The sequence below is a fragment of the Telopea speciosissima genome, chromosome 7, assembly GCF_018873765.1.
Source record: "Telopea speciosissima isolate NSW1024214 ecotype Mountain lineage chromosome 7, Tspe_v1, whole genome shotgun sequence".
Taxonomy (NCBI): Eukaryota; Viridiplantae; Streptophyta; class Magnoliopsida; order Proteales; family Proteaceae; genus Telopea; species Telopea speciosissima.
In genome coordinates this window covers 12,308,030-12,359,106 of record NC_057922.1, presented here as the reverse complement: position 1 = coordinate 12,359,106, position 51,077 = coordinate 12,308,030, and the positions used below count along the sequence as shown (strand labels likewise).

General features: G+C 38.5%; 6 protein-coding genes and 1 long non-coding RNA gene across 7 annotated transcripts; 4 read left to right on the top strand and 3 right to left on the bottom strand.

Annotated features, from left to right (window-relative positions):
• Positions 1–7,951: 7,951 nt before the first annotated feature.
• LOC122668238 (B3 domain-containing protein REM8-like) lies at positions 7,952–13,888 on the bottom strand. Its single transcript, XM_043864828.1, has 10 exons — positions 13,814–13,888; positions 13,375–13,702; positions 13,145–13,275; positions 12,832–13,052; positions 12,575–12,674; positions 9,047–9,344; positions 8,808–8,899; positions 8,521–8,735; positions 8,319–8,427; positions 7,952–8,200 (listed from the first exon to the last, which is right to left on the bottom strand). The coding sequence occupies exons 1-10, from the start codon at positions 13,886–13,888 to the stop codon at positions 7,952–7,954; spliced, it is 1,818 nt and encodes a 605-aa protein (XP_043720763.1).
• A 2,827-nt stretch (positions 13,889–16,715) lies between these two features.
• On the bottom strand, positions 16,716–28,523 carry LOC122668237 (putative B3 domain-containing protein REM15). The gene is made up of 5 exons (XM_043864827.1): positions 28,163–28,523; positions 27,914–28,056; positions 18,246–18,457; positions 17,109–17,259; positions 16,716–16,980 (listed from the first exon to the last, which is right to left on the bottom strand). Exons 1-5 carry the CDS (start codon positions 28,200–28,202, stop codon positions 16,735–16,737), a joined length of 792 nt encoding a protein of 263 aa, XP_043720762.1. The 5' UTR covers positions 28,203–28,523; the 3' UTR covers positions 16,716–16,734.
• Positions 28,524–31,431: 2,908 nt separating this feature from the next.
• On the top strand, positions 31,432–32,463 carry LOC122666553. Its single transcript, XM_043862566.1, has one exon. It carries the CDS (start codon positions 31,481–31,483, stop codon positions 32,453–32,455), a length of 975 nt encoding a protein of 324 aa, XP_043718501.1. The 5' UTR covers positions 31,432–31,480; the 3' UTR covers positions 32,456–32,463.
• A 48-nt stretch (positions 32,464–32,511) lies between these two features.
• On the bottom strand, positions 32,512–33,768 carry LOC122666554. Its single transcript, XR_006333675.1, has 4 exons — positions 33,588–33,768; positions 33,365–33,474; positions 32,909–32,998; positions 32,512–32,790 (listed from the first exon to the last, which is right to left on the bottom strand). It is a non-coding gene; the product is annotated as an uncharacterized LOC122666554 (long non-coding RNA).
• Positions 33,769–37,349: 3,581 nt separating this feature from the next.
• Positions 37,350–39,428, top strand: LOC122666552 (pentatricopeptide repeat-containing protein At3g48250, chloroplastic-like). Its single transcript, XM_043862565.1, has one exon. The coding sequence runs from the start codon at positions 37,350–37,352 to the stop codon at positions 39,252–39,254; it is 1,905 nt and encodes a 634-aa protein (XP_043718500.1). The 3' UTR covers positions 39,255–39,428.
• A 4,358-nt stretch (positions 39,429–43,786) lies between these two features.
• On the top strand, positions 43,787–47,044 carry LOC122667133 (B3 domain-containing protein Os01g0723500-like). The gene is made up of 4 exons (XM_043863333.1): positions 43,787–43,884; positions 45,961–46,036; positions 46,140–46,673; positions 46,749–47,044. The coding sequence occupies exons 2-4, from the start codon at positions 45,962–45,964 to the stop codon at positions 47,016–47,018; spliced, it is 879 nt and encodes a 292-aa protein (XP_043719268.1). The 5' UTR covers positions 43,787–43,884; position 45,961; the 3' UTR covers positions 47,019–47,044.
• Positions 47,045–47,047: 3 nt separating this feature from the next.
• Positions 47,048–50,034, top strand: LOC122667135 (putative B3 domain-containing protein REM15). The gene is made up of 4 exons (XM_043863334.1): positions 47,048–47,214; positions 48,968–49,182; positions 49,536–49,656; positions 49,739–50,034. Exons 1-4 carry the CDS (start codon positions 47,149–47,151, stop codon positions 49,973–49,975), a joined length of 639 nt encoding a protein of 212 aa, XP_043719269.1. The 5' UTR covers positions 47,048–47,148; the 3' UTR covers positions 49,976–50,034.
• The last annotated feature ends 1,043 nt before the right edge of the window (positions 50,035–51,077 follow it).

Here is a 51,077-nt window from a genome sequence, read left to right as displayed (position 1 = left end):
ATTGAAACCAAGAAGAGAGAAAGAGAGAGGGAGTTGATTACAAGTTGATGAAATGAATCAGGTAAGATGGGTTTGAAGAAGGATTTCTTCCTCAGACTGCTCCGAGCAATTTCCATTTTGAGGCAAATACTATGGAGATGGCAACGTTGGAAACAAGCAAGGAGATCTTTGTAATGAGAATTTGAAAAGGTTGTCTCTCTCACTCTGTTTCTTTTTCTCTCTCTCTCTCTCTCTCCTCACAGGAAAAGAAGAATGAGAAGAGTCATCGAGATTCGCCGTCAATATATACCATGAAGAGGGGAGAAAGCAACTATTTTGCTTAAATACTAAAAAACACTTCCTTCTCTACGAATAACAGTAGCTTATTAATAAGGGTTATTTTCAAATGCCCCCCTGAAAATGGCCAAATTTATAGTTGTCCCCTTAAACTTTCATTAATTTCACGTATATCCCTGCTTTCCAAACTAAGTATCATTATAATCCCTCCTGCTAGACAAATCCGTTATGTTATAACAGATCCCAATTTTTTAACACTGATGGACCATTCTGCCCCTTATAGAATAGAATGACAAAAATACCCTTATTTGGAAAAAAAGAAAAAACCCTGCAACTCATCTTCCCCAAATCGATTTGAGGAAGATGAGTTGCAGGTATCTTTCAACCCATTTGCAATCATCCTTGCAAACCCCTTTGATTGAACCCATGTGCAATCATTCCCTAGAAACATGAGCTGAGATGAGTTTGGACATCCTAATTTGCAATATGCAGAGTTGGTGAAAACCAGGTCATGATGTTAATGGAGACCTTTTTTTTAAAAGATTTTATTTTCTGAGGGAGGAGGATGTTGCAAGCTACATATTCTAATTCAATTCTTTACTTGACAAAATTATCATAAGGGATGGAAGTCGTATACCTTCATAGCAAGAAAAACCTGATCTTGGCGCTGCAGCTCAGCAAAAACGACAAAGAGATCAATTTTAAGGAGGCGAGAGACATTTTTAAGTGCATAAATCAATTAAGCCAGATAGTGTTGGATTGTAATTGCTTCAGCTCCTTCTCGACATTCAGACCTTCCTTTCCCATTTCCTTCTTTCGTGTCCATATTGACAAACTAGGGCTTGAAGCTGAACCAGAGAAGTGATGGATGAAACCTTCACCCCAGTGTATTTGTGTCTGTTCTACAACTTTGGACTGCCACCATTGTTGCTGAAAAAGAATCAGAGTGCGACCTGTAACTCCACTCGCTCTTTGCTTCAGTGAAATTGTAACTAAGCGCAACATAGGTGACAGATCCTCTCAATCCATTAGGAGAAACCCAAAGACCCTATGCTGGTCCCAGGAATATGGAGACCATGGAACCCAACTCTATGTGAAGATGGGGACATTACATGGTTTCAAGGGATGATTGCAAATGGGTTCAATCAAAGGGGTTTGCAGGGATGATTGCAAATGGATTGAAAGATATCTACAACTCATCTTCTCCAAATCGATTTGGGGAAGATGAGTTGCAGGTTTTTTTTTTTTTCCTTTCAAATAAGGGCATTTTTGTCATTCTATCCTATCAAGGGGTAGAATGGTCCATCAATGTTAAAAAATTGGGATCCGTTATCTGTCTAACGGGAGAGACTATAGTGGTACTTAGTTTAGAAAGCAGGGTTGTACGTGGAATTAGTGAAAATTCAAAAAGGCAATTATAAGTTTGACCATTTTCAGGGTGATATTTGGAAATAACCCTATTAATAAAGGTGAAACAGTAGTGGTGGAACGGTAAAGAATGATCACTGTACGTTACGAGTTCCGAACCCTTTAGGTTTAGGATTAATGAGCCTTTGCATTGGAAGCAGAAGCACCATTAATTAATTTCTGAGTCCCAGCTTTAAAACCATTAACATGGAGGTCCTAGAGGAGAAGGAGAGTTCATGTTAGCCGCGAAACATAATTGGGCTCTCTTCCCGGCAAATCTATTTATTACTCTTTTTCCCTACTGTACTAATATTCCAGCTTGGGCAAAATCTATATTGTTAACCGGATCATAACAATGAGTTCTATCTGTTCGAATAACGTTTGAAACGGGTCCAGTGCTTTTATTAAACGTATGGTTTTAGTGACAAGTATTGTGTTGCTGTGAATATTTGTTACGTTCGGTTCTACCTTGGCTGGGTCTAGGATTTGTGGAGTTAGACCCTCCCTCAATCCAAGTGTAAATATGCAATAAAACTGGTAACGCATTTGTTTGGATGTGTACGGTTGGTGCTGCTCCACTTTATCTCGGTCTGGATTTAGAGTCCGGATCAGATCCTTGTGCAAAGGGGGAGCAATTACGTGACATGCGACAAAGCCAATACCACACCTACCGTCTCTTTTTGCCATTGTTTTTATTCTTTTTGGGAAAGAGAGTCACTGTATCGTGAACATAGGCCGCACCTACAATCAGACACATGGGTGCTTAAAATGATCACCGCATCCCTAGTTATGTCCATGAGTCCATCTTTTCAAGGGATGTGGCAGTTATTACATACGCCCTTGTGTCTAGGGCCGGCGTTCGCTATGCGAGCATGTGTGTTCTTTCTCCCATTTTTTAGGGTAAACGACACCTATGGTAGCTAATGTTTCATAAAATTGTAGCTAAAGGGTAAAATTGGGCATGAAGAAATGGGTTTTCTTCGGTATGATTCTTGTCACTACTATTTTTACAGACAACAGATATTGGAAGTGTTAGGCTTCTTGACTGGTTTTCGGAGTTCAATTTCTTCATTCCTTGCTTTTCTTTTGGTCTGATGATGCCGGGTGTGGCAATTATAACTGTTTGATGTATAGAGAATGATTTGATTTGCTACATATGAAATTTTATAACCCTAATTCAACCATATATCTATTACCTAACAAAATAATTCAACCATATATTTCTCATGAATGTCCATGCACTCTTTTGGTGGTATATACACCTTCTTCATAGCCTAGAAATTTTCTTGAATTCTTAACACTTTATTTTGTCATTTGTTAAATTCCAATTGTACTGAAACTCGACATGTGATAGGGGACTATCGAATGTATCTGTCGGCCTGGGAGTTGAGCGCAACACAATGGCCACTCAACCCTAGGCCAAAAACAAGCTCAATCCCACGGTAATAATAAAGAGTCATCTAGTTTACACAAATGAGCAAACCCTTTAAAAAGTGGAAAAAGAAATTTGTATACCTATTGTTGAAGAAAAAAAAAAGTTTGGAAACAAAGAATGTTAACTAATCGCATGGTTTCCTATGCACGCAAAAATACCGCTCAACCCTAGTCGAATTGAAAATCTCATCCAAACCAATGTGTGCATACTCTCATTGAACCCTGCACGTGAAAAACATCTAGTACCAAATACATCTCATGAGGATGAAATTCCGTGAACAAATTACCTTAGAGTCCCCTAATCACATTGTTAAGTTATGTATTACCCAATGGGCTTTTTTTTTAATTTTTTTATGAAAGTGTAATCACACAAACCACACACCAATCTCAAAAGGTTAACCGACTTTTAGGACTGCCAAATGGACTTCTTTAAGCCGAAGAACAAGACATTGAAAAATCCAAGACTATCAAGATGGAGCATGGACAACTAAAGAGTACATAGATATAGGGAGTGTAAATGATTGAATTTAGGTTTTACATTTGATATCATGATCAATCTAGATCGTTTTTTTTTTTTTTTTTTGATGAAAATGTAATCACACAAATCACACACCAATCTCAAAAGGTTAACCGACTTTTAAGACGGTGAAATAACGGATATACACAACACACACCATACTCACACACCCGATGTGGGACTAGATCAATCAAGATCGTTCCTCACTATTCCATGTGGCACAATTAGGTACATAAGCTAAAGATCCCATCCGCCGGTGGATATTTTCTCCCAGAAGCTTTAGAGTCCACCACTGTGACATCAAATATCACTTCCCCACCTTCATATCTGAAATCATCGGAGGATAAAGACAGAGAAAGAAGCGTAGTAACGTGATGAATCCAAACTCGATCCAAGGACAAGAGCATAAATTTCCAAGGAAACCCTTTCTAAGCAAGGGGAAAAAAAATTATGTTTTCTGCACATCAATCAAATACAAAATTAATGTCATCAGATTCAGAACTGAATATTTGCAAACTCAAAAGAATGCAACCCCAAATCAAATTTTTTTTCCATTTTCTAGTTTTTGGGTTTGCAGTCTTCAGAGCTCAAATTAAAGGATTCATTACTGACATGCTGTTATCCGAGCAAATGAGCCTGAAAATGCAGATTTGTTCTTTCTTCAGGTGATTTGCAAGTGCAAACTCACGCCAACCAGTTCCTAAATGCACTCGGCCATCGAGTTTTTGTCTTAATTTCACAGACCATGACCGAAGAGCTTGATCTTTGAGGATCACATCAAACCCGCTTTTTCCCATCAGACCATTTGATCTCGCAAAGCCCTTTGGAATACTCTGTCCACCATTGATCTTAAGAACACTCATTTCATGGTTTCACGCAAAAAAACACACACAGAGAGAGCTAGAGACAATGACACCACTCCCCATAATACACTTTGTTAGATTATATTTCCCCACAGGAGCCACAAAAAATGGATTTGTAAACTTGCAAGAGGTAACATATTCTTTGGCTGCCTTAATCGCCAATAGAAGTCCTATACATAATTAGAGAGGAAAGTGTAGTGTAAGCCCACATGCCAAAATATGAGAGAACGTGGTAAAGGGTACCCACACAGCCAGTGTGGAGGAATAAAATTTTTGGTAGCGTGAAATATTGCCACCCCTCCTACATCAGACGATCATATTTGCCCTTGCCAACCACTTGCTAACCTTAACAGTAACTTCGGGTTAAACCAGGGCTGCAGCAGAATGAACCACTATGAGTTCACCAATATGCTCGACCAGGATTCCAAAACTAGGAATCAGGTTCTTAATCGTGACCAAATTCTATTGTAACCCTAGTTTTGGGTTGTGGATCAACCACTCTATCTCGGCCAGAATCGTGATTGGCTTCGACCAATTCTGATTCGAATAGACTGATTTGGCCATTCTGAAAATATAGTACCATCAGCCCTGTGTGTGTGTGTGTGTGTGTGTTTTTTGTTTTTTCCTGGCTTGCTTGTGATGTGGGTATGTCATGCTTCCACCGTGTCTGGGTGCAGGGGCTGTGTGCCGCACACACCCAATGACCCAGGTAGCATTCTTCTTTTCATAAATAAATAAAAGGGAAAAGAACGTTGCCAAATCATGTATCCTCTGGGCCAGACATGGGAGTATGCAAAATTACCATCCTGTCCCTATGAAATCAAAATTCCCATCTATGTTGATGTTGTATGTGCGGTTTCAATAGCCCCTGTGCTGGTGCAGGGACCACGTATCCAGGTAACGATCTCTTGCGCATAAATAAATAAATAAACGGTGGGTTTTTAAATAAGAGAACATTTTTCGGAGGTGGGTTTTGTTATCTTGGGCTTGGGTCTCATTGTTTATGGGTAATGGGGCTTTGTTTGGGCTATCAAGTTACTACAATCCATATTCTGTTGGGCTTTAAGTATGTCATTTAGCGGCTGCACAGTATTGGGCTTTAGTTGAGTGCCATACCTTGTTAATTTATTTTTAAGACCATGACTGTTGATGGGTTTTAGTTATTGAACTTTGTTTAAAATGATGAATGTTTGGTATGGCCGTCTGGGCTTAGGTTTTATATTCATTTTTTTTTTTTGGTAGAAGGGGTTTTATATTCTACTGTTGTGGACCTTGTGGGTATTTCTGTTATGACTGAGATATGTTAGGTCTGCTATGTATGTTGAGCTTAAGCTTGGATTCTATTATTTAAATAGAATTTGTTTTAAACATTGCAGCCTTTTTTTTTTTTTTTTTTGCCTATTTTCGTTATATGTTTTAAGGCCTAATTATTGTTACATTCTTAAGCCTAGTTTAATTATGTTTTGGCTCATTATGTTCAATTTAGCCCAAGGCCCTTGCTCATATGTTGTTGACCCATAGATGACCCATAGAAATTGTGTATTTGCCCATGCTAAGATGTAAAGAGCTTACATTTACAAACATGCCATTGAAATTGTGCGTATGTGGGATTAGAAGTTCACTTCCACATGGTGCTAGTTTTACATTAATGCACAATAATCATGTTTTGCATGGTAATGGTTGTGGAGGATAGAATAAATTAACTTATTGTGAATGAGATGCATATTTTATGTATTAATTATGGGCTTTAATGTCTAATTTTTTGCCTTTAGGGCATTTGCATCTCATGTATTATATATTAAGGGCAAAAGAATGCTAACTGGTAGTGTAGGCCCTACACCAGCACAGTAACTAATGAAAATGCACATCGAGGCATTGATTTGGATGTGATTTTCAATTTCACTTGGGCCTGAACAGTTTTTTCATGCACAAGCGCATTGGTCTGTGTCTAGGTACAAGAACCACGCTAACCACATGACCAGTTAGTGTTCTTTTTTCCATATATTTAAGTTTATAGAGCCTAAAGGCCAAATTTTATGTCCAATGCATTTATGTTAAGATTGCATGATCATGCTTGATTACTATCATATATTAATGTTGGCCTGAGTTTCCCTTTGAGTGGTCCAACCTATCTTGTGGTGTGTTATTATCTCCACCACCTACTTCTCTGCTAATCCAGTGTTCCACACTTGTACAAACATATACAAATTGATTTCCATTTTGTTCGTGATCAAATAGCAAATCGTCAACTTAATATCTTACTCATATCCCCCCCAAAGTGAATTAGCTTCACCAAGCCATTGACGACTTCTAGTTTTCAATTCTTACGTTACAAGCTAAAAATTTGTGGTCACGACTTTCTATCTTAAGGGGGTGTATTAACCGATATAGAAGTGTACACAGATTTGGACTATTGGATCGGTTTCCTTAGTCCATAGCCTTATCACAAGTTATCTTTGAGTTGTAATAGGATTCCATATCACATGTGATATCAATCCATTAACAGTGTTTTGTATAGTTTGTTTAGGTTTATATGAGTTCCACATATTGTATTATATGTATAATCTCCCATTGGAGATCACAATAATCAATAGAGAACATTGAGAATTGAGAGAGAAAGAAAGACTGTTGTTTCCATGTGAAGTAGTCAATGTTTGCAGCTTCCGTTCTACTGCTGTCATTAACCAATGGGTTGTGTCTATTTCCATCCTAACTTTCAACATGATTGTGATCGCTCTAATAATATAGCCCACTAATTAATCCCCTTATCTTTGTAAAATTTCAACCCCAAACAGGAATCTTATGCATAGCAAAAATATTTGTAATTGACAAAAATATTGTGCTATGTGAGCCATATGGTTAAGATGGATCATCAAAACTCCACATCATGACCAACCAAGAAGGTTATTAACTAAGCAGTTCCAAGGGGCCATGTAGACCTACATGTTTCAAAGGTAGTACAGTGGCCTTGTAGAATGATTTATTTTGATACACTAAACTCCAATCATTCCATATCAGAGGGAAATTAAATTTTAAAACATTAAAAAAAAAAATTGTAATTATCAACCTTTTTTTTTGTTAATAAATTATTAGCCCACCTAATTATATTAAAATTTTCAAATCATTCTATATTTGGTTATAAAATTCACTTCATGACTTGAATTTGCATGGAAAAGTTTCTACGAGTATTATTAGTTTAAAGCATCACAAGTTTCATAAAATGGTTAATACAAAGTCCTTTAGATTTATAAGTAGTTTTAAGAACTGCCACTTACCCTCAATAATCAAAACATCACCAACCTTATGTTTGGCTGAAAATTGAAATAAGCCAACAAGGCTGTCCTGTCATTGCAAGAAGCTATAATTAGGCAGATCCTATTAACAAAACATATCCGATCGAGTTTAAACAAGCCAACATTAGTAGAACAGAAGCACCAAATCTACATTACCTAATTTAAAGCAATTTGAACTCCATCACCTGCATCTTCTCCCTCCAAATGACTTTAAAAATGCAGGTATCTCCTTCCTTCAAGTCATTTACAGAGAAAAACTCAACCAAATCACCTTTTATGAAGATGCGGTCTTCATTGCTCTTCTTGTGAATCAGTTTCATTTCCCAGGATCTTCCTTTTTTATCTCTCAGAGACGCATCGCTGTTTCTCCCAAAAAGATTATTCAATCTTGCGAATTTAATTGGAATATGCTGTAAAACCAATACCACAACTCATTGTCCCTCAACCATATACTTCTTAGATTGATCCCCAAAAAACAAAAAAAAAAAAAATTGGTTCATTAATTAATAAAGAACTGTAGCACCATACCAATTTAGAAAACTTAAAGTTGTATGGGTGGAGAGTAGACTTAAAACACCTTCTGTCAATGTTGGAGCGAAATATAGTAACATCAAACACCATTGCACTTCCTTTGTATCTGAACCAAGTAAGTAAAGAATTGTAAGTTATTTGCAAGAAAGAAAGAAAGAAAGAGAGAGACAGAGATCGAGAGAGTCCATTAATTACTAACAGAACCCCTGAGTTAATGAGCTTAAAAACGCAGGTGTCTCCTATTGCCAAGTGATGTGCAACAATGAAGTCTCCCCAACCTCGTCTCGCATAAACCCGACCACTTGTTTTATGGTTCAGTTTAACTGACCACGACCTTCCCTTTCCATGTTTCAGAATCATTTCAAAGATTTTCCCTTCAAGACCAGAAGATTTCACGTAGGCCCCAGGAATTTCCTGAACAAAACACTATACTCTCACATTTTCAAACCAAAACAAATAGAGAGAAAGAGAATAAGACACACTCACTATCATAGATTCCTTAAGGTTAGTTGCCGTCACTGAAACCTTAAAACTGTTCTCTACTCTGCATTTGGTAAAGGTATCGGTATTTGCTGTAGCTACCACATAAAACGAAACACCATACCAAGAAAAGCTTAATTAAAAAGTAATCAGACACTGAAACAGGGAAAGAAAATGTATTTAAAAAAAAAAAAAACACTTACTATTGATGTGTTTCTCATTCTCTCTGTTGTATTCTTTCTCACCTGTCTGATCTTCCATTTTATTATTATTAACATCAATAAAATGTTGATAATGTTTCTCACATGCTGTGTGGTCGAACACCAGAACATCGAAGACGAACCCACCTTCATGTCTGAACACTAAGAAATCCCCAACACGAAGATTAAGGTCTCGAACGAAATACTTCCAACCCTCATCAAAATTGAAACCCTTCATCTTCACACGCCAGAATTTGTGTTGGTGATGATGATTCCTCAATATGGCTACTCCTGTTTCACACTTCTCACCTTTTAGCTGACATAAAAACGCTTTTGGAATAGCCTGAGACCAAATATATTTACATGTTAACAATCTTAATTAGATCTATTGAAACCAAGAAGAGAAAGAGAGAGAGAGGGACTTGATTACAAGTTGATGAAATGAATCAGGTAAGATGGGTTTGAAGAAAGATTTCTTCCTCTGTCTACTCCGAGCAATTTCCATTTTGAGGCAAATACTATGGAGATGACAACTGTAGAAGCAAGACGATCTGTGTAATGCGAATTTTAAAAGGTAGTCTCTCTCTCTCTCACACACAGAAAACGAATGCGTAAGAGAATTTTTTGCTTTAATCCTAGAAAACACTTCCTTCTCTTCGAATTCCGACCCTTTTGGATTAAAGTAATGGGGCTTTGCATTGGAAGCCGAAGAACCATTAATATTTGAGCCCCACCTTTCAAACTATTAGCCGCTAACCATAATTGGGCTCTCTTCCCGGCAAATCTATTCTCTTTTTCACCCTTGTAATAATGTTTCAGCTTGGGCAAAATCTATATTTGTTAACCGGATCATATCTGTTCGAAATGACAAGCATTGTGGTACTGCTTTGTTTTACTCTGAATATTCGTTACGTACAATTTGGACCCTGGCACAACCCTAGTGTAAATATGCAATCAAAACTCATAATGCATTTGTTTGGTTGTTTACTAGGGCTGCAACAGGGTTGGGGTAGGGGAGGGGGGGTGTTGGGGGAGCAGGCCTTTTAAAACCTCAGCCCAAATTGGGCTTAGACCCGACCCGGCCCTAATTTAAGGTCAGAAAAATCCAACCTTGACCCTCCCTCAAGGTTGGGCTCGATTGACCTTGATTGGTCCTAGCCATGGGGAGGAATAGGGATGCATGGAATGGCCAAGCTGAAAAACGGAGATGTATGGGCTGGCCAAGTTGGGAAAGGGAGATGAATGGCCTGGTTAGGCTGGGAAAGAAAGATGCATGGGCTTGCAAGGTTGGAAAGAAGAAGAACAAAAAGACAAAAAAGAAGAAAGAAGAAAGAACAAAAAAAAAAAGAAAAAAAAAGAAAACAGGGTCTGGTTGGGCCAGGTCGGGCTCACCCCGAGGCCTCAACTCTGACCCGGCCTGGCCCTAATTCAGGGCTAGAAATTCCTGACCCTGACCAGCACTCAGGGCCAAGGTATTTCAACCCAGGCCCTGTTTGGGCTCATGGCGGGTTCGGGCCATCAGGGCCAAATTTGCACCCCTAATGTTTACGTTTGGTGCTACTCCACCTTAGCTCGGTCTGGATTTTGATCCGAGTATTGTGAGCCCACACCAGATCCTTGTACAAAGGGGAGCAATTATGACATACGACAAAGCCACTACCGCTTACCTTTTCTTTTTTGCCATTGTTTTTTTTTTTTTTAAAATCAAGAAAAGAGAATACCACCCAGTTGCGCATCGCAGGCCACTCTTAGCCTGAACACAAGGGCATGGGTAATAACCATTGCGTCCCGTGGTGTAGCTATGGCCTATGGTTTCTAATGTTCCACATATTATGCTTCTGATACCGAAATCAAGATAACACTAATCAGCTTAATCAATTTTATTTTAATTTCTAATTTTACCCTTTTATATCCTTACCTTCGGGCAAACCCAACCCACCCCACCCCCCCCCCCCCCCCAAATCAAGTCCCATTTTGATTGGGGAGAGACCGGACCCACGCCTACTTCTTCCTCTTCTTTTACTGAGGACACCTCCACCCTCTCCTACACCACAACCCCACCCCACCCCATCTGAAACCTTGCCCCCTTGCAATTCAACCCTGTCATGCAATACCACACCCTCCCCTGCAACCCAGCCCCACCCCATCCTCCCCTGCCCCCTTCCCCGTCCAACCCTTCAACATTCCTCTATCTTCATCCTGCCCCACCCCCTTAATTCCAACCCACAGCCCAGCCCAGCCCAGCCCACTTCCTGTTATTCAAATCCACATAATATGCAAACGTTAGGTAACTTAGCTGCAATCTATTCACCCAAAAAAAAACTTAGCTGCAATTTCGCAAAATCTGAATTACCTTAGGTGTCATTTACATTTAAAAAAAAAACAAAAATTGAAGTAGGACCCACTCAATTCAATATACAAGGACAACAATTCCATAGAAGGACTTGATCCGGGTTCATTTTTCAACCAAAAAATAACATAACAAAGGTTTAAGTTCTCCACGACACCAGCACAAAACCCAAATTGCACAATGGTGTCAGTTTCCCCACTCAAAACACTGTAACACCACTCCCCCAAACTGTCTTATACAACCCCTATTTACTGTATTTCCCGTCATAGTTTTGCCTGAAACTGCACACGTGTTTCGGAGGGAACCCTCCCCTATAACAAAACACAAAACATAACATTTTTTTTGTTACAAAAAATGTCTATTTTTTTTAGGGGGGGAGGAATTTTTATCCTATGCAGTTACTGCACGGTGCAGTACTGCATCATGTGGCGACTGTAGAGGTCATGTGCACCATATGGGACCTGCTATGCCACATGGTCTCTGCTACGCCACACAATGCAGTACTGCACCGTGCAACTACAGGAGAGGATAACGATTCGTGGGGGAGGGGGATAAAAAAGAACATAGCAATTCAATGCATTGGGAACTCAACAAGCTTCATCTTTCTTTCCCTCCTAAATGAGCTCGAAACTGAAGGCGTCTCCTAATTTGAGTCCATTTGGAGAAGAAATCTCTTTCCAACCACCTGGTATGAAAGTTTGGCTATTCTACTTGTGCTTCAGTTTTACCCGCCATGACTTCCCATTTTTGTCTTTTAGGATGGTCTCAAAAAGAAATTTGTATACCTATTGTTGAAGGAAAAAAAAAATGTTAACCAGTCGCATGGTTCCCTATGTGTGCAAAAAGACTGCTCAACCCCTAGTTGAATTGAAAATCTCATCCAAACCAATGTGTGCATACTCTCATTGAACCCTGCACCTGAAAAACATCTAGTACCAAATACGCCTCATGAGGCTGAAATTCTGTGAACAAATGACCCCAAAGTCCCCTGATCACATTGTTAAGTAATGTATTACCCAAATGGACTTTTTAAGTCGAAGAACAAGACATTGAAAAATCCGAGACTACAAAGAGGAAGCATGGACAACTAAAGGGTACATAGATATAGGGAGTGTAAATGATTGAATTTAAGTTTTACATTTGATATCATGATCAATCCAGATCGTTCCCCACTATTCCATATGGTACAATTAGGTAGTACATATGCTAAAGATCCCATCTGCCGGTGGATATTTTCTCCCAGAAGCTTTAGAATCCACCACTGTGACATCAAATACCACGTTCCCATCTTCATGTCTGAAATCATCAGAGGAAGTACGTTTTCTGCACATTAATCAAATACAAAATTAATGTCATCAGATTCAGAAATGAATATTTGCAAACTCTAAAAGAATGCAACCCCAAATCAATTTTTTTTTTCCATTTTCTACTTTTTGGGTTTGCAGTCTTCAGAGCTCAAATTTAAGGATTCATTACTGACATGTTGTTATCTGAGCAAATGAGCCTGAAAATGCAGATTTGTTCTTTCTTCAGGTGATTTGCAAGTGCAAACTCACGCCAACCAGTTCCTAAATGCACTCGACCATCGAGTTTTTGTCTTAATTTCACAGACCATGACCGAAGAGCTTGATCTTTGAGGATCACATCAAACCCGCTTTTTCCCATCAAACCATTTGATCTCGCAAAGCCCTTTGGAATACTCTGTCCACCATTAATCATAAAAACACTCATTTCATAGTTTCATGCAAAACCAGAGAGAGAGAGAGAGAGAGAGAGAGAATGACACTACTCACCATAATATACTTTGTTAGATTATATTTCCCCACCGGAGCCACAAAAAAGGGATTTGTAAACTTGCAAGAGGCAGCATATTCTTTGCCTGCCTTAATCGCTCCTGAACGAGTTCTTACTGAAACTTTAAAGTCTAAAAACCAGATCAAAATGGCATCAATGCAAACAAAGAGAAACCATAATAAGAATAAGAAGAAAAATAAAAATTAGAAGGGTTTTTCTTTGAAATTACTCTTGATTTTCTTCTCAACAATTTCCTCTTTGCCTCTATTTTCTACCTTCCCTTCCTCATTTTCAATTTTAGCATGAAATGGTGGGTACTCTTTCTCACAGGTACTGCGATCGAACACTAAAACATCAAACACCATGTGACCTTGATGTCTGAAGACCACGAAATCCCCAATAAGAAGATGACGATCTCGAGCAAAATCAGACCAACCCTCTTTAAAACAGAATCCATTAACCTTTACACGCCACGATTTGCCACTGTTTCTCAACACAGCTTCTCCTTCCTCACACTTCTCTTCTCTTAAGTATTTCAGAAACCCTCTGGGAATCGCCTGCAACAAATTTACTTAGAGTAACCACAAATCTTTTTTTTTTTGTTAATAAAGATTAATGGATTGAAAGAGAGAGAGAGAGAGAGAGAGAGATGGATGAAAAAGGCTTACAAGTTCATGAAAAGAACCAGGTAGGATGGGCTTGAAAAACTGTGGATTCCTGGGTTTGATTTTGGTAATCACCATCTTGAAGAAGAATTTCTCTCTGTTTTTTGATTTACTGTTTGTTCTTGTTGTGGGTGGAAAGTTTAAAGTTAAATTTCAAATTTAAAATTGCGGAGGTATTCTGCTCTAGCATCTTTCCCGAGGAAGCTCTCTCCAAGTGCGAAATGTGGCAATCCCATGCAGGGAAATGGAAGGCCCCACAGTCTTTCTTGGCTAATAAAAATGAAGTATTTCAGCCTTCAGGGGACATTTGCAATTGCCCAGTTCGCTAATCAAAATCTATTTAAGTAATCCCCTTACTGTTGCATTTGCTAAAAATAAAAGTAAAAATCTCTTTCATGTTGATGTCCCTACACGGCAGCCTGACAGAGATTCTCTGTCCATAAACAAAATTGAAAAAAGATATTTTTCACTGTGCAGGAAGGGTTCAGCCACTATTTAGGAATGGTTGACCATACCCCCCATTGTCGCACAAAACACTTTTCTACCCGTCGAAAACCGCATTCAAGTGATTCTCCTTCATAGTTGCTTATCTATTTTACAAATGGTTATCGAGCTTTTTTTGGTTGAGATAGATTTTTCTTTCAGCCAGCCCAATTGGTTTTTAAAAAACAAAAATTAAACATTAAGATTGTGTTTGTATGCATTATTGGAATGCATTTTAGATTGATTGTGCATTTTTGAGCAATAAAAATAACTAATTTTATCATTCAATAATACAAAATCAACCTAAAATGCATACTAAACGTTGTCTAGTTTGTATTTTTATGATCGTTTTCAATTAGACCGATGAGTTTGGGATGGAATTTGACACCCCTAAGCAACATGGTTTCAAATATTGGTATCCATATGGGTGGGGGCCAATATTGATATTTGGCCAAAGGTTCTTATTATCCACACAAAAAAAAAAAGAGGTTCTTATTAAAGGCAAATTTATCAAAAAAAAAATTATCAAAATTAAAGGCAAAACCATCTGATACAGATACTAACGGAAACCAATATTGAAAACCATGCTAAGCGGTAGCATTTTTTTTTTTGGTAAAAGGAGATTATATTGAATAGAAGAGCACAAGGCCTCATTTATACAAAGACTATGAAGCCAAGGAGCTAAGCGGTAGCATTAAAGGGGGGGGGGGGGGGGGGAGAAGGCCTAACCCAATCAAAATTTTGGCTCATTCCGATAAAATATCAGGATAACATGTAGGGAAGGAATATATAAGAAGTGACACTATTTGTTGGAATATTCAATTTTTTTTTTTAGGTAATGGTTGGCATATTAATTTCACGCCAAAGAAAATGTAGTATATGATGCGTGCACGAGAAAGGGAGGAGGGAAAATAGGAAAGAGATAAAAAAATAAAAAAAACGAAAGAAAAAATAGGAGTCAAGGAGTAATTGTTGTAGTTTTATGGACGAAGCTGAACGTCCATAATATATTTAAAGAAAAAAGTGCTATCAAGATTTGATTTCTAGCGAGAACAACCAGACACTTCTTTTCCCTAAAAAAGGGAAGCAGTTTTTTATATGGGAGTGTGGCCTACGCCAGCACTCCCATGTGTCTATCTCTCTCCTCCTTAAAACAAGAGGGCAGAGATGTCTTTTCACATGAAGAGGAGAGACTCATGGGAGTGCTGGTGTAGGCCACACTCCCAGACAGATAACTTTTTCCCAAAATTATATAGGCAATATTGTTTTCTTTGGGGGGAGAGCACCACCTTTTGCCGATGCATCCTCTCTGTCTTTGTCCTCTATAAATAGGATTGGGCATGTGGCATGATGTGTAACGCACATCGTACGATTGGGGAGGCCTCGATCCACACACTAGTACATCGGGATGTGTGTTGGCATGTGGATCAAAGCTCCCCAGCCAAACGATGTGCGCTGGAGAGAAGCCAGATCCCTATACATATGGATCATTTCATAGAGAGAGAGAGAGAGAGAGGGGGTCCGTGTCTCCGTTCTATTTTTTTTTCTTCAGAAAAACAAAATGCTGTCTTAACGCATGGCCCTTGCGCCCAGACATAACCCCCTTGAATTGACCATTCCACTCCTATGGTTCCCTCGTTGATGCAGGGCCACCTGACCGCGCAGCATTCTTCTGGCCATCTTTTCCTTTCTTTTCTATCTATTCCTATTTCTTGCCAATCAAACAATACCCCAAAGACACAACAACGAACCAACTCCTCACTCTGCTCAAATCTGCTTCAAACCAGGAAAGGGTTTTCGGCTTCACTTACCAGTCTACCATCCATCGGAGAAGCGACTGCTCTTGTGCCAGCCAAGTGTCGATCCTCAAAAAATGTTCTCCCAATTCTCGATTCCAATGCCATATTTTTCTGCTCCAGTGGTGCCAATCCCTCTGATAGTGCTGCGTACTAGATTGATTTCCAGAACTTCAATGGAGATTCTGCCATTTTTGGCTGGGGTTAACGTATACAAATCTAATTCAATCCCACTAGGCCTTTGAAGCTGAAAAGATCTGTCACGGGGAGAGTGGCCAGGTATCGATTTTTTTCCTCTTACAATTCAAGCATATTTGAAATATTATTGTTAAAACATGGAAAACTTGTTTCAGATTTAAGAAAAAAAATTCAGATCGTGATTTGGTTTCTAGGTTAATTTGGCTTTTGGGGATGAATTCGTTGGTGCTTTGGTTGCAGAGACGGGTTCTTGTTAAAGTATAACAAATTTGTTTCAGCTTTGAGAAACAAATGATGACATTCTGGGTTCATTTCAAATTTTGTTTCAGACAATCACATTCTATTGTTAATAAGATTATCAAATTCCATCAAATTTGTTTCAGCACTTTTGTGAACCCTTTTCTTTCTAGGATTCAATGAGATTGGGTAGTCTTTTCATGGCCAGATTCAAAGCAAGGAGAACTCCATGACCTTCCGCTTTCCTTTGCGAGTGAGCTCAAAAGTGCAGGTATCACCTTCCTTCAAGCCATTTGAAGTACAGATCTGAATCCAATCACTTAAAATGTAGACTTGGTCATCGCTCTTCCTATGGTTCAGTTCCACTTTCCATGACCTTCCCTTTCCATCTGTGAGAGTTGTCTTGCATTTTTTTCCCATAAGACCGTTCAATCTTGAAAAATTCATTGGGACATACTGTAAAAGTGAAACAACATAGTAAATTCGAGGATGATAAACAATACAGTACAAGATAATGCTCAGGTGTTAACTCAAATAATCTTTGAAGAATATAGCATCATAGTGAGAGGATTGAAAGCACTCACCAAACAATGGTTTCTAAAGTTGAATAGAGTGAGAGTCTTCTCAAATGAAGGGTTACTGAGCTCAATCTGGTAATCCTTTTTCACTAGAGCCCCTCTATTCTTGGAGCTTAAAACAGTAAAATCCAGCACAAGTGCACCTGATCTATTACTTCTGTAAACCATCGAAAGAGAATGTCAGTATGCCATGAAACTTGTCAAGTTTAATTATGGGTTTGCAAAGGGTATATGGTTGGAAAACTGTAAATATCTTTAAAAATTCTGTCTTCTAATGGGGGTCAACTACAACAATGATAATAACAACAAATTCAGTCTTATCCCAACTTAGTGGGGTCGATTACATGGATCCGAGCAAAAATAAAATAAGAAAAAAAGGGAATCAAATGGTAATAGAATGTAAGAAAGTAAAGGAAAAGAAGTTTAGTATCATTGGTGTGGAGTTTTATTTTAACCTTGTAATTCAACAAATAAAATGAGGAGAATGTGGTATAAGGTCTTGAGAGGAAGAGAATAAAGAGGTAAAGAAGAGACTTAGGCTATAGAAAGGATCACCCTGTTCCTCCCATCCCACCCCTCTCCCTTTATAACATATAGAGTGGCTGGTGAATATTGTGTATTCACCAATTGACATGTAATAGATAACATAGACATGGATGGGTGAGTGTGTCTATGTTATGGATGATCTCACTCTCAATTCACAACACAAATATGTAATAGAACTAGAGTAAGGTTCTAAGTTAGGTATTTTTTTCATAAGGAAGAGTTTTTTTGTCCAACAGCGTGACTCCTGCACAAGCACAAGGGCCAATGGGAATATGCCCAAAAGCATCAAGAGGGGTGGAATTTTTTCCTTTCGTAGGAGGTGGAGCGATCATTTCACCTCATCTTGTGTCTGGTAGAGGAACCACACTACCAACACTTAGTTTTTTTCCCTTTTTCATAATATTGGTACACCCAATTTTTAACATGTGGTATGGGTTAAAAGTTGGTGAACACCACAAAGCTTATTACCCATGCTGAAAGTTGTCAGCAAAATCTTCCCCCCCTTCCCCCTTTTTTAAAGCTTTCAACAATAAAATCCTAGAACTGTAATAAAAGAACAAGGCAAGGAAACAAGATGAAAAGGATTTCAGAACTGACAATTTTCCCGAGTTACTTTGCTTGAAAACACAAATGTCTTCTTCCTTCAAGCTATTTGTAGAAACGAACTCTGACCATCCGTTTCCCAGTCTGTTCTTGCTAGTTATGTTCACTGGCCAAGACCTTCCCTTTTGATCTCTGATGATCACTTTGAAGAATTTTCCGGTTATACCATTAGATCTCAAAAAGTACCTGGGAATGCTCGGGTGCCTCTGTAACACACAATCCTTTGTTTCAATATTTTAAAAAAGAAAGAGAGAGAGAGAGAGAGAAAAAAGAAGGTTCATCACCCTGTGAGGATTCGTGACTTCGAATTGCTTTCCTAAGTCCTCAAAAGAAGGTGGTTGTCTGTTGGAACTACTCATGGCTGCTTTTCTTTGGTTAGAATGAGTCATGGAACGGCTTATGACTCGGCCACTTAGAGGAACAGAACTCACTGAATCTTCAAAACACATGAAACCAATAGAAAACCATTTGTTAATAAGTAAAAAAGTGGTGAAGAAACAAAATACACACACTGTGGAAAGACCATCGAAATTACAAGATTACCTTCGATTTCTTTCTCCTTGACTCTGTTATCATCTTCCATATTAATAAGAAGAGCTGGGTAATTTTTCTTCTCACATGTAGAATGACCAAATACGATAACATCGAAAACTAATCCACCTTCATGCCTAAAAACTACAAATTCTCCAAGACATAGTTTATGGTCTTTAACAAAATCACTCCAACCCTCTTTAAAACAAAACCCCTTCAGCTTCACAGGCCATGATTTGTCTTTGCAGTGATGATTCTTCAGTATGATTTCTTGTCCATCTTTGCAATTCTCACCAGCTAGATGCTTAAGAAACGCTTTAGGGATTGCCTATAAAAGCCATTAGACGTGTTAATAATTTTATTTTTGCAATTCTCACCACCTAGATGCCAAGGTTGGTGTAACCATGGTTTTAGTTAATGGTATCGGATAAGTATCGGTCAGTATTGATCGGGTCGGGTATCGGTCAAATTGGCCAAAAAATTGTTCGTTTTTTAATTTTTGACCGATATCAATAATATGTATCAGATATCGTATAGATATAAATCATGGCCCCGATTTCAATACGATTAGTCAATTCGATACCAATACCTAAAATCAGGTGTAACCAACGGTTGAGTGTCAAGTAAGGGTGTCAATATAGATACTGTTTTTGTATCGAATTATCTAGAACTATACCAAATAAATTCGATATGGTATTGATGGATCCAGATCCTCTACTTCCAAATCCTTGGCAGCCATTGCTGCCACGCTCCCATGGTGTGCCACATCTCTATATGCACATCGAACGGTTCTTTGGAGAAAATTTCAAATTTTAAAATTCTTACTTAATTATTTCCACAACAAACCCCAACTAGTCCGGTTGATCAAACCAAAATTCCAAAATCCGTTTGGTTTGGTTTGATCAATCGAACCAGTTGGGGTTTATTGTGGAGATAAATAAATAAGGATTTTAAATTTAGAAATTATCTCTAAAGAACCATTAGATGTGCATATATATAGACGATGGCTGCCAAGGATTTAGAAGTAGAGGATCTGGATCAGGTATGGATATGAGATATTTGTACCGAATCAATATTCAATACGATATCGATATTGGTATCGGTATGGACAATGCTGAAAATACTCCATACAGTACCCATACCATATCAAATCAACTTGATATGGTATTGGTATGAGATATATTTATCGAATCGATATTCGATACGATATCGCTATGGGGTATATGAACAGTGTACCATAGAATACCGTAAACCGTATGATTGACATCCTTAGACTAGTGTCAAAAGAGAGAGAGAGAGAGATACTCACGAGCTGTTGATATGAATCGGGTAGGAAGGGCTTGAAGAAGTGGGGCTTGTTACCCTGCCCGCGATCCTCGATCGCCATTCTCTGATCCTGTCTCTCTTCCTTCCAAAGAAGTCTGTTCAGTGCAAGTGTTCCGAGTCTTGCGACTATTAAAATAAACGGATGATACTCAGGAAGTGGGATCCACCGACCCAGCAAATAATAGGCCTGCAGATCGGAGCGGGAGAGTGAGAATTGTGGAGATCACAGAGAGAAAGAAAAAAGAAAGACCATGAACTGAAGTTTCCTTTTTCATGAAAAAAAAATAAAAAATTGAATTCCATAAAAACAAGAAGGAAAGAAGCACGGACAAGAGCTTAAGTGAATACTTAGTGAATATAGCACAAATCCTCTCACGCTTGATAGGGATTAGGGACCCCTTTTCGCTCTCTTACACAATCAGAGCTACAAAGAAGACAAGGTCTGGTGGACCATCTCTTCGGTATTTATCCCCAATCAGGCTCATACACTTCCCTACCAAAACAGGGCGGTTGCCCTTTCTCAATCAACAACTATACCTGTCCAAACAAGGAGTCTCTCTCGCCTACCACCTTTCTCAATCAATAACTATGCCCTATCCAAGCAAGGTCTCTCTAGCCGCCGGTAGTTTTGATTCAAATTTTTTTTTGTTTTTTGGTAGTAGTTTTGATTCAATTATACTTTCAGAATATGTAAGAAGTTTATAAAAATAAAAGGAAGCAAGTGGTTTTATGTACGACGGATCGGTCTAGTCGGATTTGGGTTGGGTCTAATCGGTCCCCCTAACATTAGGATCCCACATCATGATCGATCTATTTAAGTAATCGGTCCTCATAAGTTACGTATGGTCTCATTTATACACGGTCGATCAAGTACCGATCTTTAATCAGGCTATCACCAATTAGGCTAAACGAACCTTAATCGGGCTATTGAGTCATTTATTTCTAAACGGACTATTAAATAAATGCTTTGATTATCAAAAGGTTAGTATTACCAAGATAATAGTCCAGGTATAGAGTTTAATGTTGTACGAATTGAACGCTTGACTAAACAAAAAGGATTCGCTGATGATAATGGCTTAGATTGATTCATCTAATTCATCTACAACAATAGCAATTTAGCATCAGTCGGGCTTAATCGGGCTTTTAGGTGAACAATTTCGGTCAAGCGGCCATCAGGTTGAACCCTCGCACTGGGAACAACCGAATACTATACGCTTTGAGCTTCAGTCTGACATGTTTAATAAGTAGGGGTGCAAGTTTGACCCTGGTGGCCTAAGCTCGCCTAGACCTGCCTTGAGTCCAAACAGGGTCTGGTCTGAGATACCCTGGCCCTGCAAGAGGGTCAGGGTTGAGAATTTCTAGCCCTATGTCAGGGCCGGGTCGGACCAGGGTTGAGGCCTTAGGCTGAGCCCAACTCTTCTTTCTCTCTCTCTCTCTTTTGTTTTCTTCTTCTTCTTCTTTCTTCTTTATCCCAGCCTGGCCCAACCCCTACATCACCCTTTCCCCCTGCCTCAACCCCTACATCTCCCTTCTCCCTCCTCATGGTCAGGGCCAATTAGGGTTAGCTTGGCCCAACCTTAAGGCCGGGTCAAGGTTGGATTTTTTTGGCCCTGAGTCAAGGCCTGAGCCAACTAAAGGGACTCAAGTTTGGGTTGGGTTTTAAAAAGCCCGGCCCAACCCGACCCTGTTGCAGCTAGGGGTGTCAACTGGTTTGGTTCTGGGCTATCGATCTGGTTCTCTAGCAGTTCTGGCTCTAAAGTGTCAAGACCAGATCCGGACCAATAAGCTCACCGGTTCCAAATCTGAGATCCAGGACCATTAACTAATGGGTGGTCCGGTTCCAGTTCCTAATCAGGTCCAAACATGCCCTTGTTGAGTAGCCAAATGTAAAGCATTTTTCCCATTGGAATGAGAAATCTCAAGCAACCTAGAATCTTTCAAAAGCTATTCAGTAACTATTGGTGTGTATCCTCTATGTTCAACAGATATGAGAGGGTTAGAATACTAGAATTTGAGGGGCCAAGTGTCTTGCTTAATCTCGGGTAATGGTCTAATAGCAACTGGACAATAATTGTATAATAAAAGTTACTTTAACTGTATGTTTAAATAGCAAGGATCATCTTTTAACATTTTAAAACAGAAAAAATGGTGCATGACAAGTTCAAGTGTATGCAGTTCTTCCGGTTCCAACAATTCCTTAATGGTTCTGAGGACCAGACCCGATCCGGACCAGTAACCTATCACTAAGATCAGATCTGGACCAATAAGCTATTGGGTGGATTGGGTCTGGTTCCTAGCGAGACGATTTCGGTCCGGTTACCGGTTCCAGTCCAAAATCGACACCCTTAGTTGCAGCCTTATTAATAAAATTGTTTTGAGTTGGTCTGGAGTTTTCTCAATCGGGCTCGGTCGGGCTATAACCTGTGTGGACCTAGAAGTAACATCCTTATGGTCGTGTATGTCGTGCCTTAAACCGCTGGACGGGTCCCCCCAATCCAACAGTTAGTTGTGGTTTCAGCGTAAACTCTTCATTGTCATACGGAGTTACGAACAGAGTAGAGTTGCAACCGTTGGCCATTATGGGAGATTGATGAGCATTATCAATAACCTTGTGATGAGGACTATTAGTAGGCATTTGAGTAGGCTTTAAAATCCATAAGCGACAAAAGATAAGGAGAAAATATAATTGCATGAAACTAAACTCCTTCATTTTCTAGTTGAGTTGCATGAAATGAGAATAATTGATGTGTAACTGTTTTACAAGTAAATGGAATTAATAGCCATTAAATTGATGGATTGTTACTCGAAATAGTCGGTTGAGGTTCATCTTCTCCGACCACGATAATTTTTATTGATCGTCCTTGCTGCCTCACCAGCCGACTTTGAATTTTTCCCATTATGTGTCTTCTTCCTGTTCTGGTTTACCACCTTAATTTTTTTTTATTAATTCCTATTTGATTCCTTTCTAACCAAAGTTTCCATTCTTAGTCATTTGGATGAATTTAACAGGTAAAGAATTGGATAAATGGAAAAATATCCCGACGACATCAGAGTGGGCATTCTTTCTCACACCCTTTTACATAATGAGCTGTGGGAATGCATTATGAATACTCTCTCAGAAAAATGCGGCTCTCACCTTCCTATTAATGCGGTTTTCCATTTTGAACCCCCAGCAAAAAGCCAATTGTAAAATTTGGTGTCTGTCACAACTATATTGCCCAACATGTTCTAGTTTTCATATTGATTTTTTTTTATTTATTTCTATTCAATTCCTATTTGATTCCTTTCCTACATAATTTCCCTTTTTAATCATTTGGATTGACTGAGTGGTTAAGAGTTGGATAAATGGAAGACAAAAAAACCTTCCCTTTTTAATCATTTGGATTGAATTTGAGTGGTTAAGAGTTGGATAAATGGGAAAAAAAAAAACCTCAATAGATTCCCACCTAGCAAAATTCTCTCATCTTTTCGTGATATTTGAGAACCATTTTCTTCCAAAAAAAAAAGGGTTTGGCACATATGGAGCTTAGTGGTGAAGCACTTGGAGTATTCTAAATATCTTAAGGTAAGGCTTTGTGAAGCTTTTTGTAGGATTCAATGAGATTGGATAGTCTTTTCATGGCCGGATTCAAAGCAAGGAGAACACCATGACCTTCCTTTTTACTTTGCGTGTGAGCTCAAAAGTGTAGGTATCACCTTTCTTCAATCCATTTGAAGCACAGATCTGAGTCCAATCACTTCAAATGTAGACTTGGCCATTGCTCTTCTTATGGTTCAGTTCTACTCTCCATGACATTCCATTTCTATCTGTGAGAGTTGTTTTGCATCTTTTTCCAATAAGATCATTCAATCTTGCAAAATACATTGGGACATTCTATAAAAGTGAAACAACATTGTAAATTTGATTCTCATAAAAAAAAAAAAAAAAAACATTATAAATTTGATGATTAGAAACAATATAGTACAAAATCTGTTCAGGTTTTACTCAAATAATCTCTGATGAATTCATCGAAGAAAAACAAATATCTAATGAATATGTTGAAAATTTAACATATATAAAAGGAAGTGCCTGAATGACACCTACATAGGTGTATTTAGAACTTGATACCTTCTTTTAATTGTCCTTTGTTTTATTTTCAAAAGTTCTTTAAGATAAGGATATAAAAGGATTTTCAAAAATAATTTAAAGACGGACATATCACTATGTCATTATCAAAAGGTGTCATTGTCATGCACATATTTCTAGTATACATGTAAAAAAAGACACGATTACCCTTGTTAGAAAAAAAATAAATATAATACTAAAACGGTAAAAAAAGAAGTAAGGTTACAAAATCCCTATTAAAAATAAACAAATTATTATCATCACAATTACAAAAGTACTTATGTGAGTAAAAAATGAATAATTAGATAAGATTATATAAGTGTACTTTTTCCATATTCAAAATTCAATATAAGTTTTCTCTTCCACATTACCCTTAGAGTCTCATCTATTATAAAAGGAATTGAAGTATCTAAATGACACCTCTATAAATGTACTTAGAACTTCGCATCTTCTTTTAATTGCACCTTTGTCTAAGGGTTTTCAACAATAAGTTGAAAGTAACATATCATGTTTTTATTAAAAGGTGTTATTAGCATGCATACTTTTTTAGTATACATATGAAATGACATTATCACCTTAATTAGAAAAATTTTGTATCACATAAAAAGGGCAAAAAAATTAAAGTTACACATTATTTGACACATTCTCAAGAAGTGTCAATAAAAAAAGAGTAAATTACTCCTCCCTCCCCTCGATCATGCTCTAATGACAAACCCTTCCCCTGGGTTTTGGGTAATGACTCTCCCCTCCCCTGCATTCCTTAGATTCTATCAACTGTACCCATTCCGTTAAAAAAGGCTGTTAAGTGTTATAAAAAGACTATATTACCCTCTGACCCCCTTCTTCTTCTTCCTCCTGCAACTTCGCCTGCAACTTTGCCCCCAATCGGTTGATTCAAAAATAGAAGATATAAAATCATTTTTCATTATAAATTGATCATCCCTACCCATTTAAAAGGAACGCTACTGATCCATAACTCATCGTCTCTCCTCTTCCTACTTTCAGATGTCCATTGAGGATTTTATGTTATCAGTCTCTGTTTCTTGTCAAATCTTTACTAATCTCAACAAATCCTAGCTAATTCGAACAAACCCAGATTAGATTCTTTATAGGGTCTTCGTTTTTTTCTTATTTATTCCTCAATTGCAGATCACTCTGGAGTCTTTATAGATGGAATTCTCTTTCCTAGTGCAGCATAGAAGAATTCCAGAACCACAGGGTTAGGAATTAGAACCAGATTAGAGAAAGTTGATAGTCGGAACAAATCTGGCTGGGGCTGAACCTGGTCGATACGGTCTAATTAACAGGGATAATATGAGAGTAAAATTTGATTACAATGCAGTGGCTGATTTGAGACATATTGAGGTTTCCTGTTGGAGTTAGGAAACTTGAAAGCCCCGATGGAAAACAGAAATTGGTAGCAGTGATTTAAGGGCTCAAAACAATGAACTAATAATGGTATGATCTAGTGATTAAACAATAATATGTGCAATTAAAGCAATAACTGATACCAGATTCAGAAAAATCAGAATTGAAGAAGTAGCCTTGAAGTAGACTGGTGGAATATCAAACAGAAACCTGAAGATTATACAGAAGCGGAATCCTTGATTAAAGAGGCAATTCAATAGCTGGTTGCGAAGGAAGAGAGAGAGAGAGTTATGATATTGGAGTAACCTAAAGTAGGGCTTAGCTTCCAGTTGTGATTGGAGTGACCTAAACTATCTTCCTCACTTCACCTCATCACCGTGACCCACTCCCTTTCCAAGACTCCCAAAAATGAAACCCATCTTCCTCACTTCACTTCACCTCAACTCAGACGATCTTAATCCCTTCTTCTTTCTTATCTTTTCTGGGTCTCTTCTGTTTGACCAAATTCACCATAATTCTTCTTCGTTGGGAACACCCAGATCAAGAATGTGGTGGTTTATTTCTCCGGTGACCTTTCCGAGGAGATACGTCAGATTCGGGAAGCCATTGAAGGTCTGGATGTTGGCATTCTCATTAACAACATCGACGCTTCCTAACCCTATGCAAGGTTCTTTCATGGTGGCGGCGGTGGCTACGGAAGTGAAAGTGGTGGTGGATACAGCCGTGGTGGCAGCGGCGTTTCCTAGAGATGTTTTTAGGGTTTTGATATGGTTAGAGGGTATTATTGGAATATCACAAATATATGGGTATTTTGGGGTTTTATTGAATATATTTAAGATGATGTCACCATTTAACAGTCGTTTTTAATGGAATGAGTAGGTTGATAGAATCTTAGGCATGCAGGGGAGGGGAGAGTCATTACTCAAAACCCAGGGGGGGGTTTATCATTAGAGTATAATCGAGAGGATAGGGGAGTAATTTACTCATAAAAAAATTCCCATTATAAAATAATGGAATCTCTTTTACCATGGTGAAGAGAAACTCGGTCCCATTTATAATCAAAAGATTCAAAACATGAACCAGGTAACAATTAATAACACCCCTGATTTGTCATCATACTAAAAAAATAGATTACTAATAACAACCATAGCATCATAGTGAGAGGATTGAAGAACTTACCAAACGATGGTGTCTAAAGTTGAATGGCGTGAGACTCTTCTCAAATGATGGATTAGTGGGCTCAATCTGTTCATCCTTTTTTATAAGAGCCCTTATATTCTAGGAGCTAGAAACAGTAAAATCAAGCACAAGTGCACCTGATCTATTTCTTCTGCAAACCATCGAAAGAGAATGTCAATCTACAATGAAACTTGTCAAGTTTAATTATTTATGGGTTTGCAAAGGGTATATGGTTGGGAAACTATGTAAATATCTTTAAATATTCTGTCTTTTAATTTCAAACAGTAAACACATCTTGTGATGGAGGAAACTAAGGCAACAACAACAAAGCGGCCATTAAAAAAAATGCACCTGGACTTCTTGACAACAACTATATCACACACAATGCACAGCACAAATATGTAATAGGAATGAAGCATCGTTCTAACTTCAAAATTTTTCAAAATAGGAAAAGTCAAAATGTTTTATGTCCAGCCATGTGGTCGTGCTTCTCCATCCAACGGCTGTAAGGCATTGTCGTGCATAAAAATTAGATCCACAACAAAATGTCATTTTGGAGGTTTGCTACAATGCCTCCAACCAACCGAGCTAGTGGTTGTTTGCAATTCTAACACATAGTATGCTCATTTTTCATTGAAAATTTTTAGAAGAAAATGTTAGGTATGTTTTTCATGGGGGAGAGGATTCTTTGCTTAGCAGGATGATCCTTATAGTGCGAGGGCCAATAACCGCACGCACAGGAGAATCAACAAGGGTGAGATTTTTGCTTTACGTGGGAGGCACAGGTGGGCGTTTCAACAATAAAATCGTGAAACTGCAAAAGAAGAAGGGAATGAAACAAGTTGAAAAGGATTCCATAACTGACATCTTTACCGAATTGCTTTGCTTGAAAACACATGTGTCTTCTTCTTTCAAGCGATTTGTAGACACGAACTCAAACCATCCACTTCCCAGTCTGTTCCCAGTACGGCTTAGGTTCACTGGCCATGACCTTCCCTTTTGATCTTTGATGATCACTTTGTAAATTTTCCCCCTTACGCCATTAGATCTCAAAAAGTACTTGGGAATTGTCGGATGCCTCTGCAACACACAACCCCTTACTTGTTTCAATATTCCAGAGGGAGACGGAGACAGAGAGAGTATGAAGGTTTACCCTATGAGGCCTCTTGACCTCGAATTGCTTTCCTAAGTCCTCAAAAGAAGCTTGTCTGCTGGAACTATTCATGGCTACCTTTCTTCGGTTAGAATGAGTCATGCAACGGCTTATGACTCGGCTACTTAGAGGAACAGAACTCACTGAACCTTCAAAATACATTAAACCAAAAACCATTTGTTAAGTAAAAAGTGGTCAAGAAACAAAATAAACACTGTCGAAAGACCATTGAAATAACTAAGACTATACCTTTGATTTCTTTCTCCTTGACTCTGTTATCATCTTCCATATTAATTTGAAGAGCTGGGTATTTTGTCTTCTCACATGTAGAATGACCAAATACGATAACATCGAAAACTAATCCACCTTCATGCCTAAAAACTACAAATTCTCCAAGACATAGTTTATGGTCTCTAACAAAATCACTCCAACCCTCTTTAAAACAAAACCCCTTCAGCTTCACAGGCCATGATTTGTCTTTGCACCGAGGGTTTTTCAGTATGATTTCTTGTCCATCTTTGCAATTCTCACCAGCTAGATGCTTGAGAAACGCTTTTGGGATTACCTATAACAGCCAAAATATATGTTAATAATTTCATGATTTTAGTGGGAAGTTTGTATGATTGGTATCCTTCTTATTCAATGTTTTAAGTTAATGGTAAAAATATTTTTATAAATAATTTAATTTAAAAAAGACTTGTCTTTCTATTATTATCTATGTGAAATGACAAGATTTAGTGTCATGGATATCTTATATTAAAAAGATTAAATAAATAAATTGATTACAGCAAGTGGTGAACTAACAAATTACAACCTTACTTTTCTATCATTTCACATGAAAACTGTATTAAATTATTTTCAATTTTTTAAAAACTTTTTTTTTAACCTTTGCATTGAATATTACATTAAATAACTTTTGGCAATAAAATAAAGGGTAAAAAAAAAAAAGGGAAAAGGAACGTTAACTAGTGATGTGCCGCGACATGTACCAACGCCGAGGCACAGCCGCACAGAAAATGATAGGAGCACCCCTGGTCCTTTCTGCCTTTCTAGGGGGTATGCCGATTATCTCGCATGTGGTTGTGCCTGGGTGCAGGTACACAGTGGGCACAACACCGGTTAGAGTTCTTTCTCCCAAAAATAAAATTACAAACTTGATGTAACCACAACCTTGTTTACAACAAGATTTTATGGGAAAAAGAACCTTGATTACATAGAGTCTTGACAATCCCCCCCCCCTCCAATAAAAGGCGGAAATCTCATCATTGTTGCTGCTTTTGTGCATGCTCCCACACTACCTTTGAGGGAATCCTTTCCCATATTTTATATATGGGAGAAAGAAAGCTACTTGTGTGCGCGGTACACAACCCCTGTGCCTAGACACATGGCTGCATGAAATGATTGTCATGCCCTCATAAAATGACAATAATTCCTGAGGGTGCCATGGTCATTTCGTGGGATCCTGTGTTTGGGCGTTGGGGCCATGCATGCACGCAAGTAGGTAGCATTCAGTTTCCCTTTTATAGATATATCTCCTGTGTAACCAAGGGTGGTGACAACAAACCCTACATATGTACATATGGGTAAATATTGTGTGAGGGAGTCGTCACCATCCTATATGGTATGCCAGCAAAGATAAAACCAATTCCTAAATAAGACGGTAGTTTTCTGTCCAGGAGTATGGTAGCACTCTCATGTGTCTATATCTCTCCTCCTTAAAACAAGGGGATAGAGATGTCTTTTCACATAAAGCGGAGAGAGATAGACTCATGGAAGTGCTGGCTTAAGCCACACTCCCGGACAGAACTCTTTCTCCCTCGGACAAAAATCCTTAAAAAGAATACCCCATTAACGAGTGTAACTTTTCACTCCCCAGAAAACCGTCTATACGGTGTTTCCATATCGGTGAGAGAGAGAGAGAGAGAGAGACTTACGAATTGTTCATAGGAATCGGGTAGGAAGGGCTTGAAGAAGTGAGGTTTGTTATTCTGTCCACGACCCTCGATCGCCATTCTCTGATTCTTTGTCTCTCTTCCAAAAGATGTCTATCTCTCTCCTCCTTAAAACAAAGGGATAGAGATGTCTTTTCACATAAAGAGGAGAGAGATAGACTCATGGAAGTGCTGGCTTAAGCCGCACTCCCGGACAGAATTCTTTCTCCCTCGGACAAAAATCCTTAAAAAGGATACCCCATTAACGAGTGTAACTTTTCACTCCCCAGAAAACCCTCTATACGGTGTTTCCATAGTTGTAACCAACCGTCGGTGAGAGAGAGAGAGAGACTTACGAGTTGTTCATATGAATCGGGTAGGAAGGGCTTGAAGAAGTGAGGTTTGTTATTCTGTCCACGACCCTCGATCGCCATTCTCTGATTCTTTGTCTCTCTTCCTTCCAAAAGAGTCTGTTCTGTGCAAGTGTGTCCACAGTACACGGATGATACTCTGGAAGTGGGATCCACCGACTCCGCAAATAATATGCCTGCAGATCCGACCGGGAGAGTGAGATTTGGAGATCACAGGGAGACAAAAAGGAGGATCAGAAAGGGAAGTTTCCTCTTCCATAAAAAAAAAAAATTTTTAATTACACAAAAACAAACACAAGGACGAAAGAAGGAAGCAGGGAATGAGTTTATTAAGTGAATACTGAATCTCTCTCTCTCTCTCTTGCAAAATCTGCCACAAGCCTACAAAGAAGAAGGTTTGGTGGACCATTCTTTTCAGTATCAATCCCCAATCTGGCACCATACGGTTTAGACGGTTCCCTACCACTCACTCACTCTCTATCGACCGCCTTTTCTCAATCAACAATTACGCTTACGTGGTCGTGCCTTCACTCTATCTCACCGGTTTTTAATTTGAAAGTTGAATTTAATACACCCCAACAGTTGGATTTCCGGCCGAACACATGGCGAGCTGGGCTTGTGGGAACCATGCCGGCCGCCGTTCACACCCAGACCACAGACGAACCGAATCCTGCTTCAGACATGATAAATTTTAGGTAAACAGGAACTTCAATAACCAGAATTAGCTACAGGGGTGGGAAATCACACTACCAACCACTTTTAACTAAGCATGAACCTCAAATATTTTCTCGATATTAGTTGCAGTGGACGTATGGCAACTACATTCCGTGGAAACAAAGCTGACCCTACTACATTCATTTCTTTTACACTCAATGTATCAAGCGCACCTGCAAGACTTGCCCTTGACTACATGGATATCGACCAAATTTCACAAGAAATGGCCTCACCACCAGCGATCTGACATTTTAGAGGACTTGTTAGGTGCATAATCCAACCATGTCTCAATCCCAAAACCTCTCTTTTATGTTAAAAGAAAAAAATAGACCCTTATCAGAGGATGTCATTTATCTCAAGAAGGAAGGCTAGTTTCGACATTTTTTGGTAGATAGAAGATAAGCAGGCAGTTGGGCTTTCTTCTTCCAGTTATTATTCAGGACCTCAGTTACAATAACCTCCCAACAGACAAGGAAAAGGCACATCTTATATTACATACCAGCAGCTCTTGGACATATAGTTGTGCAGAGGGAAGGAAGAAGAGAAATAAAATGAAGAGAGCCACTGTGATGATGGATGGGTTGGAGTTACTACTGTATCCAGAAATTCCAGCATTTCGACCCGAATGGAGAATGGAAAATATCAGCACAACATTCTTCAAATGCACCAAATGGCAGGTGGAAGAAACAACTGATCCCATCAATTGTCCTTACCATTACTTCTGTGACAGTACTTACCCAGGAAATTACCCACCCATTGTGGATATTGCAGTACTCATCCTTACTGTAACTTCATACCTCGCAACTCTCGTTATTACCATGTTGGAGATCTCTGGGTGCAGGGGGATTTGTTTCAGTCAGTCAACAAGGAGATATTGGCTGCCTTCTGGCCCAGTTATCCTACCATTCATCCTCTTAGTGTTTGCAAAGGGCAACCGCATCAACACCATATTTCCTCTATCTTGCATGGGCCCTTCAATTCTCCAACTGGTTTGCATTTCAGCCCTTGCTTTTGAGAATGCAGCTGATAGGAATGTCAAGCATGCCCTGTTTGAGGCATCCATGGTTTCTGGAATCCTGCATGCTAGTTTGTACCTGGATTCCATCATCTTGCCTTTCTATACAGGGTTGGAGGCTCTTGTGTCATCAACACTTTCTGGGGAATGTGTTTCTTGTGTGTGCCGAAAAGAGGTTTTACACGTGGGAGGGAGGCTGCTTTCTTACAGAGGATGGTCAGTGACAACATTTTCTGTCATTGGTACTCTATGTTCGAGGATAGTCTGCATATTGTCAGGGGAAGACAGAGGAAGAAATGCATTGATCAAGTCACTGTTGGAAAGTCTTGGTTGGATCTTGATTACCATGGATTCCCTTTACCTCATGATACATTCCCCAGAAAGATCACTGGAAAGTAGGACAGCTTTTGGGGGAGTATTTGTATTAATTTGTCTTCATATCTTGAGAAAGGTCGGTACCCTGTGGTCTTTCCTAATAGCATCCTGGGCATCAAAAGAAGGATATGTTTAAGACTTGCATTATAGGTTAAAAAAAAAGAAAAAGAATAATGATAACAGAGAAAAATTATAAATCAACAAATTGTATATTCGTTTTGGAATTGCACATAGAACAGAACATTCTGAGCTAATACAACATAGGCCCACAATAAGAAGCAATGATCTTCTCGGAAATTGGCTAGTTTAGTGAAGAGAGGAAACATTGTATATTGCTCATCAGTTCTTGTTCAGGTGTAGGAACCAAATCTCTCTACAAAAATATGCTTCCCTTCTGCAATGAATGAACTCGAAAGAACATGTCCAAACAGATCATAAGAAAAACCCCCTGCGGTTAGTGTCCATCTCCAGCTAAAATTCACAAATGAATAAGAAAAGGTGAAAAACAACACTTTGAAGAAAGATTCTTGTACAGTTAGCAGAAACTTCCATATGCCAAACAAGTTTGAGCAGGAGACCAGTAAATTACCTTGTGAACCCACTCATATTCCCCATTTTTGGTATCGAATGTTCCATGTTGCAGACTTATCAACTTCAATGTGATATGTGGACCACATTCCTGCAAGTTTTGAGAGAGATTTTTCAGGCACTACTGGTTATCCCTAGCCACACATCCTGGTAAATCGAACATGCTTGACAAGGGACTGAAGCAAGTTTCATGGCATCACCCATCACATAACTTACACAGAAATATCTATTATCTACTGATACTAAAATTGTAACTAAAATCCCAACAATAACAACATAGCCTTTTCCCAACTAAATTGGGCCAGCTACATGGATCCTTGCTCTCCAATCAGCTCTATTCGAAGTCATAGAGCTGATACCAGGCCTAAGATATGCATGTCTTTCCTCACCACTTCTCCTGTAACAAAAATCCCCAAAAATCTGCAAACTGAAATAAATAGACAGGTCAGTGTTAAACCTGAAGGCGTGCAGCCACTCTTTCTCGAGAGATTTTTTTATCCCTGTCACCCTCCATTTTTTTTACCTTTCGAATCACTTGGCTTGCTTTCCTTGGTCTCAAAAATGTACCTAATGCATACCAAAGAAAGAGCTGTATTACGCAGTTAAGCTAATAAAATATCAAAGCCCCTTGCGATGAATACAACATTCAGAAGAAGTTCATAAATTATACAGATACAAACTTATGGTGACGGAAGAAACTAAAGTCACGCTGATTGTGGAAGGTCACAACTCGGCTCCCATGGAAATTTAGATCTTGAGGGAAGAGTGATTGTATCAACCTAATTTTAAGAAATACATCCAACAAAGAAAAATATATTAGGCCCGCCATAGTTAAAGGAATGCATGGGCAGGCCATAGAGAGGGATATCTAACTTAGCAGGTGCCTTATCATATTGCTCCTTAAATATAAATCATTGTACACTTACTGTACAGTAAATAATCTCAGGCCACTGATCCTCCATTGATATGGAGAAACCATCCATAAAGTTTAGAACCATAGGAACAGGGACTCTTTCTCATGCTCTGTCCCCCCACCAAAGCCCCCATTCCTACCTCAGTCACAGCATCACTCTCAGGGATCCAGCAGAACATGCTTCAACACTTCAAAATCTTTCATGCATACCGTGTCTAAATGCTTTAATAAAAATATGTAAATCAGAGACCCCAACAAAACCACAAGAACAGCGATCGCTGTTTTCACTGGGAATCACTGATCCTCCATTGATATGGAGAAAACATCCATAAAGTTTTGAACCACATGAACAGGGACGACTCCTCCAAGGTTTTTGCTGCATCCAAACTGCAAGAACTGCCCTGAAGTTCAGGATATGAATGGTGAAAACTCTATTATTTCCGGTCAAAAATTTCATACACATCTTTTTCCTTCAACAATTGGGATCTAAACAAACAATATCCAACAGTGGAAGAGATGCCCACTCCCCCACATATAGAGAACCCTCACACATCCATATCTAATATAAACTATAGATAATGGAGGAAAAAAGTAATGGAGGAGGAGGGGCAGGAAAGTTTTAAATAGTATCAGGATATCTGATCTGATCACATATAGAAATTAAGATTCTCGCCTCCCAATATAATGACCCAAACATGTTGTGAAGTTTGTCAACACAAGCTCAGGCTTATGACCTGTGGGATTAACCATGGTTCTGCAAGATGTGTAGGAATATGTTTATAAATGAAGAGGCCAGTGTCCAATTCTTTCAAGTAATAATTCCACAAGATAATATACCTATCAAACTGGTACTTGTAATCTAGTTAACCAAACAGAATTTTTAACTCTTTCTCATGTATAAATTAAAAGGAAAAAGAAAACGGCCTGGTCACGTGCCTTTTGCGCCAGACACAGGAGCGTGCGAATTTACCATCCTGCCCCTATAAAAAAAAGAAATCTAATCCATGTTGATGCCCCTGTGCGTGCTCTCATTGGCCATCACGCTGGCATAGGGGTTACACAACGAAGCAGCAATCTCTTGCCCGAATTAAAAACCCTTTTCAAGTCATACAATAAAAAACACTCTGATGACATTATTTATATGTATTTCACTAGGTATTAAAACCCTCTTTCTTAGCATCAGGCAAAAAGATATGGCCCTAATTTATACTCGCTCCAAAAGCCCATTTTTTATAATACATGTAAGTATCAAAACCCTCTTCCTTAGTATCAGGCAAAAAGATATGGACCTACTTTAGACTTGCTCCAAAAGCCCTTTTTTTTTTTTTCCCCCCATCTCTACAAATCCTTTATTTCTTCATTAAATTTTGTTTTCTTCTTGGCCGATCTCCATGCTCACTCTATGAAATATTATGACCACTTGATGGAAAAAACAAATATAAAAAAGGTGCCCAAAGGTAAAACATTTTGTACATCAGGTAGCTTGATTGATAAGAGAAGAAATACAACTACATGACAAAACTGATGTTTACATACCTTAATGTCCTTCTCTAAAACTAGTTTGGAGAGCTTAAAATGTGTGGTTGGTCCATCAGGCAAGGCAATGACTAGAAGAGCATCTATGGAACAAACCCGCAACTTTGAGTCTGATAAATGTTGATGTTATTTTGGTTTAGTTTTAGATTGTCAATTTTATCAATGTTATTTGAAACATCTTTCCACCAAAAATGATTTGGTCTTATTTCAAAGTTGTCTAGTTACACCTGCAGGATGACCAATGAAAATCCGAGTCTAGGGAAAGTTATGGTCAAAACTTTTATCTGCTCGACCACCAAGAGAGGGTGGTCGTAGATCAGGAAAAAAGGCTCTGAAAAAACACTGACAAGGTCTAAGTTGTAGAATTCATTTTATTTTGAGTCTTTGACTGAAATCCACAAACATGAAGCGTAAAAACCACTGAAACATCTCGGTCCAAAAAAAGAGGATACAAAGTCGATTTCGTTAATTTCGGTCTGTTTCATAAATTTCATGTGAAACGTCAATTTTTTACCCCAAAAACAATTCTCAAACCCATAAAATCGAAGTAAAAAAGGGTAATCAACTAATTGCCTAGATTTACTCACGGAGCTCACTGGACTATAAAATCAAAAATCCAGACCTTAACAACTGAAGACAAGGTGTGAATCCATGAAGTGGTCTTTATTTACCAAATCAACGGTCTAGGTAGGAGCGTAAGTGTAAACATTACCTTATGTACTTCAATTACGATAGATGAGAACTTATGTTATTGAACTTGAAATAGTTTTCAACCTCTAAGTGTGATCACAGAGAAACATTTACAGCAACCGAAAGAATTTGTGCTAAATTAGTAAACTCAAGACACCTAGATCCATCAAATTCCCACCAATTACCCTTGGAAACACTAGTCACTTTCCCCAAGTATAATTGCTTAGAAACCAACTCTGCTAGTGTTTATATGCTGTTAGTCCCAAGCTCGGATAAAAGAGGAGGGTTGGTTTGTCAGGTCAGCAGCCGGCATTACCATAGCCAAACATTTTATCATGGATCCTAGAGTTTTTTTGGTGAAGGATGATCCATGTAGCCAAAGTGCCAAACCCATGTAGTTGGGATAAGGCTGAGTTGAGTTTGATTGCTTAGAAACCATAACTATAATTGCAGTGGAACCCTAGGTGTGATTGCTAGGTCTTCTCTTCAATTATGTTTCTGTTTTTTTAAACTAACCCCTGGAATCAAAACATTTTCTAGATCCATCATACTGCCATAGGTTACCCTAAAACCACTAGAAAAAATAATGTTAAAAATGAATTCTGCATGGGAAATGCTTCAGTACACAAAATTTGTGTACAGACACGACTACTCAGTAGTATAACTTTCTTAAAATTTTAAAAATTGAAATAGATATAGTTAATATACTACGGAGAAAAATTAATGAATTAATTATATGAACACCATCTTGCTATAACATGAAAATAAAGGTAAGATTGGGCACTACAAAGACCATAGAACAGCTACAATCCCGCAGGTCTCTGTAGCCCACAAGGAGAAAGAGAGAGAAGGTTTTAAGAATCTAACCTCTTTCCCGCAAGTCGCTGCTGCTCGAAGGAGTCCTGGTACTGGAAGTTGCCACGCTGGTCGCTGCCGCTCGAAGGAGTCCTGGAACTGGAAGAAGCCGCGCCGCCGCTGCTCTGGAGTCTGACGGGCCCTAGCACCGCCGCCGCTGTGAGAGTGGGAGTGGGGGAGGAGGGAAGTGAAGGGTGATGGCTAATGGCTTTCTGCTTCGGGAGCAGGGATGTGTTTCAGGGCCAGGGGAGAAGAAAATGTAAGATGGGGAGGAAAGTGAGGGGTTAGGGTTTGTTTTTCGGGTGGGGGAATGGGTTTCAATTTTGTTCGATGGGTTGAACCGTTGAACCGGGCAAATAGGGTTTATGTAAACCTCCTCCCCCCTCCCCCTCCGATTCTATCGGCAGCTTTCGTTTAGACTCTGATACTATAGACCGTGACAGCCAACATGAAGAGATCGAAGGTAATGGCCACAGCATCCATCCGGCTTTTCAACTCGCTCCACCTGAATCTGCAGTCCAGAACTCGACTTCTGCATTCTCAGTCCCAGGTGACGCGGTACTCCCACCTTTCCCCAGATTTCTCTTCCATTGGTTCACCACAAGTTTACATTTCTGCTTTTACTGCTAGCCACCAAAAACTGTACTTCTCAATAAAGCCAAACTCGATTGCGGAACTGATTTCAGCCAATGAATGGTCGGATGTGATAGAACAGGAGCTTGAAAAATCAAATCCAACATTAAAGCACGAAATTGTTCTTTATGTTTTGAAGAAACTCGATAACAACCCAGAAAAAGCTTGGAATTTCTTCAAGTGGGTTTCTGAGAAACATGACTTTAAACCCAATTATCCGTTGTATAGCTTAATGCTCAGAATTTTAGGTCGGAAGGAATCGATGGACGAGTTCTGGGTCATTGTCAAGAACCTGAGAGATGGGGGTTTCCATATTGATAAGGAAACATATGTAACACTTGTGAGTAATTTCAAGAATGCAAAGATGGCGGATGATGCTGATGCTCTAACTAAATTGTACTCTGAGATGATTGAAGAGGATGTCACGGAGTCTACCGTGAAGGGTGTTGTTGAGTTCGTTATAGGGTCGGATTTGAATGATGAGGTCGAGAAGAAAGTGGAACTCGAGCTTTCTCTATCAGAAAATACCATGTTGAGGATCTTAAAGGAACTTCGTGGACACCCTTTAAAGGCTTTAGGTTTTTTCCGCTGGGCTGCAAAGCATCTAGGTTATATACACAATACTGTTACTTATAATGCAATGCTTCGGATTCTCGGGTCCAATGAATCAATTGAGGAATTTTGGAACATGGTTAAGGACATGAAGGATGCGGATCATGCAATCAATATTGACACTTACACAAAAGTTTCAAGGCAATTCCAGAATGGAAAGATGATTAGGGATTTGGTGGAACTTTATGAGCTAATGATGGATGGCCCCTACAAGGCATCAGATCAGGATTGTAGTAAGCTTTTACGGCTGATCTCGTTGACTGGCAACCCAGATATGGATTTGGTATTCAGAGTTGTAAAGAAATACGAGGCAGCAGGGTATTCCCTTTCTAAGGCTGTTTACGATGGGATCCACAGATCTTTGACTAGCATTGGAAAATTTGATGAAGCAGAAGAGATTTTGGAGAAGATGAGAAATGCAGGTTATGAACCTGACAACATTACCTACAGCCAACTGGTTTATGGACTCTGTAAAGCAGGGAGGCTAGAGGAAGCCTCTAAGACCTTGGATGAGATGGAAGCACAGGATTGTGTTCCTGACCTCAAGACTTGGACCATTTTAATTCAGGGGCATTGCATGGCTGGTGAAGTTGACAAGGCATTAGCTTGTTTCACTGAGATGGCCGGCAAGAACTTGGATGCCGATGCTGATCTCTTAGAAGTTCTGGTGAATGGTTTGTGTACTAAGAATAAGGTAGATGATGCATACGCTTTGATCATTGAGATGGTGGAGAAGGCCAAGTTGAGACCTTTGCAAGCTACATATAAACTTTTGATTCAAAGGCTACTTGGAGAAGGGAAACTCAAGGAAGCATTGAACCTTCTTTGTTCAATGAAAAAGCAAAATTTCCCACCATTCCAGGAACCTTTTGTTCAGTATATAGCAAAGTCCGGGACGATAAAGGATGCTAAGGAATTCTGGAAAGCATTAAGTGTAAAGGCACACCCATCTCTTTCGGTTTACCTGAATGTCTTCAATTCTTTCTTCAGAGAAGGAAGGCATTCTGAAGCTCAAGATTTGCTTTACAAGTGTCCTCGTCATATTCGCAATCATTCTGACATTTTGAATCTCTTTGGTTCTACAAAAAATGGGACAGTTCCTATTTGACCTTGTGCTAAAACAATTACAATGTCACTCATAACCATGTATTGATATGGTATCTTTGATGGGATGCCCTAAGGTAGAAGAGCTCAAATCCAACTTCACTATTAGTAGTTGAGAAATTGATTTGTTATTGAACAAATTGATTATCCCGTGGAAAATGGAAATTTTATTCATACATGTTGTTTGTGAGTTAGAAAACCTTCTACAGTTTTAATCTTGCAATTTAAAACTCCATTTCATACATGATTGGAACTTCCTTGCAAATATTTGTTGACTGCATGATCTCGGTCCACCATTATGAGATGGCTTTGTATTCAGTATATGTACTTTATGACTGTATTGCCAACTTCACTTTGTATCCATTATATTTACTTTATGACTGTTTGATTGCCAACTTCAAGTTAGGGATGGCACTTGGGTGGTTTGGGTTGAGGTTGAGTTGAGAACCAAGCTGGCATGGTGCCTGGCTGCCTGACAATTCCCAATTGAGGCCTTTCCTGAATCTGACAGGGTCATGTTGCCCAGGCTTATACCAATTTCTGTCTGTCATTTGTAGTTGTATGTGTGTACACCCTGTCTGCTTTCATTCACAAACCAGGGTTAAGTGAAATGACTCTGATAGAGCTCAGTGTTTTTATTACCTTCTTAGTACTTTTATTATTTAATGTTGTTGTCTCTTCGTTCAAGGGAAACATATTTCTGTATCCTGTTAATTCTTAACTGATTTATTATTCAAACCATGATTTAATGTTGATAATCACATATTTGGGTATATAACAGAGTAGAGAAGCAAAGAAAGTTCATACTTAAGTATTTACGTGATGTGCCAAAAACAAAACTTGGAGAGATAATGTTCAGATTTTTTTCATACTCTTTCACTTTCTTCTGTGTTCACTTTGGTTCTGATGATGCTCTTTCTCTTCTTTTCTGCTGGTTTCCTATGTTCTTTAGCCTTTGTACCCCTATATCCCTGTCCAGTAGTTTGAAGTAGAACCTTTTGATAGAATAAAATGCATAGATTCACCCACTGGAGAAGGTAACAATAAAGAAAGACAAGGATTGACACAGGTGTACCTGACGAGGGTTGCCAATGGTACCCATTTATCCAATCAAGCGGGTTTTCAAGCCCACTTACCATCCTTCACCATTCCCAGTACAATTCTATTAGAATTGCCTTATTGCTGCTTTGAGCATTCTAGTACCATCCATTTGGCCGCAACAAATTGTCCTTTCCATGAATTGATTCAAATGATAGAACAACAACTTTAATGCTTCAATTTTTTTAGATTCCTATCTCTTAAAATTCTGTTAATAATGGCAAGTTACTTCAGGTTTTTCTTATATTTCTCCTTTTGGACTTTGGAGAAATTTTAGTGTAAGTTCAAATAAGAAGGATTGGACAATTTTTTGTCCTGTTTTACAGCCATGTTAGACAAGTTTATGACTACAGCCAGGGGGTTATAAACATTTTGTTTTCCCTCATATTCATGTAAAAACTTTTGTTACTTAGTAGTACAGTGAGCAATTCATATTGTTATACATATTTGTACCATGTGGAGGGTTGATATGGCCATTCTGTCTGCCCAATAGATATATCTCTGGCTTGTCTGCTGCTCACATTTTCTGGCCCACCTCAATCCTATTGCTTGTGATGTATTGAGCTGTCCTCTTTGCATTTTTCTAAAAATGTAATCTTTTTCACCAAGCTTTAATCTACCATGCTTGGAGGGAATGCAATTTGGTTGGGATTCACCACTTGATTTCAGGGTGTTGTGCGAGGAATTAGCTCAAATCCAACAATTAGGACATTGACTAGCAGTTGGTGGTCCAAATGGTTGTCCCACAGAAAATTGAGTACTCCGGTTGTCCTTTTAAACAATAGATGTTTCTGTGGATGTGTTTACATGAGAACCCCTGTTTGTCCTTTGATGTTCCTGTTTTCCAGGTCTTGGAAGTGGCTTTCCCCTTTTTGGTTCCAAAATGCATTTTAGACTGTCAATCATTTGTTTTCAAATGGTAAATGTGCCTGGGCTGCTTGTTTGGACTTCCTTTTAATGTTTAATTGCAGACTTTCCTTTCAACTAAGTCTGCAAAATGTCATGAAACTGTGGCAAAATCTTGTCCTGTTTTCAATGTAAGCAAGTATATCAGCAAGTAATGGAGCTGGTTTCTCACTTATGGGCTTGACATGTGTAAAATATCTTTTAAGCTGAAATTACAAATCAGGTTGATGGATGTTGGCTTGTGTGGGTAGTAAATGGTGGATGCAGCATTCAAGATGGCAGACTTTACCATGCAGCTGTTGGATGGGTAACATCTACTCTTGATAATTTGTTCTCATAAGCAAAGGGACAACCAGATTGTGTAGGCTAACTAAGGAGGCAGAGTGGAGGGTGGTGTTGCTGGTTCTGAATTCAGGCTAGATTTCTTTGGACTGTAGAATCATGCTACATATGGATGCAAAAGAGATTCAGATATGTTAGAAAAATATATATATTTTCTGTACAACAATGAATTTGAATCATCTACATAATTTTGAACGACAATCAAATGACAGAAAAGTATGGTTTCACTATAATGCAGAACTTAGGGTGTCATTTAAGGGTCTTGAGCTTTGGGTAAATTCACTATTAATCTTGTTTTTAGGTGCTCGACTCCGTGGGCTCTGTATGGTTTATGCTCCACTAGTAAGACTCAAGAATAAAAAAGTGATAAAATTTTATTTTTATTTTAAAAAAAAGAGGCAATTATGTCCGATCTGATTCGGTATTAGCAGAGATCGATCTCGATCCGATTTACGATACCATAAACCGTGGTCACGACCATAGATATTGAATAGAAGCACTGGATCCGTTCAGACTTCATTTCAAACAGATAGAACTCTTTGTGATGATCCGGTTAAATCCATTGACTTGAAGAAGAATGCTCTCATAAACAACAGAGTTTGCCCAAGCTGAATTCTGATTACCAGCAGGAAGAAAGAGTAATTACATTTGCTGGAAAGAGAGCCCAATTAACAATTATGGCTCGCGGCTGACTTGACCTCTACCCGCCATGTGAATGGTTTTAAAGCTGGGGCTAAGAGATATAATGGTGCTCCAGTTTCCAATGCAAAAGAGCCTTAGTGATTCAAAGAAAATTTTTTTAATCTATTGAGAAATGGTGCTAATCAGTTACAGCAACTTTGGTTCAGCCTAGGTTCAGAGGAGAGAGAGAGAGAGAGAATGTGTGTGTGTGTGTTTAAATGAGGGGTGTCAATTTAGCACTATAATCGAAACCGGAACTGTTCCGGACCGATAAGAATTGAAATTGGACTACCCAATAGCTTATTGAGAGAGATCTGGTCCTAGTGATATACTATTGGTCTAGGCCAATTTTGGTCTGGGTCTTCCAACGGTTTTAGAATCGATAGCCCATTAAGAACCCGGTAGCACCAGAACCATTGGAACCAAATGATATGTAAACAAATCGAATGGAAAATTGGAAATTTAAAACCCTAAAAGGCTTTAACCCCTAACTTACCAATAGTATTACATTGTATGGTACTTTGAAGTGGCACTTTTTTGTTGCTCTTTATGTTATCAATATATGAGTTGAGTTTGAAATGGAAATCTTGAACTCTTAAAGCTCTCTCCTTATTTATATATGCATCAATATTTTTATTTTGAGTTTTACAAGACTATTTTTATGTATGATGAAACTCCTTTCAAGAGAAACTCTCATTGACCTTGTTTTGGACTCAATAATGTTTGGAATCGATTAAGAATTAGGGTTGTAAACGGATCGGATTCGACTCGGATAGTGCTATATCCGCATCCAATTAGCTATCGGACGAATACGAATAGTGCTAAACAGATACGGATATGGATACGAATCGGATATTTTATCCGTTTGCATGTAAATATAGCTTTTCGGATAGCTATAGCCTATCCATATCCGCATCCGTTTAGCTTTCGGATGGATTCGACTAGTGCTACACGGATACGAAAATGGATTTCGGCTATTCATTTACACCCCTATTAAGAATTGGAACCAAACCACCCATTAGTTAACAGTCATGAGTCACAGTTTTGGATCCGATAAGCTTAGTGGTCTAGTTATGGTCCTGATAACTTAAAGCCGAAACCGCTAAAAAACCGAACCAATAGACCAGAACCAGACCAATTGACCACACCTTGAATAAGAATTTTTTTTTTGGGGTGGGGGAAAAAAATTAAAATGCATCTTATATCTTCAAGTGGGCCCCATTTTACTGCCACGATTCTAGTCCAGGGATAGATTGAGAAGACTCTTCACGTCCGTGCTTTTTCAATAGGTTCGCCACCCCCTTCAACGAAATGATCTCCTACTTCCCTGTCTACGAAGGGATGGGATGGGACGGGACGTGTTTTCCTCTTCAGCAGAAAGTGTTTGTTGATAAGATTTTAGAGTTGGATTATTTCTAGTTTCCATTTGATCTTTCCTCCAGGAGCAGCTGGAAGAATGCTTTCTTCAAGCCTATCTTACCTCATTTATTTGAAGAACTTGCAATCAAGAAAATTCTTTTTTATCTGAATTCTCCTTTCTTCCTGTTTATGTTGTAGAAAGAACTCTGTTTCAAGTTCCAAACTTTCCTCTCCTTTCGTTAGCGCTGGTAACCCATCTTCTCTTTTCTCTTCTTTTTTCTTTTTAAAAAAAGTTTATACTGTCCTAGTTTAGAGACCACTGACATCGTCTTTGAAGGAAGTGCTAGTTTGCATCTGATAATCTAAAACTATTGAAGGTATATGAAGTTAGCTTTGTTAAATTAGTTTGATTTGATAATGGGTTAGAACATTTCTGAGAGGATAACAGATTGGACAAAAAGCTTTAACCTTAAAGGACATTTAGCTTAAAAACACTTCCTTTATGTCACCTTATAGTTAGAGAAGATTAGCTGAAGTCTGATATATGAATTTTGCTTATTGGTTTCAATATGTCTAGGGCGAAGTCAGCTATATGAATATCTTGATTCAATGTGCACTCAGATACTTAGTTTTGACTTGCTTAAAGTTTGCCTTTCCTGTGGAGTTCAGATGTTATCAGATGTTATGATCACCTAAAAGTTAATTACTTTATCTAATTGAGTGATTAAAACCCAACTACAGTACATTTATGTTTAGGTAATATTCTATTCTTATTTAGGTTTTTTTGCTGTAATTATTTTCTTGTTACCATTAATCATCAACAAAGCCACCTTTTAAAAAGTTACAAACCTAAACTAGACTAGATTGAACTAGTATAATCTAATAAGTTAACATATCTCCATAAGCCATAAGGTAAAGTTTGGTTGTTGAGTGGAAATCTAGAAACAAGGAGGATGGAGGGAAACGATGATCTTATGCCCCAATGAACTATAATGATACTCTGTCCTTGCTGTAGGATATTTTAACAGTGAGATTATATCTAGTTGTGTAGAGTCTGGCCGTCTGGCCCTGAAAATTTCTCAACAAAGAAGCTTCTCAGGTGCTTAAAATCATTGGTTTGATATGGCTTCCAGATTTTGACTTTCTTTCTCCAATGTCACAAGTGAATTTTAGTGAATAAGCAGGAAATCAGATCCTTGGTCCTGTTTCACATTGCTTAAAACTTCACAGTGAAATGATAGTTGGTGTTTATGTATTTATAAACTGTAAAACTTTTTTAACAGCGTCTTTGATCTTATTTTTGGGGTCAGGAAACATTGGCTTTTATTATTGTAACCTGTGTAATGGTAACATTGTTTACAAGGTATTGAGAATTATTTTTGATCATCTGTGAATCATGAGAGGGAAAAACAGAGAATCCTCAAGGTTAGTGGATCATATATATGTGTTATTAGTGTAATAGTTGTTGCTATCTTGTGACTTCCTTTCATACAGTTGTAGAAAGTTTCCATCTGATGAAAAAGGGTTGGGAGACCTAGTTGAATAACCCAGCGGTTGTCTTGCACTGGTTCCCTTAATAAGTTGTTGATAATGTACGACTCAACATCATAAATAATTCCCTTTTGGCTGAGTTCTTTTATGGTGTTGCGTTTCATTTTTTCTTTTTTTCATTTGCGATTTAGTTGATTTTTTATGTTTTCATGTTCGTGATTTAATCTATTTTTGGGTGCATTTTTCAACTTCACATGCACCAAGCAGAATTATTTAACCTACTGAACTTGTTCTCAAATTAAAAACTTTGCTATTCTTGCATTGGCCCACCATGTCGATCTGACAATTCTGACCAAGTAATAAACATGGCCACAAGTGAGTCTCACTGAGCTGCTTTCTAGATGGGTGAATAAAAATTCTGTTTTTGAATTGGGACAGTGCAGTGGAACTGGTAAGGAGGCCATTGAGTGCACTGGTTTGGAGTATACAGATTATAGGACCTAAAAGAGCAAGGGGTAGTCAAAAGTGACTCTGGAAGTAGTGAGAAAAGATATGGATGCTTTGGGTTTACATCTAACATAACTAAAAAGAGTTGAATGGTGAAACAGAGTCTATTTAGCTGATCCCATTTAGTTCAGAAAAGGCTTAATTGACTTCAGTTTTATTGTACTGTTTAATGGCAAGAGTTATGTCTTTCTGGTAAAATTAAATGCTGCAACCTAGATGACCTTCCAAAGGGGAGATTTGCAAGTTTAGCACCAAACACCGCCTAGAAATGAAACAAAAATTAGACTTCAAAAACATATAACTGACTAAGATGAATTCTTCCTCAGAATGGTGATTGCAAGAATGACTCAGAGGAAACCATGCTTCTTCAAGCCCATACTACCTGGTTCATTTCAAGAAATTGTGAGTCTTTCTCTCTCTCTCCCACCTCCTCCCCATTGTATGGTAATATGTTATATTCATGCTACATTTATGTATGTAAGCAATGCTACTAAAGTTGTTTCAGGCAATTCCGAATGCATTTCTCAAGCACCTCACTGATGAGAATGGCGAGGAAGGAGAAGCTATATTGAAGAGCCACAGTCATCGTGGGAAATCCTGGCATGTGAAGGTTAAGGGATTTCATTTTCAGGAGGGTTGGGTAGGCTTCGCTCAAGACCATGATCTTGTCGTTGGGGATTTCATGGTCTTCAGACATGAAGGTGGTTTAGTGTTTGAAACTATGGTGTTTGACCGTAATGGCTGTGAGAGAAAGTATCCAATATTTTATGTTAAAAAAGAAGATGAAACACTGGAGAAAGATGAAAGAAGAGGCAACGAGACCACAGTTGTGGAAGAGATTAACAGTATGTTCATATATTTAGTGGTCTGTTTACAATCTCGTAGTTTTTCTTCAATACTTATGAGTTACTTACGGAAACTTTGCATTGGCCATGGTGAAGGACAAAAGGCAGCTAAAATATATGCTACCTCTTCCAAGATTAGGCATACTTCTTTTGTTGTTCCAGTGAGGCGATTTAACCTGAACTATTCTATAATGGTATCTCTCCCCCGCCAAACATCTTTGTGTGGTTGTTTCAGTATCATACAGTGACATTATTGTGGTATGTTGCAGAAAATTCCGAAGGTCTTTGTGAGATCTATTGGCTTGAGTGGAAAAAGCTGCAAGGCAGTCCTCAGAGATCCAAAGGGAAGGACATGGCCAGTGAATCTAAACTTCTTGAAAGCCGATGGACGGATGTCAATAGGAAGTGGCTGGCATAAGTTTGCAGTTTCAAATTGCTTGAAGGAAGAAGACGTCTGCATCTTCAAGCTCATTTGTTCCACGCAAATGTGTGTCCATGGACTTATTGGTCCTCTGTTTTTTGGAGATGATTTTGTATAGAGAGTTTCCTAGCAACTAACATTTTCCTTGGCTATTGTGACTTTGTTTCAGACAGAAAGGTGGTCTTCTTTTTGATGTTATTGTGTTGGACGCTAATGTGTGTGGGAGGCAATATCGACAGGCTGATCGGATGGGACCCATGCATCCTTTTTTTGTGATCTATCTTGATAAACATAACCTTAACAAATCTGTTATGGTGAGAGATAACCCATCTCTCTCTCTCTGTTTACTAGTTTTTTTTATTAATCATCCATTTTCAGATATGATGAATGAAGGGTGGCATGGTACTGGAACTGCAACATTGTTTTGTAATCCATTTTCCAAACTGGGGTTGAGTTTACTGTTTACTTTTAAGAAGTTCTGTATAGTAATTATGTAGAGAAGGTTTGGATAAAGCACTTACGCTTGTTGGGTTTTAGCCAATGGCCCGACTTTTGCTTCTTTGGTGGATTTAGTGTTTGTTCTTGTACTTTTTCCTTCTTTTTAATAAATTGTTATTCATTAGAAGTAAAAAAAACCCATTCTTATCCTTAACTGCCTCCAATTTTTTGTAGGAATTAACTGATCCATAACTTTGGGGGGTGGGAGCATGTTTAATAGGTTGGTGGGTATTTTATGATCTGAGCTACAGTTCTCCTCCCCACCCCACCCCACCCCCCAAGAAAAAAAGCTACTTTTCAGTTTCATTCCGAATGCAGATGGTGTTTTATTTGTTTTGGTTGTACACTTTCCCTTTCTAGGAGCTAATACCAGTTCTCACCCTGCAAACAAAGAACTTGCACCCAACTAAATGTGTGAACCAAAATGTATATTTCCTGTGGGGCACTTTCATCTAGGTTTGACACAACCCATAATTTGGGAAGTTTGTATCTCTTCTGATTAAAGCCATTTGTGTAGGCATAAACAATCTAATATCTGGCAGCTTCAAAGCACACATCATAACCCTCCCCCCTCCCCCAAAAAAAATAATTTCTGGACTCCTTTTTTTCTCAAAAGAAAAAACTAATATATGTGTAATATTTAAAGAGTTTTAGTTTAGCTTCAGTTGAGAAGTAGAATGGATCCTATAGAAAAATGAAAGAATTTAGAGCAAGCAACTACTTTATCTTCTTTTTTGCTTAGACTGGTGATTAATTTTATTAAGATGTCAAGGTGAGTAGGCAACCAAAGGCATTGGAGGGGTACCTAGGTGACAAGATGCCTGCCTAGGTGTCACCTAGGCATGAAGTATATGTAGTATAACAATGATAATTTTATATAATTATGCTTATTTGCAACATAGAAGCCACATCAATGTAATATGATATAATTATACTAGTATTGACCCAATATGAGAAAACCAACATGTAATAAACAGAGCATAAGAGATAATATTAGCATATTCGTAAAAAATAATAATAATAAACATAAATCAATGTAAACTTGTTAAGTGTCAAGAAACTGATATAATATAACATCACAAGGCCACACGACATTGCCAAGGCGTTCAAGGCGATGCTTAGGCATCCAAGGCAATCGTCTTTCTTGCATCAAACAAGGCTTGTGGTCGCCCTGGACCCAAGAAGGTGCTTGGATGCCTAGGAGACACCATAATAACTGTCTTTATTAACTCATCAATTGTGTGATGCAACACAATTATTATTTCAAAACGAAAAAAAAATATCATTTGTTACAGCAGGACTAGAGTTTAAGGAAATAGTTGTCCTAACTAATAGTCATTTTGATCTTTGAGCTTGAATTTTTGAATATGAATAACAGATATCTCTACCATGGGAAATTTTATTACTCATTAAATTCTCTGCTGATATGGTAAGATCTAGGTGGCTTCATCTTGTACCTTGAAGACACTTTTAAGTGGGCATTGGTTAATTCATTATGCCTTGTTTCTTGCTGAATTTACTAGTGTATGTTTATTATGGAAGTCAAGGTGTTTGTGTTTAATGGTGCAGGATATTTCAAAGAGTTTTGCTAAATTTTGTGGTCTGTTGGGAAAAATATCTGAAGTGGTGCTCAAAGATCAAAAGGGAAGAACATGGCCATTGAAACTAAAACGGAGATTTGATGGTGGAGTTGACATAGGACCTGGCTGGCTTGAGTTCTCAGCTGCAAATCTCTTGAAGGAAGAAGACATCTGCATTTTTAGGCTCATTAGCTCGGGAAAGATGTTCGTCCATGGAAACTTTATGAGTTCTTGAACATAAAGCCTGAAAATTTGAAAATGAGATTGCTTCCCTTTCAACTTGTGGGAATGTTACTTGACTTTTTTACCAAGGATTTCCACACACCCCTGATCATCCGGAGGAAGTATCCCTCTTTGGCGGTTGATTTTTTTCAACTTTTCTTTCAAAGATCTAAGAAAAAGAAAGTGCTCAAGCAAAACTTCTCAACTTGGATTTCTAAAAAAAATAGTTTCTATACAAATCATCTGTTTTTCGATTTTTTTTTTTCTTTAATAAAAGAATCAGCTTTTCCTTGGTGCTTACTTGTTTTAACTCGGCCTTTTTTACTTGGTTTCAGACCCGATGGTGCTATGGTATTTGATGTTACTGTGTTGGATTCTGATGTGAATGATGATCAGCCCAGAAATCCTTGTTTTTCAATTTCTATCAGGCAGTCTTTCCTAGATCAGTCTTGTTTGGTGAGAGTTTATATTTATTATCACTTCTCTCTTTCTCTCTCTAAATGAATAAAAAAGTGTTTTTTGTTGAATGACCCTACAGTATGTTCCTGAGAACTTTGCGAAGTCCAATGATCTTAAGGAAAGCTGTGAGATGACTCTCAGAGATCGAAAGGGAATATCATGGCAGATGAATCTGAAGCACAGGAATAGCAGTGGCAGGTTTTGTATATGTGGTTCTTGGCTTAAAATCTCAGTTGAAAATGGCTTCAAGGTAGGAGATATCTGCACCTTTGAACTTGTTCAGATGGGAAAGATGCTGGAATTTCATTTGCTCTGAATCCTGGAGACTTCAAAGAATCCTATCACTAAAAATACTACTCAAGTTAATAGTAGGTATTGTGTTTTGTAGCTTAGAGAGCCCCGCTGGTTTGGATCTCATTAGCTAATATATCCCCAGCTGAAACCAAACTTGAGAACTGAATGTGCATTTACCATAGATCCTAAATATGCTGCACAGGGAAGAAAGCACAACAAACTGATAAAAGATCAAAATTTCTATCATTGAAATCAATGGCATTGATGTAAATATACTGTTTTTAATGAGGCTTGATCTCATTTTTTGACAGCACAGTGTAGGTATTATTTTGCCCCTTAATGTCATATTCCTCACTTGAAGCATCTAGGGTAGGATGCCCAACTGGGGCTATGTAATGAAGATGGGATCTGTTTGGGGCTGGCTGAAAAAAATCAATGGGATAGTTATATTGGGTAACAGGGAATGTCCAATTAAACTTTTTTTGCTTATGAAACATAACTTGATTTACCACAAGTCTCATGTTTACCACTTCAAGATCCAATGAATCGATACTAAGATATAATCTAATATATTTATTGCTTTGACATGAAACCTGAAATCTACAACTCTTTTCATTTCAACCAAGGCATCCACTATTTCATAACCATCAAGCAATATCACCTCATGCACTCAAGAACTTGCAACTACCACCTCATGATGCCAAACACCTTTTTTTAGTGTGATGGTTATCATGGATACCTTAGGATATGTCAACTCATGATGATGCCTAACTACACCAGCCGAAGAAACTTTACCAAGGGAGATTTTCGACGGTTGATGCCATATCTGATGGCTTGATTTAATACAAGGTCCACTTGGTTGCCAACAGTTGCACCCAGCTCCAAGGCTGGGATTATCATGAAACTTTTGCTCCAGTGGCAAAACTTCTTATTATCCGTCGTATGCTTTACATTGCTATTCCTTGTGTTTTCCATTTCTATTCCTTGCAGCAACTTGTCGTCAATAATGTCTTTTTACGTGGTGACCTTGACGAAAAAGGGTACTGAAGCTTCAACAAGGTTTTGCCACACAAGGGGAGCCTAAAGTCTGTAAATTACACAAATCGTGATATGGGATTAAACAT

Excerpts from the sequence above, each read along its gene's own strand:
- LOC122668238 (XM_043864828.1), bottom strand. The coding sequence starts at position 13,888 with ATGGTGATTACCAAAATCAAACCCAGGAATCCACAGTTTTTCAAGCCC. Across the intron at positions 8,428-8,520 it reads CTCATTAACTCAGGGGTTCT|ATACAAAGGAAGTGCAATGG; the intron begins GTTAGTAATTAA and ends TACTTGGTTCAG. Across the intron at positions 8,201-8,318 it reads ACTTTAAGTTTTCTAAATTG|CATATTCCAATTAAATTCGC; the intron begins GTATGGTGCTAC and ends TTGGTTTTACAG.
- LOC122668237 (XM_043864827.1), bottom strand. The coding sequence starts at position 28,202 with ATGGAAGATGATAACAGAGTCAAGGAGAAAGAAATCAAAG. Across the intron at positions 28,057-28,162 it reads CAAGGAGAAAGAAATCAAAG|TGAGTTCTGTTCCTCTAAGT; the intron begins GTATAGTCTTAG and ends TTGAAGGTTCAG. Across the intron at positions 18,458-27,913 it reads AGGTCAAGAGGCCTCATAGG|AGGCACCCGAGCATTCCCAG; the intron begins GTAAACCTTCAT and ends TGTGTGTTACAG.
- LOC122666553 (XM_043862566.1), top strand. The coding sequence starts at position 31,481 with ATGAAGAGAGCCACTGTGATGATGGATGGGTTGGAGTTACTACTGTAT.
- LOC122666552 (XM_043862565.1), top strand. The coding sequence starts at position 37,350 with ATGAAGAGATCGAAGGTAATGGCCACAGCATCCATCCGGCTTTTCAAC.
- LOC122667133 (XM_043863333.1), top strand. The coding sequence starts at position 45,962 with ATGGTGATTGCAAGAATGACTCAGAGGAAACCATGCTTCTTCAAGCCC. Across the intron at positions 46,037-46,139 it reads CTGGTTCATTTCAAGAAATT|GCAATTCCGAATGCATTTCT; the intron begins GTGAGTCTTTCT and ends AAGTTGTTTCAG. Across the intron at positions 46,674-46,748 it reads ACCTGAACTATTCTATAATG|AAAATTCCGAAGGTCTTTGT; the intron begins GTATCTCTCCCC and ends GGTATGTTGCAG.
- LOC122667135 (XM_043863334.1), top strand. The coding sequence starts at position 47,149 with ATGGGACCCATGCATCCTTTTTTTGTGATCTATCTTGATAAACATAAC. Across the intron at positions 47,215-48,967 it reads ACCTTAACAAATCTGTTATG|GATATTTCAAAGAGTTTTGC; the intron begins GTGAGAGATAAC and ends TTAATGGTGCAG. Across the intron at positions 49,657-49,738 it reads TCCTAGATCAGTCTTGTTTG|TATGTTCCTGAGAACTTTGC; the intron begins GTGAGAGTTTAT and ends ATGACCCTACAG.